The sequence below is a fragment of the Conger conger genome, chromosome 13 (assembly GCF_963514075.1).
Source record: "Conger conger chromosome 13, fConCon1.1, whole genome shotgun sequence".
In the NCBI taxonomy this organism is placed as follows: Eukaryota; Metazoa; Chordata; class Actinopteri; order Anguilliformes; family Congridae; genus Conger; species Conger conger.
The window spans coordinates 7,026,311-7,098,399 of record NC_083772.1 but is presented as its reverse complement, the minus strand read 5'-3'; the positions used below and the strand labels follow the sequence as shown (position 1 = coordinate 7,098,399).

At 41.3% G+C, this 72,089-nt stretch overlaps 1 protein-coding gene and 1 long non-coding RNA gene across 5 annotated transcripts; both read left to right on the top strand.

Moving 5' to 3' along the window:
* Nucleotides 1-29,898: 29,898 nt before the first annotated feature.
* On the top strand, nucleotides 29,899-33,413 carry LOC133107214 (uncharacterized). Its single transcript, XR_009704579.1, has 3 exons — nucleotides 29,899-29,943; nucleotides 32,273-32,379; nucleotides 32,691-33,413. It is a non-coding gene; the product is annotated as an uncharacterized LOC133107214 (long non-coding RNA).
* A 3,897-nt stretch (nucleotides 33,414-37,310) lies between these two features.
* Nucleotides 37,311-44,193, top strand: LOC133108430 (asialoglycoprotein receptor 1-like). 4 transcript variants are annotated; one of them, XM_061217946.1, is made up of 7 exons: nucleotides 37,311-37,551; nucleotides 37,727-37,810; nucleotides 38,709-38,792; nucleotides 39,515-39,622; nucleotides 40,374-41,006; nucleotides 41,159-41,310; nucleotides 43,705-43,879. In XM_061217946.1, exons 1-7 carry the CDS (start codon nucleotides 37,320-37,322, stop codon nucleotides 43,744-43,746), a joined length of 1,335 nt encoding a protein of 444 aa, XP_061073930.1. In that variant the 5' UTR covers nucleotides 37,311-37,319; the 3' UTR covers nucleotides 43,747-43,879. The 4 variants fall into 4 exon arrangements, with proteins under 4 accessions (XP_061073930.1, XP_061073929.1, XP_061073928.1 ...); XM_061217945.1 differs by adding an exon at nucleotides 42,411-42,514 and having other exon boundaries at nucleotides 37,313-37,801; nucleotides 43,705-44,193; XM_061217944.1 differs by adding an exon at nucleotides 42,411-42,514 and having other exon boundaries at nucleotides 37,314-37,810; nucleotides 43,705-44,193.
* Nucleotides 44,194-72,089: the final 27,896 nt, after the last annotated feature.

The window sequence follows — 72,089 nt, the reverse complement described above, 5'->3', positions numbered from 1 at the left end:
TGTTTATCTGAGGTTCGGTTCAGCAGTTGCCCAATCTCAATGGAAACTTGTACAAGTTTCCCCAGAAGAGATGACTACATCAAGGACTTTATTTGTTTGATCTGTCAATATGTTTGATGTCTGGTGTGTGGATTCCTGTTTAAGTGATCCCTGGTGAACCCAGCTATGACCAGCTTGAAATGATCAGATATCAGCTGTTTCAAAACATAGCTTGAGCTGGTCTGAACTGGTAAACCAGCTACCAGCAGTTTTGTTTTCCCCAGCAGGGATTTTAATTGACAGTAAGACATTAGTTCATGTTTTTTTCCAGTACAATCTCAGAAATAAAGGTAGAAAAAGGGCCAAGAAAGGTACAAATGCTTGTCGTTGGAGTGGTATTTTATAGGTACAAAACTGAACCCTAGCTATTAATTACAACTACTTTGTACTTTTTGGCTTGGAAAATCCACTGATTTGTACCCAAAGAGACTTTCAAGCTACATTTTGGAACTTGATCCTTGAAGAACAGTTTCTTTATTTCTGAGAGTGTAGTGAGGTCATCTTCTGGGTTCATGGCTGTGCTGTTTCTGATGATGACAGTACAGCAGTTTTAGACTGGTATTGAGCTGAACAATAATGTGGAACAAAAGAACACTAGAAGTGATCGAACATAGTCTTGCATCTTCTTTCTAAAAAGTGATCAGTCTAGAATAGAAAAATGGCACATCAAAGAAAGAGGAAGTATAGCAAATCACACTTTTTTAAATGAAACAACACACCCCACACACACGGACGCAAACAGACGCACGCAAATGCAGACACACACGACACACACTCACACTTTTATATGAGCATATTAAAAGTGACATTTGTATTCGGTGTAAATTAATGAAAATCTTTAATCATTATTTTCACTCAAACAGATTAACTCCATTTGCAATTAGTTGTTGAGATGAGACACCTGAACTATGGATATGAATGGTTCTGAGTTAATTGCTGGTTTGTATTATTTAACAATATGACAAAATCAGCATTACTTTGCCACATTTCCTCTGGACTCATTTCAGGAGCACACTAATCTGCAATGTTATTCATTTAAAATTGTGAATGCTAATAAAGGAAGAAGAGTCACTTTGTTATCATTTTTATAATTTGTCATTTTTGCTTTTCTACACATGAACTGAAAGGTAACATCGCCATCCTGTGGCTCAGTATGAAAGGCAGGAAAGCCCATGAGCGTGATAAAGAATGAACATGAAACAGAAAGTTCAAGAGAAGCACAAATCATGAAAAAACGGGAACACTAATCTTAGGAAGGAAGGTTATCGTTGTTACAGTTTTTTTCCCAATCACTTCAAAATCTTTTGAAGTTTGAGCCAAATTTTCAAAACCTTAGACACAAGACTCAAAATGGTCAGCACATTTAACACAGCCTATTCAAAACATTGTCATTCATATCTATGATGAAATACTGCACTTCCAAACTCATTGGTTCAAATGAGTCATTTATCATGAAATACTATAGGGACATTTGTTTAGATCACCTGCACACTGCCAGACCTCTCCGTTCAGCCACCCCAGGAGGCCCCCCCCTCTCCACACGTGCACTTCTCGGTCACAACTGCTGTAATCTACCAGGCCCAAGTCCTTGCATCTGTTGTATTCTAAGCACTTGAAACTGTATTTCCCTCTAGGGGTTTTTCAGCACACTTATCTCTGGTTACGGGTATGAACCTTTTTCTAGGTTGTTCTGGATGAGAGCGTCTGCCAAATGTGCTGAGAAACAAAGTGCTGATTGAAGTTGATGCAGATTGAGGTTCTGATTGTGAATTGGATATTCAACAGGTGAACAGGTGTTGAGGGAATTTCAATTTCATCTTTGGAATGATTTTATTCAAGATTGACGCAGAAATAAAGAAGAAGACAAATGGCTGGATAATGGGGGAGAAGGAGAGAAGTACAGATTTGTGGTGGCATAGGGGATGGATGGCGGATGCCTTGATATATCAGGAAACAATTGCAGGGATGGATCAGACACGCACAGAGGTTCTTTCCCCAGTGAGGAGTCAGCTGATGAGTATTACAAATACGAGTGTTTTGTGATTATAAATTTAAATAATTAGACCAGCTGTAATCTCATGAGAACTACATTTTCAACATCTTGTGTTTTTCTTTGTCTGTATAATGGCTTTTCTGAGAAGGTCATGTGCAGTCTGTGAGTATTTGGACAGTGACTACAGGCAGGTATGGCCACAGCTGTGATTCATTGTAAGCACCATAGCGGTGGCCCTTTCCCTAATCCGTGGGTGATATACGAGGCCTGTTTCCAGGTCTGTAGGACATGCAGGGCCATTTGAGAAGCTGGTTCGTGGACACTGCTGCAGAAGTATTTTTGTAAGGGTAAATTTTAAGTTCTTCTTCATGGTCTCATTATAACATGTTGGTTTGCAAGATTGGCCTTGTTTTTATTTGAGGAAGTTTTGTTACATTTTTGTAAATAAAAGGCAGTTCGTCAACCTTCCCTTTTGGTTTCGTCTGACCTGCCCACCTCGTGACTTCATTGCTCTCTAGCGACCCCCACTGGCTGATCAGGATCAAAGGACTGCATGTCAAATCTATATATGACAGGTCTTCCTCCAGTTCCACTATTTGCTTATTTATTCATCTATTCACAGGCACAACAGCCCAACAATGTGGACCATTGAATGATTTGTGAATCATTCCGGATGATTTTTGCATTTCTTTGACAAAAAATGCATTCAGTGAACACAATTTTCTAAATTCTTTAATTAATTTCTCACTTGAGCTCAACCACCAACTGTCTAACTACAGCCCAATTTGCAGGTACTTGCCTACTGATACTGTAATTACCTAACCCCATGTTTATTGGTTCCATGTTTGAAAAAGAGAACCGTCAGTACATTTGCGGTTAAACACTGTTTTCTGATTGGTAAAAGAGGCTGGTATATGAACGAATGAACGAAAGGTCAGGGCAGTGTGGCAGCAGGAGCTACCCGGTGTTATGAGCCAATTAAATAAACTACCATCACTCAGTGGCTTTAAAAGCAAGAGTCTGTGGTTTTATTCCAGGCATTTAGTCACCACTTCCACCAATCCTTTATTTTATTCTGTATGTCCAAAGCAGGGACACAGCAGATACAAAACATATACACTCAAGTTACAATCCACTACTTGACTTGAAGTAATGTCTGACTGTCACTGTTAATTGATATCACATCAACGCAAATCCACACGCCGGACATATTGGCAGATGAGAAACCCCATGAAGCCCTTCTGCTTTTTGAGAGAGTTGTGCAGGTTACCATTGTTAGGGAAAAAAATGCCCTTTTTAACATTTCACAGGTGAGCATCGTCTGATGAAACAGATCCCACTAAAAACAACAACAGCTATATTTGAATTAACTTTCATATTTATTTTCAAAGAAATGACAGAAAGTGAGAAAGCTTACTGGCTTTCTGATTTGAATCAGACACAGTTCTTACTCTTATACACACTTTTCCAGAAGGGGGGGGCTTTACCAAAACAAAAAAACAAGAAGCTGGCCATGAACATTTATTAGTATTTAGTCTTCTGAATACCCCTTGTCGATATTGCTGTAAGACTAGAATGTGCTAGCTGAGAAGCAGAGACATTAAGGTCAAAGGCTGTCTGTCTGCTGGGAGAGACTCCTAGTCAGCACTTAATTCAGCAAGTGGTCGAATAGTAATAAGGATTATCACTAAAAGGCTATTTGTAATCATGTGATTGTCTTTATGTTAATGCAAAGAATAAAGAATCAATCAAGAAAATTACCCTTACATTTCCCTCCTTTTACCATTTCATGATACCATTCAAATAAGGTAACTGCAGCTGAACCAGACCAATCCTGAGATACATGTTCTGTAAGACGTGGTCATGTTGAAGTGATGAGGAATACATTATTTCAAAGTTTTTCCAAAAAGCAGGAATGATTTATTTCAGCTTCAAACAGACATTCAGAATTCTGCATATTGTGTTTTGAAATAAGTTTTAAAAACAAATAAGAAAACAAATGGGACAGTTTTACTACATCAGCTTGGTGTTTCTGAGCACTAATGTAGCATTACACATCCTCTTAGCAGAATGCTCAGAGATGGACTTTGTTTTTCTGACTCAGACAGATGGAGATACATTTAACACAGGAAACACAGTGCTATTTCTGGGTACATGTGGCTTATGGCTGTAGGCCACAGCCTCTGTTTGGCGAGCTGCATGTACAGGTATGCAGAGTTATTCTTTTTTTTAAAAGTATTTATTTTATTAGCAGATGTATAAGACATGATCTTTTGTTCCAGGGTGATTGCTGTTATATACGGAGCTCCGTAATGTTTGGGAGAAAGACTTTTTTTCTCAATTTTGGTTTTGTACTGCACAATTTTAGATTTGTGATCACACGTTGTTAAATCACACATGGTTAAAATGCAGATTCTCAGCTTTCATTAAAGGGTATATTTTAGTCCATTTTTGTATCACCATGAAGAAATTACAGTGCTTTTAATACATAGTCCCTCCCCATGTCAGGTCATCATAACGTTTGGGACATGCACAAAGTCATGTTTAGTACTTTGTTGCATATCTTTTGCGTGTAATGGCTGCTTGATGTCTGTGACCCACAGACATCACCAGGTGTGCAGTATCTGATCAGGTGATGCTCTGCCAGGCCTGTACTACAGCTATCTTCCTGCTTGTTTTGGGGGCGAGTTGTCTTGCTTTTTGTTCAGTTAAATTCAAATCATGTGAATGATTGGCCAGTCAAGAATTTTCCAGTTTTTTCTTTGAGAAACTCCTTTGCTGTCTCTGTCTCTGCCTTTAGCGTAGTGGATTAGGTACATGACTGGGACCCACAAGGATAGTGGTTTGAATCCCGGTGTAGCCACAATAAGATCCACGCAGCTGTTGGGTCCTTGAGAAAAGCCTGCATTGCTCCAGAGGAGGATTGTCCCCTGCTTAGTCTAATCAACTGTATGTCGCACTGGATAAGAGCGTCTGCCAAATGCCATTAATGTAATGTAATGTAATGTAATGTAATGGATAAAAAGTCTCAGCTAATTAACTGTAAAAATATATGATGCAGTTGTCTGTATCATAGTTAACAGTGGTGAAATATGGTAAAATTCACAGATTTGTTTCTAAGGAATGCATTTTCCCCTTGTGTATTAGATACAAACCAGTCTTGGAAATATTCAATGCTGGAGAGAGGCCAGGAGGAGCTCAGAGCCAATAGCAGCACCTTGAACAGGGACAAGGACCAGCTACAGAGAGAATACAGTGCAGTATTGAAGAAACTCCCCTTTATGGAGCAGTACTGTCCCATCTATTCACAGAGTGAGTGGTGTTCCTCTGTTGGTTATCTGCAGAAGAGCTTTTAGTCTTTTACTTTCATTCTGTTGCTCTGTGTAAAGATAATTCACAGAACCTGTTGCCTGTTCTTCATCTACAGAGAGAGTGTGCAAGCCCTGTCCAGAGGGCTGGGAGCAGTTTTCTTCCAAGTGTTACTACTTCTCCACTGAGGAGAAGAGCTGGATGAACAGTCACAGAGACTGCTTAAGACGGGGAGCTGACCTGGTGATTATAGAGAGTGATGAGGAGCAGGTAAGGTTCTGTGAAAGAGTGAATGGATGAGGCAGTGAGTGGGTAGGGGAGAGAAATTTGACATGAATTCACACTTCTACATACTACAGCCTTCTTAAAGACAATTCTCATATCAATCAATATTCAGGATGATTAAATTGAGTGAAGTTTGTTTATCAGTGTGGTGTGTCTCATGCTGCTGCTCAGTATCTGACACCCAATCGTTAACAAAATCAACTTATTTTAAACTAAACCAACCTTTCTGACCAATCACCTCCAGATGTTTGCATTCAAATTGACCAATGAGCTGGTCCTAATGAATAATGGCCTGAGTCAGGTTTAGGTGTGAATTGACTCAGAGGGGCAGACAAGTGTGTGTACTTTTTTGTCTGGTCAAATGGTGTGGGGACAGGAGATAGTTGTTTGTGACCAGTATAAATTGTCTTACAATCAGTTAAATCTTACAGGACTGTGTGTCTCTCAGTGTCTCTGTCAGCAGAGTGAGCAGTGAGAGTCATTGTGTGTCTGTGTTCAGGAATTCACCAAATACACACAAGATTATCATGGGATTGGACTTGGCACCTGGCTCTGGGTGGATGGAACCCCCCTGCAAAAAAAGTAAGATTCCTTGCACACACAGTACTGGGCATAATTATATAATTATTTGTAATTTTGCGTACCAATATGCAGAGCAAGAGCTGACTGCTACTGTTGGGAATACATGGAGTATACATACTGCTATTTTAACTAGAAATGTGCCTGTGAGACTAATCTTTATTAAATGCAGCAGAATTACTCTACAAAAGTCTATACATGCAGAGTATTTTCCGCAATAACATTATTAGTTCTGTGAATATGGACATATGTATAAATAATCACAAATCCTTATTAGCACCATAAGTTTACTGGAGTACACAACAGCAATTCCCCTGCTACAAAAGTGGATGTGTTATGAGCTCATTGTGTCAAAGCATCTGCTAATACAAAGAGCTCTTAGTACTTTTCAAAATGAGTATGTCACTAAAACGTGCTTAGATGTAGCTCTCTAAACGGGGCTGTGACGCAAAGCCATAAACCACATGTACCTGCAAAATGGTTCTGTGTGCGACTCAATCAGGGTATAAATTCAGTCATTTGCCCTTCATTTGTGCTTTTTTGCTTTTGCTCATCTGTAAATAAACATATTTAGACAAAACTGAAGCATTCAAAAATCAATGTTGTTGGAGGTCTGTGTAAATTGCGTTTGTGTGGTTTCTGCTTCATCATTACATTGCATATCTGTGTGCTCTGTATACCATTACACCATACGCCTGTATGACCAGCACATGTGGTTCCCCTCGTAGAGACTCCTAAATGAACCACATGAGTCATGTCATACTCAGTGATGAGCTGCTATTCTTACCTGTGTCTTCAGCTCCTAGGCTGGCCTAATCATACACACATTGTTGTTTTGGGAAAGCTATTAGCACTCAAGTTGCTGAAATTCAGGGATGCTCCATAATCGGCGCTTTGCATGTTAAAGCTTTGCTAAGGACAGTGTGCTTCAACAAAAAGCAAATCAAGTATTTGATTAAATTCAGTTTGTCTAGTTTGCAGTATTTTGCATGGAAAGACTGCAGCCTGCTAGCAGCAATGACGTAAAACCTCCAACAATACTTCCTCATGTACAACAGACCACAACGACACATTTATATAAAAAAGCAAGCAAGAAAGTCCATTAGCAGCAGTTTTCAGAAATGGCAGCATCTACAGTCATTACATCACATTACACTATTGGCATTTGGCAGACGCTCTTATCCAGAGCGACGTACAACAAAGTGCATACCCATAACCAGGGATAAGTGCGCTGAAAGACCCTGGAGGGAAATACAATTTCAACTGCTACCTGTACAACAAAGATAAGGACCAGGGCCTATTTGAAATTTTTTACAAACAAACAAAGCAAAAGTGACCAAACTTAAATATCCAAACACTGCTTCCCTTGCCAACTACAAATACCGATACACACAGTAAATCACAGAAAGACAACAATTAAGGTTCACATGGAGGTAGGGAGGGACGGGGAGAGGTGCTGCTTGAAGAGGTGCGTCTTCAGTTTGCGCTTGAATGTGGGGAGAGAGTCTACAGTTCTGACCTCAACGGGGAGTTCGTTCCACCACCGTGGAGCCAGAACAGACAGTAGTCGTGAGCGTGAGGTGGAGGTTCGGAGAAGGGGAGGTGCCAAGCGGCATTTGGAGGCTGAACGAAGAGGTCTGGCAGGGGTGTAGGTTCTGATTATTTTTTGTAGGTAAGCTGGGGAAGACCCCTTAACTGCTTGGAAGGCTAGCACCAATGTTTTGAATTTGATGCGACAGGCAGCAGGGAAATAAGCAGGGGGGTGACGTGTGAGTATTTGGGAAGGTTGAAGACCAGACGAGCTGCTGCATTCTTGACAGTCTCCAAAGATTCAGAGGTTATATACACTGAACTGGCCTCCACACAACAAGATGTATACAGCACTCTGGGCCACACCACACTCAACAGCTCAAGAGCTCAGCACACAGGTAAGAACACTTGAAGAGGTTTGTCACAAAATGTGATAAATGGCATAACCGAAATTGAGATGGTGTCAAAACGTCTACGATTGGTGGTGCTATCAGGCTATGAATGAAACTCTTCTGCAGTCTATTAAGAAGCTCATCTCATGTCCTGTCATGTTACATTACAGATAATGTCTTGTACTGGGTTTCAGGATATTGTTTTGGCCAAGTCCTTCTATTTTTTCATTCTATTTCAAAAACAAGAAATATTCATAAGAAATAAGTCATTATTATTGTGTAAGACCTAAAATGTGATGTTAATGCCTTATCTTTTTCAAGAACCATTATATAAGTTTAGTAATACACTGCATACCAGTGTAATTAAAATATGTCACTGAGATGAGTTCATTATTCCATCTGAAATACACATTGTAAAATATAGACCATAACATAACATTTATAGAGCCAACCTAAACCAAAAGATTGTTCATAATTCTATAAAACTGTGTAAATCAAAACAACGTCTACGCCACCATTATAAACCCCACCCACCGACACCCCAAGATGGCCACTGCACATTAGGGTGTGATCAACGGGTGTGATAGCAATGAGCTAAGAAAACCGCCGTCTAATATCATTCATAAAACATCAGTTTTATTCATCGCATTCCACATAAGCAATTTAGCTAGCTTTTTAAAGGACGTTACTTGTGTTAGTATTTAGCTCCACCACATTACAGGCATGTGGTTCAACATTTTATCCAAAGTGATTTACAGTTGACTCGATTCAGCGGGAGACAATCCCCCCCTGATTAAGGGCCCTGCTCAAGGGCGCAACAACTGTGCGGATATTACTGTGGCTACACCGGAGACCAAACCACCGACCTTGCGGGGCCCAGTCAGAGAGGCAGGTAAGGTTCTGTGAAAGAGTGAATGAATGAGGCAGTGAGGGGGTGAGGGAGATACATTTGAGACAATGCACATTCAATAATAGCCACTGTAAGGATGATTGTATTTATCATAGCATGTTGGTTCTTCCAACATGACACATGTGCAATATTAATACTTTGAGTGAATCTCATTTATCGATGTGGTGTGGCTCACACTGTTGCTTAGTATCTGGACACATCCAGAATGTTTCGGTGTGGACTGTGTGTCTCAGCAGGGTTGGCAGTGAGAGTGAATCATTGTGTTCAGGAGTTCATCACCAAACATACAAGAGATTTTAACTGGATTGGACTGAGTGACTCAGAAACAGAGGGCACCTGGCTCTGGGTGGATGGAAGCCCCCTGCAGAGAGGGTAAGAGTCCTTTCACGCACACTACTGGGCATACATATTTAGACAGTGGAGAAACTGAGTATACTCCAGCACCTCCATATCACATACAACTGAATTAAAAAGCAACTATTATCGTGTGAGGTGTAAGTGTAAATAATGATGTTAAATGGCCACCAGAGGGTGGTAAATGGACTGGATTTACACAGCGCTTTCACACCAACAGGGAAAGGCTGCCATGCAAGGTACCAATGAGCTCATCGGGAGCAATTGGGCGTTAGGTGTCTTGCTCCTGGACACATTGACACAACCAGGGCGAGGGATCGAGCCGCAACTGTCTGAGTGCTAGATGACTGCTCTATCGCCCCTGTTATGACACTACCAGTTATCATTGAACACGTAATATCTTATATATAACTTTCTAAATAATTCATTCATTGGAGCCAAATAAAAAAGAACCAAATTTCTACACAGCACGAATGAACTGTAGTGTACTGTACATGGGAGGCGTGTATTAGAATATTCTGATTTATAATTACCCTTATAAGCTAAATAATCGCTCACTATTTTCCCATAAGAAACTGCTGTTTGCACCAAATGTAGAGCACAAGCAGGTGTAAAACAGTTTATAAAGTGTAGCCGAACTGTGTTTCCCTGTGTGTGAAAATAATGTCTAAAAATAGGCCTCCAAACAGCACAACAGCATGTCCTTTATAGCTTAGAAAGCCAACCTGTACATGAAGTAATGTGGATGAATTTGAAAGTAAAAGTAAACATAGAATGAAGCAAATATCTCACACAGCCACCATAAATTATAAAAAACCGACATTAATTTTTCAGTTGCAAATTTGCCCTAAAAACATTGCTCCCTGGCTACGTCGGGGGTCAGAGTTAGGTTCCCATCCTAATTTGAAATGTTCACTGAGTAGTCATGTTCAGGCACGATCCCACACTGCTTCTGTTGAATTAAATATGTCCGCAGAAACAAGTGATGTTGCCGGCTTGCTTCTTCACACCACCGTCAGACGAAGACATTTCATATTCCGCTTTGACATGCAGTCCATGGGGGCAAAATGAACCAGCGGGAGGTACTATACACTGAACCCTCCCATGCTGGTAGCTCAACAGGGTGATACAATTGCCAACTGTGCGTTGCCCTATGGTGCTTCCAGCCACAATCAGCACAGGCATGATCTGGATTTGGTCCATGACTGTGGGGCTCATCCATGCAAAATATCAAAACATTATGACCAGACCAGAACTGTACCGATATTTGAGAGGTGGGGCCTTAAAGGGAACAAAACAGAGACTGGCATAAAGACACAGAATACATTTCCATGTTGTGAAATAGTGTAGTGTGAAATACTGTGATATAGATTTGTGCTTCCCAAATGCATGCACATGTTTGCATTGAGACACTCTAATCCAGACAATCTTACACAGATTGCATTTTTACACACAATCCATTTATACAACTGGCTAATTTGACCAAAGTAATTCAGTTGGAGTGCTTTGCTTAATAGTACAACGGCAGCACTGCAAATCCACAACATTTGTGTTAACTGCCAGGCTCCCAGACCATTGGACTGCAATCTAACCCTCCAATCAGGGGCCCCAGCCACACTACAGCCCTCCAATCAGACGCCCCACCGATGTTCTCACTTACTGGACATGTTTGTAATGATGCCTCACTGAATCGTGGACTGATAAGAATTTGTAGAAGTTAATCATAATCATAAAAATGATTTTTTAAAGTTTAGTCTAGTAAAAACAACCAGCTTTTAAATGTTGTTTTATTTTCATTATTTAAATATGTGTCCTGATTTTGGAGTAATAAAGTAATATAAATAAATGACTCTAACTATTATTGGTGGAACTGGTTTGAAGTTGATAAAAAAGTGATATTAAAGAATTGTGGGATTTTTTGACTGAGGAGGCCCAGGGGGACCATGAAGCAGTCAGGGGGGCCCATTGAAAATCAGAAAATACAGTGTCGAAAATTGGCTCAAAATAATAACGTTTTAAAGTTTTGACCAATAAGTTCCTTTAGTCTTTCACTATGGCTTAGTTTTTGGGTTCCTGCAGAGGCAGGTCACAGTGATGCCCCTGTTACTGTAGCTTTCAAGTACACACGGATCGTTCAGATAGCTGTGAAATTGTGAATGACCAAGTGTTACAACAACAATAAGGAAGGTGACAATCCACCATTATGTATTTGAGTAAGAGAAAATGTTATTAGTGCACATCAGTGATAAGCGCATACAGGTAATTGGTGACAATCTGCCATTCTGGCTCATCGTTAACATATCGTTAACGTTGCATTTTCTATCAAGTAACTTCAATCTCTCTCTTTTAGCGAATATGTGGGCACATTATCATTAATTATCGCTTGTTCTGTTAGTGGTCAGGCAATGTCACGGAGCTCAAACCAATTTTCTGGTTTGTGGGTTTCAGACCAAACAGGTGTAGGGACTACAACTTCCACATTCCCACAGGAGAATTCTGCGACGTCCACCACGAATGACGTCTAACTTGGTTCAGCCAATCCCGTAATGGCGGGAGCAATAAACGGTCCCGTATAAGAGCAAGACACGTTCTTGGGATCTCTCTTCTGCTTCTTCTGTTCTTCTGCTTCTTCTCTTCGACGCACCCCTTTTGGCCAGTCGCTTCAGCTCATCTGCTCCGAGACTCGGACAGAGGCTGAATGCTGCACAGCGCACTACCAGGCCTACGGACACACCCAGTTACCTCGCGGTAACTACGTGGCCTATAGTGAGTGGAAATTGTTGTACGCGGAACGCTACATCAGTTTACCCCAATAAAGCCCAACAACGAAACAGCAACGAACTTTTACACCTGGAAAAGGACCAGCGGATCAGACGACAACGCGCTCGGACACCATTCACAGCACCATCGCCGCTTCTACAAGGACAGCATGTCTTTTGGATCCAGCAATGCGTATGGACTCAGTAAGAAAACAAACATTCAGGCATAGCCAGTGTTTAGTTTAGTCTTAACTGTTTTTGTGAATCTGTGTTTCAATATTTACCATCCAACCATTGTAATGTGTTTCGTTAGCTACATATATATGTACGTGAATTGATTCGCCGTCTTTTGCGCATATATAGAGTAAAACTACGCAAGTAGTCCCTTCTCACAGCTAACTCTAACTCATTACCACACCCAGAACTCTAGCGACACGCGCGCTTGCGCGCGCCACACACACGCACACACACATACCAAACTAAATTTCCTTACTAACTTCCCGTTAGTTTATCTGTTATGTGTTTTGTATGTTTGTTTAATAAATATATTTTATTAAACCCCGGTGTCCGTTTTGGAATCGCATAGACATGAGAGCCGAGTTAAAGCAGTCTTTCGAAGAACTTCCAACCTTCAGGTTTTTCAGGTATGTTTAATCATTAGTATTGGTTATTTTAATTATTAATTAAAATACTAAATTTGTGGTTAGATATTCCTGATAATAGTAATTTTATGAGACTGATTACCTTTTGCAGTTATACTGCTACACAACGTTTAACTGGCGCCCCGGTTTCGTAGAGAGTAAAATCCCTGCGAGTCCCGTGCGAGGACCCCTACACAGGTATGAGGGTACAAGCAGTTGGCAGTGTCATTCTCACTCAGAATATATTCAAATATGCCTCTTTATTAAAAAAGATATTTCTGTATTTTAATGTTTTTGAGCAGCACTACTGTGTGCCTTAACAGGATGGGCCACACCACAGCCTACTTGGTTCTATTTTGAAAGTAGAAACAGATGTTATTCCAAAACAAAAAATGTTATGTTCCTTTTTTTCCTTCCCTTGCATCTGTGTTTCTCTCCTATACATTTTAATGCTGTCTTCCATACCATTTAAAATTTTAATTTAAAATGTAAAGATATAGATTTAACACGGAAATTGGCCACAGTGCAGGACACTACATATACATGTTAAAAGGCACACAAGCTGTGTGGTCTGTGATGCATCATTCAACAGGAAATGTCTTAACTAGTGCAATGGTGACACACACGCCCACACACATGGGCTCACACACACACACACACACACACACACACACACACACACACACACACACACACACACACACACACTATATACACTCACCTAGCTCTTTATTAGGTATTCATTAGACTTATTCTTTAGACTTCTACTGCTGTAACCTATCCACTTAGAGAGATGGGTGTGTTCAGAGCTGCTCTTCTGCATACCACTGTTATTTGCATTACTGTCACCTTCCTGTCAGCTTTGACCATTCTTTGCAAACTCTAGAGACTAATGTGCATGAAAATCCCAGGAGATCTGTCACGTTTCAGGTCTGTCTTGCCCTGTTTTATCATTTGTCTTAGTCACGTATTGTCTTATCATGTATTATGTTAGTCTGGGTTCGTCATGCTGTTTAGTTTGTTTCTTGTTACGATTCATTTTCTTGTCATGTCTTGTTATGTTTGGTTACGATTATTTTTTACCTTGTTATGTTGAGTGGTTATCGTCTTAGTTCGTTTAGTGTTTTGTTTTGATTTATGTTTATTGTTACGCAGACTGGTCGTTGTTTCAACATACACTTCTACATGTCTTTCCGCAAACCTTGCGTTCCGGCTTTCTCTCTCTCTCTTTCTGTCACTCACACCCTAATTGTTTCTATTTGTCTATTTACTAAAACTACTAATGCTAGATCAGGATTGGGTAAAACAGACTAATCATGTGTTCATGTTACCTTACGTTTCTCGTGCATGTCATTTACTAATTTACTAATGTTAGGGCAGGATAGGTTTATTACTAACGATTTCTAATTACCTTGTTAAACTTGTCATCCATCGCACCTGTTTTCCATTCCCTTGCTGCTCTCTAACTAATTGTCTACACCTGTCTACACCTGCATTTATAGTGTAGGGGAAAATTCGCGACAATAGTCCAGTCGCACTTCTGTTCGTTGCGAAATTGTTTGCCTCTTGTCCGTCAAAGCAACGCTTGAGCATTATTACCGTTGATTCACGTTAAGATCCAAGCCTGTTTATCGACCACCGTTATTGATTTCTGTTTCGTTGACCATCGTTTGTTTTTGACCACGTCCTCGCCTACTGCTTTTGTACCTTTTCCTCGCCGTTTGTTTTATGGTTTCGACTTCCGCATCGCCCTCGACTACGACTCTGCCTGCCGTCCGCCTGTACTTCTGCCCCGCTGACCTGCTCTCCTGCTATCGGACCTCCCTGCACGTCTACCGACTACGAGTTTGCCTCTTCCCTCGGCACCGTTTTTTCTCTATTTATTGTTTTATTCGCTGGATCTGCGTGTATGCTTGTTTTGACTACTCTTCTGGGATTCGTCCCGAATAAAGCCCTGATGGGACTTTATTTTACTATTCTTTCTGAGTCGTGCATTTTGGGTCCAACCCCCACGCACCCGTCTCAAGATCAGCAGTTTCTGAAATTCTGCCAACAATTATTCCACAGGAAAAAGTTACTTGCATCACATTTTTTTCCCATTCTGATGGTTCATGTGATTAACTGAAGCTCCGGACCCATATCTACATGATTGTATGCATTACACTGCTGCCACAAAATTGGATGATTAGATAATTGCATGAATAAGTAGGTGTAATAAAGTAAAAGTGTTCCTAATAAATATCTCAGTGAGTGTATATACTATATTGGAGAGGAACCGGAATGACCCGAATGAAGTAAGAAATGAGATTACTGACCCCTGCCCCCGTTCTCTCTCAGTAACTCATGAAGATGTAACCTATTCTGAGGTGAAACCTACCAACCATACCTCCTCCTGCACAGTGTCCCACTGTGGCTCCGCAGGTCAGTAAGCCCCTCTGTGGTTCAGCAGGTCAGTAAGCCCCTCTGTGGATGAGCATATTAAAAGTGACATTTGTATTCGGTGTAAATTAATTTAAATCTTTAATTGTTTTCACTCTAACAGATTTACTCCATTTGCAATGAGTTGTTGAGATGAGACACACCAGCTATGGATACGAATGGTTCTGAGTTAATTGATGGTTTGTATTTAACAATATGAGCACACTAATCTGCAATGTTAGTCATTTAAAATAGTGAATGCTTATAAAGGAAGTCACTTTGTTATCATTTTCATAATTTGTAATTTTAGCTTTTCTACTCATGAACTGAAAGGTAACAGCGCCATCCTGTGGCTCAGTATGAAAGGCAGCAAAGCCCATGAGCGTGAAAAAGAATGAACATGAAACACAAAGTTCAAGAGAGGCACAAATCATGAAAAAACGGGAACACTAATCTCAGGAAGGAAGGTTATTGTTACAGATTTTTTCCAATCACTTTGGTGCTACTCTCACAAGTTTGTGCCAAATTTTAAAAAAACCTTAGACACAAGACTCAAAATGGTCAGCACATTTAACACAACCTATTCACCGGTTCAAAACATTGTCATTCATATCTATGATGAAATACTGCACTTCCAAACTCATTGGTTCAAATATGTCATTTATCATGAAATACTATAGGGACATTTGTTTACATCACCTACACACTGCCAGACCTCTCCGTTCAGCCACCCCAGGAGGTCCCCCCCTCTCCACACTTGCACTTCTCAGTCACAACTGCTGTAATCTACCAGGCCCAAGTCCTTGCATCTGTTGTATTCTGAGCACTTGAAACTGTATTTCCCTCCAGGGTTTATCAGCACATTTATCTCTCGTTATGGGTATGAACCTTTTTCTAGGTTGTTCTGGATAAGAGCGTCTGCCAAATGTACAGAGAAAAGAAGTGCTGATTGAAGTTGAAGCAGATTGAGGTTGTATTTGTGAATTGGATATTCAATAGGTGCACAGGTGTTCAGGGAATTTCAATTTCATCTTTGGAATGATTGACGCAGAAAGAAAGAAAAAGACAAATGGCTGGATAATGTAGGGGAGAAGGAGAGAAGAACAGATTTCTGGTGGCAGGGGATGGATGGCGGATGCCTTGATATATCAGGAAACGATTGCAGGGATGGATCAGACACGCACAGAGGTTCTTTCCCCAGTGAGGAGTCAGCTGATGAGTATTACAAATACGAGTGTTTTGTGATTATAAATCTAATTAATGAGACCAGCTGTAATCTCATGAGAACTACACTTTCAACATCTTGTGATTTCCTTTATCTGTATCATGGCTTTTCTGAGCATATCATGTGCAGTCTGTGAGTATTTGGACAGTGACTACAGGCAGGTATGGCCACAGCTGTGATTCATTGTAAGCACCATAGCTGTGGCCCTTTCCCTAATCCCTGGGCGATATACGAGGCCTGTTTCCAGGTCTGTAGGACGAGCAGGGCCATTTGAGAAGCTGGTTCGTGGACACTGCTGCAGAAGTATTTTTGTAAGGGTATATTTTAAGTTCTTCTTCATGGTCTCATTATAACATGTTGGTTTGCAAGATTGGCCTTGGTTTCCTCTGACCTGCCCACCTCGTGACTTCATTGCTCTCTAGTGACCCCCACTGGCTGATCAGGATCCAGGGACTACATGTCAAAATGTTCTTTGACAAAAAATGCATTCAGTGAACACAATCACCAAAAAAAAAGTGTCTAAGTACAGCCCAATTTGCAGGTACTTGCATACTGATACTGTTATTACCTAACCCCATGTTTATTGGTTACATGTTTGAAAAAGAGAATCTTCTGTACATTTGCGGTTAAACACTGTTTTCTGATTGGTAAAAGAGGCTGCTATATGAACGAATGAACAAAAGGATACGGCAGTGTGGCAGCAGGAGCTACACAGTGTTATGGGCCAATTAAATAAACTACCATCACTGAGTGGCTTTAAAAGGAAGAGTCTGTGGTTTTATTCAAGACATTTAGTCGCCACTTCCACCAATCCTTTACTTTATTCTGTATGTCCAAAGCAGGGACACAGCAGATACAAAACCAATACACTCAAGTTACAATCCACTACTTGACTTGAAGTAATGTCTGACTGTCACTGTTAATTGATATCACATCAACGCACATCCACACACCGGACATATTGGCAGATGAGAAACCCCATGAAGCCCTTCTGCTTTTTGAGAGAGTTGTGCAGGTTACTATTGTTCGGGAAAAAATGCCCTTTTTAACATTTCACAGGTGAGCATCGTCTGATGAAACAGATCCCAGTAAAAACAACGATAGCTATACTTGAATTAACTTACGTATTTATTTGCAAAGAAATGACAGAAAGTGAGAAAGCTTAGCGGCTTATTGAATCAGACACAATAAGACTCTTATACACACTTTTCCAGAAGGGGGGGGCTTTACCAAAACAAAAAGACAAGAAGCTGGCCACGAACATTCATCAGTATTTTGTCTTCTGAATACCCCTTGTCGATCTTGCTGTAAGACCAGAATGTGCTAGCTGAGAAGCAGAGACATTAAGGCCAAAGGCGGTCTGTCTGCTTGCAGAGAGACAGAGAAAGACTCCTAGTAAGCACTTAATTCAGCAAGTGGTCTAATAGTAAAAAGGATTAACACTAAAAGGCTATTTGTAATCATGTGATTGTCTTTATGTTAACGCACATTGTCAATCAAGAATCAATTAAGAAAATGACCCTTACATTTCTCTCCTTTCATCATTTCATGATACCATTCAAATAAGGTAACTGCAGCTGAACCAGGCCGATCCTCAGATACACCTTCTGTAAGACGTGGTCATGTTGAAGTGATGAGGAATAAATGATTACAAAGTTTTTCCAAAAAGCAGAAATGATTTATTTCAGCTTCAAACAGACATTCAGAATTCTACATATTGTGTTTTGAAATAAGTTTTAAAAACAAATAAGAAAACAAATGGGACAGTTTTACTACATCAGCTTGGTGTTTCTAAGCACTAATGTAGCATTACACATCCTCTTAGCAGAACGCTCAGAGATGGAATTTTGTTTTTCAGACACAGACAGATGGAGATACATTTCACACAGGAAACACAGTGCTACTTCTGGGTACATGTGGCTTATGGCGGTAGGCGAGCCATGTTTGGCAAGCTGCATGTACAAGTATGAGTTGTTCTTTTTTTTTTAAGTATTTATTTTATTAGCAGATGTATAAGACATGATCTTTTGTTGCAGGGTGATTGCAGTTGCATACGGAGCTCCATAATGTTTTGGAGAAATACTTTTTTTGTACTCCACAATTTTAGATTTGTGATCACATGTTGTTAAATCACACGTGGTTAAAATGCAGATTCTCAGCTTTCATTAGGGTATTTAGTATATTTTAGTACATTTTTGTATCACCATGAAGAAATTACAATGTTTTTAATACATAGTCCCTCCCCATGTCAGGGCAACGGTTGGGACATCTACAAAGTCATGTTTAGTACTGTCACATATCTTTTGCGTGTAATGGATGCTTGATGCCTGTGACCCTCAGACATCACCAGGTGTTCAGTATCTGATCTGTTGATGCTCTGCCAGGCCTGTACTACAGTTATGTTCCTACTTGTTTTGGGGACAGGTTGTCTTGCTTTTTGTTCAGTTAGATTCAAATCATGTGAATGACTTGGCCAGTCAAGAATATTCCTGTTCTTTCTTTGAGAAACTCCTTTGCTGTCTCTGTCATGGTCTTTAGCGTAGTGATTAAGGTACATGACTGGGACCCACAAGGATAGTGGTTTGTATCCCAGTGTGGCCACAATAAGATCCACACAGCTGTTGGGCCCTTGAGCAAGGCCCTTTTCCCTGCATTGCTCCAGGGGAGGATTGTCTCCTGCTTAGTCTAATCAACTGTACGTTGCTCTGCCAAATGCCATTAATGTAATGTAATGTAATGTCTCTCTGGCCTCTGTATATGAACTAACATGTGTCTATATTGTTGATCTATTGTCTGAATATCTATGTCTGTTTTGTCTGTGTACCACTCTGTGTTAAATGTATGTGAACAAGAGCTGGTTATTAGATGCAAAGCTCTTCCTGGACCTGCCTTGTCATAATTTTTAACCAGGTTATGCTTGAAACTCACTCACTTACTCATGTTTAGCAGTCTGAAGATTCTCCATAACGGCTGCAATTCAGGGGTTGCGTCATAGCAGCAATGACATAAAACCTTCAACCATACTTCCTCATGTACAACAGACCACAGCGACCATTAGCAGCAGTTTGGCAGCAATGGCAGCATCTACAGTCTCCAAAGATTCAGGTGTATACATTGAACTGGCCTCCGCACAACAAGATGTATACAGCACTCTGGGCCACACCACACTCAACAGCTCAAGAGCTCAGCACATAAGTAAGAACACTTGAAGAGATTTGTCGCAAAATGTCATGAATGGCATAACCGAAATTGAGATGGTGTCAAAACGTCTACGATTAGTGGTGCTATCAGGCTACGAATGAAACTCTTCTGCTGTCTATTAGCTGCTGTTGATGTCCCAGAATAGAGTAACCGAGACTTTGTGGTTGAGTCCATTTTCAGGGCTATGGTACAGTATACGAAAGGCAAATGAATATTCTCTCTGCAGTGAAAATAAACTGTGTAAAATTGACAGAGTAGGCCTAATCATTTTCAGACATAAATCACGATGGATGACAGGATTGTTTTATTCTGCTGTTTTTCTTGTGGCCACAGAGAAGAGCGGACAAAGCTCCCACCCCTACAGGCTGGCTGCAGTGTGTCTGGGGCTGCTGTGTGCTCTCTTATTGGCTGCCACATTAGTCCTGTGTGTCCTCTGTGAGTATCTCACACTGTCTTCTGTGTCACTTTATTCTAATCCTGGTACAATGCCATTTTTAGGCAATTTACTGTAGCTTGTGGAGAGGGTTTCGGGATTTAAAAAATAGATAAAAGGCCTTTTTTAAATGGGCTAGAACAAAGTAAATGAATGACCAATGCATATAAACGCTAGCTCCTGCTTTAGAATAGTAGGTGCATCTATCAGTTTCTTTGTGTAGTTTGATAGATGTGGAAAGGTTTGGCATATACCCTTAGAGAGCACTTCATTAGGTATTTATTCAACTAATTATTTCGACTTATTGGTCTTCTGCTGTGATCAAAGTCACTTTGTCACTTTCCTCAGTCTGATGGGTGATGTGATTATTAACTGAAGCTCCTGACCTGTATCTGCATGATTTTATGCATTGTACAGTTGCCACACAATTGGTTGATTTGATAATGGCACGAGTAAGTAGGTGTTCCTAATAAAGTGCTCAGTGACTGTATATACTGTCTGCCACCTATTTTTATGACCCTGATGAAAAAAAAATTTTTTCACCCAGACTGAATGCCTTCGCCATTATGCTACGTGCTTATGTTCATCCAAATTTCAGAGGTGTTTTTTCCCAATAATCTTTGTCTAAAGAGAAATAAAGAAGAAATATTGACATAAAATAAAATATAAATAAGGAAGTTACTATTGAGGATCTAAAATGAGATGTTGATGCCGTGATCAATGTTTATCATATTTTGTGTTTAAATGTGTATTACTACAATGTACAATAGTCCTGTATTGACGAGCACTGTCTTTTCATCAAGCCTTGCTGACCCTGTGTCAACATGGTCAACACATTCTGTTTGCTTTTGGGGGTCTGCAGAGAGGCACGCTTATGTAAAATGCCATAAACCGTGATCAATGTTTATCATATTTCGTTTTTAAATGTGTATGACTACATTGTTTGTCAGTGTGATTGACATAAGTGTCTATGGAAATGAAGAGCAAATTCTGCATCCTAAGGCACATGACTGGGAAGGTTGGTGGTTCAAGCCCCAGTGTAGCCGCAATAAGATTGGCACAGCTGTTGGGTCCTTGGGCTAGGTCGTTAACCCCACATTGCTCCAGGGCGGATTGTCCCCTGCTTAGTGTAATCAACTGTACGTCGCTCTGGATAAGAGCGTCTGCCAAATGCCAATAATGTAATAATGTTATGTAATGAGGCAGTTGTCTGTATCATAGTGACCAGTGTTGAAATTTGTTTCTGAGGAATGCATTTTCCCCATGTGTATTAGATACAAACCAGTCTGGGAAATATTCAATGCTGGAGAGAGGCCAGGAGGCGCTCAGAGCCAATAGCAGCACCTTGAGTGAGTGGTGTTCCTCTGTCAGTTATCTGCCGAAGAGCTTTTAGTCTTTTACTTTCATTCTGTTGCTCAGTTTAAAGATAATTCACAGAAACTGTTGCCTGTTCTTCATGTACAGAGAGAGTTTGCAAGCCCTGTCCACAGGGCTGGGAGCAGTTCTCTTCCAAGTGCTATTACTTCTCCACTGAGAGGAAGAGCTGGAAGGACAGTCACAGTGACTGCTTAAGACGGGGAGCTGACCTGGTGATTATAGAGAGTGACGAGGAGCACGTAAGGTTCTGTGAAAGAGTGAATGGATGAGGCAGTGAGTGGGTAGGGGAGAGAAATTTGACATAAATTCATACTTCTACATACTACAGCCTTCTTAAAGACAATTGTGATTCTCATATCATGTTGCTTCTTGCAATCTGATCAATATTCAGGATGATTACTTTGAGTGAAGTTTGTTTATCAGTGTGGTGTGGCTCATGCTGCTGCTCAGTATCTGACACCCAATCGTTAACAAAATCAACTTATTTTAAACTAAACAAACCTTTCTGACCAATCACCTCCAGATGTTTGCATCCAAATTGACCAATGAGCTGGGTCTAATGGACAAGGGCTTCGAGTTCAGTTAAGTTGTAAATGGACTCAGAGGATCAGAAAAGTGTGTGTACTTTATTGTGGGGTCAAATGGTGTGGGGACAGGAGATAGTTGTGGGGACAGGGAATTGGTTTGTGACCAGTATAAAATTGTCTTACACGTAGTTAAATCTTACAGGACTGTGTGTCTCTCAGTGTCTCTGTCAGAAGAGTGAGCAGTGAGAGTCATTGTGTGTCTGTATTCAGGAGTTCATCAACAAATACATACGAGATTATTACTGGATTGGACTGAGTGACTTAGAAACAGAGGGCACCTGGCTCTGGGTGGATGGAACCCTCCTGCAGAAAAAGTAAGATTCCTTGCACACACAGTACTGGGCATAAATATACAGACAGACACAAAGCTGTGTAATTTGAAACAACTACTGAACAGATCAGAAATATGAATGCTCCTCAGCTGCTAGTTGTTCCTTGGTTTGTGTTCATGCAGTGCATATATTTCTGTTCATGATTTATTGTGAATATGTGAACTTTACCCTCTTCATCTATAATATTGTACAGTTTGTATGATGGGAATGATTTAAATGTTTACAGTGAAATTCAGAATTATCTTCAAACAGGATACATTTTCACTATTTGCACATAAACGTCCACGCTATTAAAAACCTACTCCGGATTCATGAACGCCGCGAAACTCAGATCTGATCGTAAACTCGTGTGTATGATCATGAATGCCAATCCATCGTAAAGTGAAAGCGCGCTCCCGGTAATCAGCAATTCACATAAATCCCCGCCCATGAATAGACAATGATTGCCATATAAGGAGGTGTAGACGCATCCAGTCGACCTGTCAGTCATCATGGCGCAAACAAGGAAAGAGAGAGAAAGAAAAAATAAATAAATAAATACTTTTCCGAAGCGGAGATCGAAATCATCTTGGGTGAAATATATTTTATTGGGTAAAAAATATTTTATTTTCTTCTATCAGTAGTGGTGTTGTGACAGGGACAGGCAAAGCGAAGGCCTGGAAGGAGGTGACAGATGCTGTTAATGTTGCCTCTGTAGACAATAGAACCATATCCGAGGTTAAACCTAAATGGTTTGACATGAAACTGGAGGCAAAGAAAGGCATAAGCGCACAAAAAAAACATGCATCAGCCACAGGAGGAGGAGGCTCACAGGCACAAATATCACCTGCTGACGAGCGCATCGCTGGCATTATTGGGGAGACCTCTCTGTCAGGAATTATACCTGACGGAGACACCGACATGCCTCCACTGGAGACATCAAACCCAGATGGTAAGGTGATAATTGTTGTATCATAATACATTCTGAAAACCATCACTGATAGCTTAGTGGTTAGTATAGTTTAACCTAGGTCGTACAGTCCCACCAAACAAACAGAACATTTGTGGGGGTTTCTCTTCGGATTGAATGAAGTGGAAACGGGAAACCAGTAATGTTATATTGTGCGATATGGTGCGTAATGGATATCAGTGTCAGAATGTAGAGCTATTTAACATTCATTTCAAGAAAGGATACGGATAACGTATAGCCCACTGCAGTTTTGTATGCATCGTCTTCAAATTATTTGAATCTTAATAGCCTAAACTCTGTTTTATACTGTACAGCTCCAAACAACTCTTCAAGGGTTCTGAATTTCTGTATGTTTACACTAGGACTCGGAAATGTACTGTCCTCTCAGGTCCACTTTTGCACGTGTTCTTTGTTTGATTTGCACTTTGTTGAACGTCGCTCTGGATAAGAGCGTCTGCTAAATGCCACGTAATGTAACGTAATGTAATGTAAAAATAAGTCAGTCTGCAGCCAACTTAAATTAAACATTTTTCAAATAAGATTTATTTAATGTTTCTTTCAAATGAAAAAAGAGCCACACATAAAACGAAAAAAAACAAACGTTGTCTCATATTTCTAGCTGGCGAGTGCTCCTCCCATGATGTGGCTCCACCACCTGCTGCCGCCGCTGCTGCTCCTGCTGAACCCAGGTACCGAGGCCGAAGAGGTGATCCGGCTGTCCTTACGGATGAGATCCTGAGGAATCAAGAAAGTCTACTTACAGCAGTCAACCAAATCAACACGTCCCTCCAAGAAATAACCACCCGCTTGAAGGAAATCTGCATGGCACTTTTGCGTCCTCAACAATAAAGTGTTATGTTGTCAGTATTGTGTGATGTCTGTGTTTATCCTGGGAAAACACTTATTTACTTCAAGATAATCAAGCTACTCTCTTTTACTCTGATAATTAAATATAGCCTATTTGTATACATTTTAAAGAGCATGACCTGAAAATGAACTGAGGTAGCCTACTGAAACAGGATGTTGTATATAAATATAAAACAAAATACAAATGAAACTAACTTTTTGCAAAGCTTGTCGGCCTAAAATGTGCACAGCTTATTCAGTCTTAGCAACACTTACCTTAAAATTGCTCTACAAGTTGCTGGCGTGTCTGTATATGTACATTTCGAGGCCCAAGAGCTGGTTCCGGAGGCAGTCGTTCCTCTGCATTGGGGACTTCAGGCAGGGAAAGGCCCTGTTTAATGGCCACATTGTGCAGGACACAGCAGGCTAATATTATTTTGCACACCTTCCCGGGTGCATAAAGAAGGGAACCACCTTTATTGTCCAGGCAGATCCATCTTGCCTTCAAGACCCCGTTTGTGCACTCCACAACGGCCTGAGTAGCAGCGTGTGCCTCACAGATCAGTTGCACATTAACGGAATGAAAGTTTTTCCGGTTTATGTAAGCAAATGCATCACAAAGAATGTGTAATCTATTGAGGCGATTTTCATAGATAATTCAGAATCATGAACCTGATCTGGATCTTAAACCTGCTAATTGCCAAATAATTTAACTAAATGTGTTATATTTTTAATTGTTTGTCATGTTCATATCACGTGTTTCAAAGGCATCTGTGTATTGTTTACATAACAGAGCGCAATATGAATTAAAATGTAAATTTCCAATAGTGACAAGCATTATTTATGTGCATTCTTGAATTTACACAAGCACTACGTGTGGTCAGCAGCAGGTGTAGATTTTGTTAGTAGCTACGAGAAGATCGGAGCTACTAAAATATTGATGAATGCCAAAAACCCGTAAATTTCCCTCTACTCACATTTTACACACAAATTCGTTCAGCTCACGTTTCATGAATGAGACCCTATGTGTCTTGGTTCTGTTATCTCTTCCAATGGCTTTTCTTATCACTCTTAGGCCGATGATACCCAACTCTTTATTTCCTTCCCCCCCCCGATACCCAGGTAACCACGCAGATCTCTGCCTGCTTGGCTGATATCTCTGCGTGGATGACTTCCCACCACCTGAAGCTTAACCTTGCCAAAACTGAGCTTCTCTCCGTCAATCGACCTCTCACTGACTGTTGAGGGCTTTGTAGTTTCCTCCTCCCGTACGGCAAAGAATCTTGGGGTAACTCTTGAAAACTGCCTCACCCTGGTTCCACAAGTATCCTCCACTGCCAGAACCTGCAGGTTCTTTCTGTACAATATACGCCGTATCCGTCATCCCCTGACGGAGAAAGCCACCCAGCTCCTAGTCCGGGCGCTCATCATTTCCCACCTGGATTACTGCAACTCCCTCTTAGCCGGTCTCCCAGCGTGTGCCATCAAGCCCCTCCAGCTGGTCCAGAATGCTGCAGCCCGCCTGATCACCAGTCAGCCCAGGTCGGCTCATGTCACCCCGTTTCTCATTGGCCTCCACTGGCTTCCTATTGCCGCACGCATCCGATTCAAGGCCCTAGTGTTGGCATTTCAGACTGCCCCACCTTACATACAATCCTTGATCACTCCCTACTCCCCAGCTAGACCACTCCGGTCTGCCAGCTCTGGTCGCCTTATGGTTCCCTCACTACGCGCACCTGGTGGTCAAGCTGCACGTTCACACCTGTTTTCCGTTCTGGTTCCTCAGTGGTGGAATGACTTGCCTACCACTGTCAGGATAGCAGAATCCCTCCCCCTATTTCAACGCAGACTAAAAACACACCTTTTCAAACTCTACCTTAGTCCTCCCTCCTGATGTCCCCCGCCCCCCTTTCTGATATCCCTATCCCTCTTGTCTAACCCCCCCCAAAAAAAAGAAAAGAAAAAAATTGCACTTATGATGACTATATGTTTAAAACAGCACTTCCTATGTATTTTCCTAGTTTTGGATGTGATGCTTTGACTGGTGGAAGAACCTACGCACTTTGGATTAAAAGCGTTTGCCAAATGACTAAAATGTAAATGTAAATGTAAGCACTTAATTCAGCAAGTGGTCTAATAATAATAAAGATTATCACTAAAAGGCTATTTGTAATCATGTGATTGTCTTTATGTTAACACCTTGTCAATTAAGAATCAATTAAGAAAATTTCCCTTACATTTCCCTCCTTTTATCATTTCATAATACCATTCAAATAAGGTAACTGCAGCTGAACTAGGCCGATCCTCAGATACACGTTCTGTAAGATGTGGTCATGTTGAAGTGGAGGAATAAATGATTGCAAAGTACTAATGTAGCATTACACATCCTCTTAGCAGAATGCTCAGAGATGGGCTTTGTTTTTCTGACTCAGACAGATGGAGATATATTTAACACAGGAAACACAGTGCTACTTCTGGGTACATGTGGCTTATGGCTGTAGGCCACAGCCTCTGTTTGGCGAGCTGCATGTATTATTTTTTTTTCAAGTATTTATTTTATTAGCAGATGTATAAGACATGATCTTTTGTTGCAGGGTGATTGCAGTTGTATACGGAGCTCCATAATGTTTGGGAGAAATACTTTTTTTCTCGATTTGGCTTTGTACTCCACAATTTTAGATTTGTGATCAAACGTTGTTAAATCAAACGTGGTTAAAATGCAGATCCTCAGCTTTCATTAAAGGTTACAGAAATTACAATGCTTTTAATACATAGTCCCTCCCCATGTCAGAGTATCATAACATTTGGGACATGCAGAAAGTCATGTTTAGTACTTTGTCGCATATCTTTTGCCTGTAATGGCTGTGACCCATAGACATCACCAGGTGTGCAGTATCTGATCTGGTGATGCTCTGCCAGGCCGGTACTACAGCTATCTTCCTGCTTGTTTTGGGGACGAGTTGTCTTGCTTTTTGTTCAGTTAGATTCAAATCATGTGAATGACTTGGCCAGTCAAGAATTTTCCAGTTTTTTCTTTGAGAAACTCCTTTGCTGTCTCTGTCTTGGCCTTTAGCGTAGTGGTTAAGGTACATGACTGGGACCCACAAGGATAGTGGTTTGAATCCCGGTGTAGCCACAATAAGATCCACACAGCCGTTGGGCCCTTGAGCAAGGCCCTTAACCCTGCATTGCTCCAGGGGAGGATTGTCTCCTGCTTAGTCTAATCAACTGTACATTGCTCTGCCAAATGCCTTTAATGTAATGTAATGTCTGAATATGAACTAACATGTGTCTATATTGTTGATCTATTGTCTGAATATCTATGTCTGTTTTGTCTGTGTACCACTCTGTGCTAAATGTATGTGAACAAGAGCTGTTTGTTAGATGCAAAGCAACTCATGGACCTGTCTTATAATAATTTTTAACCAGGTTATGCTTGAAACTCACTCACTTACTGATGTTTAGCAGTCTGAAGATTCAATTCAGGGGGCGCGACATGACAGCAATGACGTAAAACCTTCAACCATACTTCCTCAGATACAATAGACCACAGCGACCATTAGCAGCAGTTTTCAGAAATGGCAGCATCGACAGTGTCCAAAGATTCAGAGGGTACATACACTGAACTGGCCTCCACACAACAAGATGTATACAGCACTCTGGGCCACACCACACTCAACAGCTCAAGAGCTCAGCACACAGGTAAGAACACACTTTTTTTTTGTTTATTTGAGTTTATTTGTATTTGTTATAAATGGTAAATGGCAGGCATTTATATAGCGCCTTTATCCAAAGCCCTGTACAATTGATGCTTCTCCATTCACCCATTCATACACACACTCACACACCGCTGGTGATTGGCTGCCATGCAAGGCCCCGACCAGCTCGTCAGGAGCATTTGGGGGTTAGGTGTCTTGCTCAGGGATACTTGAGTGCTGTACAAACTAATTTTGCTTTACAAATGTATATATTTTACTTTTATACACAGTTTAGTGGCTTTGAGTCAAGTCAGACTCTCAATAGCATTAACTTGTTCTTCCTTATTCATTAAGTCCTTTTTTTTATGGAGTAATGCTCAGGGGGCAATGAATATTCAATTTGCAAGCAGTACAACGAAACAAAATCAATTACAAACTATTTTGATGACCAACACAGTTGGCTTACTTCAAATATAAGCATTCTTTTTTTACATTTACCTGTAATCGCTTAATTATGAGCTAGTTGTAACTGGCGTAGAGGCTCAAATGTTCACCGGAGGCCTGTGTCACGTCTGTGTTACAATGGCACCGGCTTTAAATGTACCTCAACTTTCTGGGGCGGTCTGTATCGTAGTGGTTAGGGTAAATGACTGGGATACGCAAGGTCGGTGGTTCCAATCCCGGTGTAGCCACAATAAGATCCTCACAGCCGTTGGGCCCTTGAGCAAGGCCCTTAACCCTGCATTGCTCCAGGGGAGGATTGTCTCCTGCTTAGTCTAATCAACTGTACGTCGCTCTGGATAAGAGCGTCTGCCAAATGCCAATAATGTAATGTAATGTAATGTAATACTTCGACACAGCCTGGGCGGGGATCGAACCGGCAACCCTCCGACTGCCAGACGACTGCTCTTACTGCCTGAGCCATGTCGCCCTGTTATTTGTTTATTTGAGTTTATTTGTTTTATCTGTGACTTTGCTTGTGACCACAGAGACAGAGAAAAGGGGACAAAGCTCCCACCCCTACTGGCTGGCTGCAGTGTGTCTGCTGTGTGCTCTCTTATTGGCTGCCACAATAGCCCTGGGTGTCCTCTGTGAGTATTTCACTGTATCTGTGTATGTCCTTATTGGAAATACCCTGAACTGTGATTTTAGAGTGAACTTTAAAAAAAAGGATTTCCTATATAATGTGTCAATCTGCTTTACTATCAATGTGTCTGAGTGGGTATTATGATACAACCCACCATTGTTTTATTTTTCATTAAGATCATTAGATTTTTACATGAATGCCTATAATTATGCATATATAAAGTTATATAAATTAAATAAGAATAATCAACATTTATAGAAAAGAGGCCATTCAAACCAATATGAAACTGTTACACTACTGAGTAGTCAACTAAAATGCCCACACTGTTCAGTTTATATGGTCAAGATGAAACATGTTTGCTCTGATTGTCAGCAGATACTGCATTAATTAGATTAGTAATATAATAATGCGTGTTCCTTCACACACCAGACCAGAAGGGGACAACATATGTGTCTACGGAGTGCTCAAATATGGTGAGGGAACTGGTGACAGCAGCCAATGACAGTAGAGGGTTTGAAGAAGAGAGGAGGAAGATTAACATGGCTTTCCTTTCAATATTAGAGAAAAATTACCTATTTCTGGATCAATACTGCCCTGAAATTTCAAATGGTGAGTTGTATTACCGTTAGCATAATCTGTAGATAGAGATGATCTTTTTGCTACTTGTTGGTGGTTTTCTTTTACAAAAATGATCTATTGTATTTCTGTAAAAAAGAGATATCTGAGAGAAATTATATTTCTTATTATGTTTCTTCAATTATTTCTTATTTATATGATTTCTTGTTGCAAAGCATCTTGTTTGCTGTGCATCTATAATTGACTGTGGCCTTTTCTTTGTGTACAGAGAAGAGAGAGTGCAAGCCCTGTCGACAGGACTGGGAGCTGTTCTCTTCCAAGTGTTACTCCTTCTCCACTGAGAGGAAGAGCTGGAAGGACAGTCGCAGTGCCTGCTTAAGACAGGGAGCTGGCCTGGTGATTATAGAGAGTGACGAGGAGCAGGTAAGATACTGTGTGAGTGAGAGACTGACTGACTGAGTGCGACAGAAAAAAAACTAGAGTCACATAATATTCTATTGTCATTGAAATGTATTAATGTTTCAATGGAACCAACCAAAAGCAAACATTAATTCAATAAAAAATCGATTTAGAATTGAATAGACCAAAATCCAAGGGTCCATGATTATTGGCACCCCTGGTTTAGTACTTGGTGCATCCACCTCTGGCGAGGATAACAGTATTGAGTCTCTTCCATTAGTGCTTGACAAGGTTAAAGAACACATTGTGTGGGATTTTGGACCATTCCTCTTTGAAGATCCTTGCAAGATCCTTCATATTCTTGAGTTTGTGCTGCCCTCTTCAGTTCAGTGCACAGGTTTTTGATTGGATTTAGGTGGCAGAACATAGCTTTTGCTGTCATGGAACCATTTCTGTATGAATTTTGAGGTATGCTTTGGGTCATTGTTTTGCTGGAAAGTCCACCGACAGCCAAGTCTCAACCTTGTGTTAGAGGCAACCAGATTTTCAGCCAAAATTGCCTGATACTTGGTGGAATCCATTATACCATTGATTTTAACCAGTGCCCCAAGACCTCTGGAATTAAAACAGATTTCTCGGTGCACTTTCTCCATAGGTATGATGTGCATCCCCTTTCATGCATCTGTTTCAATGGCATACATGCTGATCCATATCCAACATTACGTTACATTAACATTACAAGGCATTTAGCAGACACTCTTATCCAGAGCGACATACAATGAACTGCAATGATCGAAAACAGGAACAAGTGTGAAGAAACCCTAGAGGACAGTACGGTCGAGTCCTAGTGTGACCATACTGATACATCTGACAAAAATGTACAGTTTGGTCTCATCTGACCACAGCACCTTCGTTCAATAATACTTTAAATGACCAAATGAGACCAAAATTGAATGTATTATTATTATTATTATTATGTGCATTACCAGTCAGGGGTGCCGATAATTCTAGAGCCTACTGTACGTGAACTTGTGTAGCCTTAATCAAAAATACAAACAATCAAGACAAACCTTTTAAGTTATGGTCAGGTGAACTGGCAGTCCTACATGTATCCATTTTTTACCATCTTTTACCAACAAAGTGAAATATAAGAAAACCTTCTTTTACACCTTTAAACAAAACAAAGTAGATAAAAACTTAGTAGATTAAAAAAATCCCAGAAATAAACACATAAGAACCCCTCAATCAAAGCCAGGGTACATGTAGGGTCCTACCAAATTCACAGAAACTTTTGGTCAATTTCAGTGTTCTGAACTACAATACATGTCGTTAACAAAAAAAACCTGATAGAACCTGACTCCACAATCTGTGATATAATTTTCACAGACAGGGCAACACGGATGGTGCAGTGGGTAGTGCTGCCTCCTCACAGCAAGGAGGTCCTGGTTTCAAATCCCAGTCAGTTGGGGCCTCACTGTGTGGAGCTTGCATTTCCTCCCACAGTCCAAAGACATGCAGGTTAGGCTGATTTGAGAGTCTAAATTGCCCGTGGGTATGAGTGTATGAGTGTGTGAGTGCCATTCACTCACACTGGTGACCTGTCCAGGGTGTATTCCTGCCTTTCGCCCAATGTATGCTGGGATAGGCTCCTGTTCAGGATAAGTGGGTTGAGATAATGGATGGATTTGGTAGGACCCTGGGTATGTGGAATTATCAAAGCACATCAAACCTCAATATTTGATCATAAAAGATTGAACCATTTGGACAGAATACTAAGAAAACCTCTAAGAGAAATCACTTTCCAAAAATAAAATAAAAATCTACTTGATTGTCATAAGATTACCATAACATTAACCAAATGCTGAAATTCTCAAGATTCCCTTTGCCATTGGGATCGAGGGTGGTATTGTTCAAGGTTAGGTTTAAGCTATCACAGGCAGCTTCTTATCAAAATGGATATTAGAGCTAATTAGATTACATCCTGGGACCCTAATGTTATCTCCTAGGAGGAGTGTTTTTTTTTTGAGGTTGTTTTAGAGTGAGATTGGCACTTCTTAAGCAAATGGACCAGCATTCTTTGCTGATTCTTTGCAGTCTGGCAGGAGGCATTATGTACAAACTCTCTAAGGCTTCTGACTGGACCTGGTGTACTTGCCTGTGAAAATGTGGATAATAATTAGCAAGTAAACTGGAGAAAAATGTTGTGTTGTATTTTGAACAGTGGAATACATGACTCATATCAGGTACATTCTCAATAAGCCTCATGCTCTGTAACTGACAGATCCAGAATGTGTTGGTGTGGACTCTGTGTCAGCAGAGTGAGCAGTGAGAGTCATTATGTGTCTGTGTTCAGGGGTTCATCACCAACAGAACAGGAGAGCACCCATACTGGATTGGATTGACTGACTTAGAAACAGAGGGCACCTGGCTCTGGGTAGACAAAACCTTGCTGCAGAAAGGGTAGGCTTTTGTAGCTATATATGAGTTAAGATGTAATAATTTAATGTCTATCTTTCTATATCATCATTTTTCCATGTGCAATATCACTGTTCTAGGTTTTGTGTGTTGTTCCACAGTGTGTAGTTCACGGTGACTACCAAGCCCTTGCAAAACCCACAAAAGGAGTATTTTTGTATATCCAATAATATTATTCTACAAGCATAACAACAAAAGCCATAATTGTAACCAGAGTATACAGTGTCAGGTAGTGCTGTAACCGTAGGCAACATGAAAGTGTCACTAGTCATTCAGTGGCTCTGCTTCTCATACAGGTTCTGGAGAAGTGGAGAACCGGATGATCTTTACTGGTCTGGGGATGAAACCCAGAGCAAAGAAAAAGATGCAGACTGTGCAGTTACCATACCTAATGAGAACACGTGGCAAGATGCCCTCTGTTTTTCTCCTTTCAAGTTTGTCTGTGAGACTGGCGCTCTTTTGTTCTAAACAGTCTGCCATGCTGGATGATGTCATTATCATTACTTGGAATCATATCATCATTTGGAAAGTATGTGACTTGAGTGTTGACCTACGAGGAATGCTTTTATAATGTTGCCGTTTTTCTCAATCGCTTTGGCCCAATTCCTGCAACATTGTTGTCATGTTCTCTTAACTATAGGAGCATTTGCCAAAACATTTTATGTCCAATAAAAGACTTCAAATGAATTCACAATGACCATCACAGTTCATGTTTTCTTTATGAACTTTAAGGGGAAATAGCATGAAGAATTACAATATTGCACAATTGCACACCTGTTTTCTCTTCAGAATGTCCATATGATTGATGACACCATGGACCGGCCCGCATTAGGGTGTAAGACCATGGTTGATTACATACAACGACATACACAAAGAGTAGTTGCACAGATTGTTTGAGAGTAAGACTATTCAACAGGAAAACACCTTAATCTGTTCTGATCAGCAAGACTTATGCCATTGAACATTGCGCCAATTGTAACTGTGAACTATGGGTGCACCTCCTGTACGTTTCACTGAAACCAGAGCGAGAATTCTTCTGTTTGTTTCATCTTCAATTCGTATCACAAATAAATGTCTTTTTTTAATTTGATTTTTTTAAACCGGTCTTGTTCCTTTTGCACTTAAATCTGACTTAACCCCTTCACAGATGTGAAGGCAGGGGGGAGAGGTGTCTGAGTGTGTGGTGGTATGACAGGGGGAGAGGTGTCTGAGTGTGTGGTGGTATGGCAGGGGGAGAGGTGTCTGAGTGTGTGGTGGTATGGCAGGGGGGAGAGGTGTCTGAGTGTGTGGTGGTATGGCAGGAGGGAGAGGTGTCAGAGTGCATGGTGGTATGGCAGGGGGAGAGGTGTCTGAGTGTGTGGTGGTATGGCAGGGGGGAGAGGTGTCTGAGTGCGTGGTGGTATGGCAGGAGGGAGAGGTGTCTAAGTGTGTGGTGGTATGGCAGGAGGGAGAGGTGTCTAAGTGTGTGGTGGTATGGCAGGGGGAGAGGTGTCTGAGTGTGTGGTGGTATGGCAGGAGGGAGAGGTGTCTGAGTGTGTGGTGGTATGGCAGGGGGAGAGGTGTCTGAGTGTGTGGTGGTATGGCAGGGGGAGAGGTGTCTGAGTGTGTGGTGGTATGGCAGGGGGAGAGGTGTCTGAGTGTGTGGTGGTATGGCAGGGGGAGAGGTGTCTGAGTGTATGGTGGTATGGCAGGGGGACGTGTATATTCTCTGCATGCCATGACTTCCTGATGTCTGTGACCCATCATCATCATCAGAGCCTGGTTATCATATTTTCAGGTTGTTACGACCGGCTCGTTTTAGTCGTGAACAGGAAAATGAAACACACGACAACAGGGTTACGGGATAACCAATTATTTATTTTTTAAGTAAATTACGATGGGGCATGAGAGATCAGTAGGACGGCAGTGTTGCATGTAGTCTGTGTAGCAATGTTGAGGGTGCAAAAATACAACCAAAAACGTCTGTCCTACGACAGGTGTGATATTTACTGCCCCCCCAAGCAGCAACACTGGAGCTCATTTAACCGGAATTAAACTAGCTCCAGGTGCCACTTGTGGAGGGACCACGCCCACCAATCAACCTGTTGGAAGGCAAAAGCGAAAAATGATAAATGCAGCAGGGGGGCGTGACAAGGTTGTCCTACAACTGACACTAAAGCTCTTTGAATTTGAATGGATCACAATGGGAATTGGGGGTTGGGACTAGATTCAGCTGTAAATCATGTTGATACAGTATGGAACAGATATACTCAGTGAGCACTTTATTCAGTATTCATTGGACTTATCGTTTAGACTTCTACTGCTGTAGCCTGTCCACTTAGAATTATGAAGTGTTGTGTGTTCAGAGATGCTCACTGGATTTTTCACATTTCTTTGCAAACTCTAGAGACTAGTTTGTGTGAAAATCCCAAGAGATCAGCAGTTTCTGAGATACTCTAACCACCCTGTCTGCCACCAACAATCGTGAACATTAAGTGAAGCTCCTGACCCGTGGTGAAACCGAAATATCAAAAATACCCTGTAATAAAAGCTCTGAGTCTGCTCTTTGGCCACGTATGGATGGTTTAATTACAAACAGAGAATATTAAATCTGAAAAAGCTCAAAAAGACAAGGTGACCCCAGACTTTTGAACGGTAGTGTACATGTTTAACTGTGCGGGTGCTTTTCAGTGTTGGGGTTCAGTACTTTTTTTTTGGGGCACAGCCAATCGCAGATCACCGATTCACATAATTTACGTATTGACTGTTGATTCTGAAAGGCAGTGAAATGTAACTCTGTAAGTGTTTACATCCTTTACCTTGCTTTACTGTTTGAGTCTGTGGTGAGACGTACGTTTACCTCGTTGCTTTTCAATTAGATGCAAAGCCTGATGAGAACCGCAGGCTAAGAATTGTCCCGGAAACCCCCTGAACAGGAAACGTTGCAGTTAGAGATAGGGCTTCTGTTTGACTCATATGCTCTGTGTGAGAGATCTTGTTCCCGCGACTGAAGCCCATTTATCGGTGCATGGTTGCTCCGTATCTGACTGATGCCTGTGGTATCAGTGTGGACTGTGCCTCTCTCAGGTTCGCAGCAGGTCAGACACTGGATAGGTCTTGGTGACTGAGAAGCAAAGGACTGGAGGTCAGAAGGGTAAGAAGTCTTCCAGACACATTACAGTGGATAAATACACATTCGGAGGAGAAATGGAGAGTATGGAGCAAACAGAAAGCTGGACCAGCAAACACACAAACCACCTCTGTACATGCACTGTACATGAACCTCAGAGAGCCCCACAAAGTTTATCCACTTTGTGCTTAGTGTTGCCCAGTTATCTATACAGTACATCTATTATTACATTTTAACCAATTGCTGGCCAGTAGTCAGTGTTATGGGAGTGGTCTGAATGGCATGTAATCCAGTATAATCACTGACTAGACCCTCTGAGTCCCTAATTACAATTTGCAGTCATGTAGTGCTATAACTGGGACCGAGAACGCTTGCAGGCAGGCAAGTGAGAAGTGGAGCTTCTGTCTTGTCATTGTGTCTTTGTGCTTATTTTACAGGATCTGGTGGAAGGGAAAGCCAGATGACCACTGCATGAATCATACAGATGTACAGTACATATATGCAGACTGTGTAATTACTGTGTCTGGTGAAAATGCATGCTGTACACTAGACCGATACATACCGTTCAGCTTCTTTAACCAGAATCTTGCCAGAGATTATTTTTCTGATGATTGATCAGTAAAAGGGAAAAAAAGTGTTTTATTGTGAAGCTAGAGATGTTACTCTTTAGCTTCTGCACGTTTAGTGGGGGAGGTGTGCTGTGCTTCTTGTTCCATAGGGCAGTGCAGGCCGTTGCATACCCTGTAGGCCCTGAAGCAGAAATGTATTTATTATATGCTTTATTTTGTCATTTGGCTGTTATTAGCAGTGTGCAGATATTTGAATCATTTTAATATATATATTTTTTTAGCTTAAATAAGTAAATCAAATCAACCAGTTTAACAAAATGCAAATTTGCCAGAAATGTTCCGCTTTTTTTTTCTTTTGAAACCTTCATTTTCCACACATAGCCATGTTTCAGTGATCAGTGCGCTTTAAACAGCCGGGACCCATTGGTTTCTCCTGTCCAGTTTTACCAGTACAGCACATTATGGAATTTGAGATTTCTACTAATCTACCTGATTAAAAGTCCTGGTATGGGAATATGGGGCACTTATTCCTTATCGTGCTATCTCTGATATATCTAATGAATATTAAAAGGAATAAACATTGTTCAGTGGACATTATTGTCTAGCTGAGAGATAAGCTTGTTGCTGTTCTGTGTTGCGGTGGTTGCAGTTGTACTGGGTGTGGGCCATGTTTATGCACCACTGCACAAGATAGGAAGTTGCTCAGCTGCCGGCTTCATGCCCCTTACCCCACAGGGAGGTGAATAATCCCATCAGGGAACCATTAATGGACACTGCATGTGCATTACTGTGCCCTGAGGAACACTGCAGGCATGTGAAGTGATGGAAGTGCTCAAATGAACGCACAGTGGGGCAGTTATAACAGTAGATGCCTGCTGGCCAGCCATCTGTATCACAACCCTACACTTCCTCAAATATATGCTCACAGAATATACGACACTTATTTTATTGTGGCTTTGGTTACAGTTGATCTACTGTATCTACAGTGCTGTATCTACTGCAAGGCACTACGCAGTCCAGTCTGTTCTGGTTCTGAGCCAAAGTGGGTGTGGATTGGTTGTGATGCAATACCTGTTATTATGAAGAGTTTGTGATAATTATGCAGTAGAGTGCAGTGGTATTTTTCCTGTCAGTTAAAGGTGGAAAAGAGTGCATGTTTTTACGTCTGACATGTATTATTCGTGGATGGGTCTGTGTCTGTGTGTGTGTGTGTGTGTGTGTATGTGTATGTGCGTGTGTGTGTTTATATGTGTGTGTGTGTGTGTGTGTGTGGGTGTGGGTGGGTCACTGTGTGTCTGGGAGCAGACTTTTTTTGTCAGAATCATTCAATTTCCCAGCTCATTCCCCTTTCATTCTTGTCTGGCTTTCATTGCTCACGTTGTGCGTGCGTCTTGTCTTTTACACCGCTCTCTGCCATGTCGAAGGGCCTGCTATACTTACCTGTGAAGTTCAAGAAGAACTTCTGCCATGACGCTGCCGGTAAGTAAACATTGAGTGGCAAATGGCTTTAAAACTCAAGCTGCCCATGACCTCCAGGGTTCACGGACGCGGTTTAATAATAGCAGCGCTACGTTGGTCTCCGAGGCCTTTAAAATGGATTGCGCTGGGGAAAGAAAAGTTTTCCGTAATTCACCGAATTTGTCATCTCTTTCAGTCGATCAAGCGAAGCAGCTGGATTCCGCAGTGTCTCTAGAGGAACTGAAGGAAGCTGTGGCTTGCAGAAAGAAAGGTAGACCATGTGAGTTTAATGCGACTCCTGAGTAGAACGAGCAGTGTAGCACTCGATAGGTCTCTATTATATAGGATGGCACTCTATTTTCACTTAACATAGTCTACGAAGATATCATGAGTTCAGGTAAATTGGCTAAATAATAAAACGTATGGTTCCGTAAGGCATAACAGTACAAACTTTGCATTATAGTTCATTTATTGCAATTATTCACTGTCAAAATGGCTGCTATTTAATTGGCTGCTTTTCTGAAGCTGATGATGCAATTGGTATCTTTTGGACCTAAGCGATTGGAGCACATTGTCTTCTACTACAGTTTGTTACAATCACTTTGACTCTAATTTCAGAACCTTGAGGTCATTTTTCAAAACTGTAGACACAAAACTCAAAACAGATAATTTAAGAACATTTTTCACTCTAAACACTTTTTAGCTTGGATACAATATACATAAACCAAAAATCTCTTGTTCACAAAAACTAAACAGTGAATCGATAGGTATTTTTTGTATGGACGATCTAAATAAATGTGAGGAATTCGATCCAATGAGGCGAACAAGTGCTTACAATTTTGAATGTTGTGTCTAAGGTTTTGAAAATTGAGCAGAAGCTTGTGTGATTAGGGTTGAAGTAATTTGTAAAAAAACTGTAACTTGCAATGTTTTGCAAGTTCTTCAATAACCAAGCAAATATTTTTCATAATGTGGGTCTTTATAATAGAGTAGTTGAAAATATTGTATTACTTTACTTTTTTGAAAATTTCTAGTCGGGTGCATATGTACCGTCCTGGCTTTGCACTTCAAAAACATTTGTGATGACATTATAATAATTTCATGAATCTAAATTTAATGAAAGGGGAAGTTCAAATATGATGGTCCTCAAACCGCCAACTCTGCTCTTCCTCTCTCAGTAACTCAGGGTGAAGATGTGACCAATATTGACGTGAAAACCAACTGTACCTCCCTCCACACTGTCTCCCTGTGTGGCCCATCAGGTCTGTCACACATATGCCTTTGTGTTCAAGGTTTATGCGTAGTACATAACGTGATACAGTATTACATGATGAGGAAATGGACCCCCGTTCTGCAGTGCATACTATACACACAGTTTAATACTGGGCGGCCTGCAGTGTAGCGGTTAAGGTACATGACCCTGTAGCGTCGTGGTTAAGGTACATGACCCTGTAGCGTAGTGGTTAAGGTACATGACCCTGTAGCGTAGTGGTTAAGGTACATGACCCTGTAGCGTAGTGGTTAAGGTACATGACCCTGTAGCGTCGTGGTTAAGGTACATGACCCTGTAGCGTAGTGGTTATGGTACATGACCCAGTAGCGTTGTGGTTAAGGTACATGACCCTGTAGCGTAGTGGTTAAGGTACATGACCCTGCAGCGTAGTGGTTAAGGTACATGACCCTGCAGTGTAGTGGTTAAGGTGCATGACTGGGGCCCCCAATGTCGGTGGTTCGAATCCTGGTGTAGCCACGATAAGATCCGCACAGCCATTGGGCCCTTGAGCAAGGCCCTTAACTCTGCATTGCTCCAGGGGAGGATCATCTCCTGCTTAGTCTAATCAACTGTACGTCGTTCTGGATAAGAGCGTCTGCCAAATGCCATTAATGTAATGTGATGCAATACTGACAGGCATCTCATCCATGTGCGTTCAGGCCATAACAACGAGTTTAATCGTTTTATCCGTGCTTATGCTTGTGACTACAGAGACAGAGAAACGGGGACAAAGCTCCCACCCCTACAGGCTGGCTGCAGTGTGTCTGGGGCTGCTGTGTGCTCTCTTATTGACTGCCACAATAGTCCTGGGTGTCCTCTGTGAGTATCTCCCTATCTGTGTATGTCCTTATTAGACGCATGCCAAACTATGATTTTAAAGTTAACGTTTACATTTTTTTATTTACTATATAAACTGTCAATCTGCATGCAGACGTGGTCAAGAGGCTTGGCTGTTTTTCAGACCAAATGTCACAATGGGGAAGAAATGTGAGCTAAGTGACCATGGAATGATTGTTGGTGCCAGGGTGGTTTCAGAAACTGCTGATCTCCCGGGATCTCAGAAACTGCTTATCTACTGGGATCTACAGGGATCTAAGAATGGTGCGAAAAACAGTGAGCAGCAGTTCTGTGGGAAAAAAAGCCTTGTTAATCAGAGACCTCAGTGAAGGACCAGACTGGTCAAAGCTGACATGAAGACAGTATGACAGTAATGCAAATAAGCACACATTACAACAGTGGTATGCAGAATGAAAAATAAGTCTAATGAAGCCTAATAAAGTGCTCACTGAGTGTAAATGAAACTGAACATTCTACAGCGCTGAGATTGTGATATGGAAGACAGTTAATTTGTGTTATATACTATCGGCAACAGAAAAGATGCGTTTAATTAAAATGAAGTAAAAGAAAAAGTAAAAGACCCCGTCATTGTGTTTACTTTCATTTTGAGTAGATACATGAAAATTCGCAATCCACAGTAAGAGAAATGTAATAATGTATCTTAAAATGTGAACTTAGTTTTTTTTACCATAAAATTCACCAATTCAAATCCCCACTGCGCCTTGTGTTTTAGACATGTGTGCCGGTGAAGAGGGTGCCCTTCGTCAGAACGATACAATAGAGGAAGGGGTTGCGGAACAGCTCAGGGCCAACTGCAGCATTCACACTGACGACAATGGACAGCAGCAGGAGAACTACAACAAAATGGCCGAGGAGAAAAGCCTGATACAAAAGAACTACAACAAAATGGCCGAGCAGAAGGACAAGCTGCAGAAGAACTACGACAAAATGGCCGAGGACAAGGCTCAGCTGCAGAAAAGAAACAAGGTGCTGACCGAAGTCAATGCTCAGCTGCAGAAAAACTGTAGCACAGTATGGACAGACTACAATACCCTGGACAATGATAAGAGACAACTGGTTACGGACTACAACGTCCTGGCAAAAGAGAAGATACAGAGAGAGAGGGACTACAGCGCCTTAGAGACAGAATGCCAAACTCTGACCAGAGAGAAGAAAAGGGTTGAGGAGGAAAGGAAGACACTGCAGCAACTACTGGAAGAAGAGAGGGACATGTTTCAGCGATGGAACCGTACCTTTATGGTTGTGTTGGAGAACATGAAACACAAGGAGCAGCTACAGAGGGACTTTGATGCCGTGTTGGCGAAATCCCCCTTCCTGGATCAGTACTGTCCCCTCAGCTTACAGAGTGAGTTGTGCTCTTCTTGCCTTAATTACATAACACAGAGAGAACTGGGGGAGACCTCTTTCCGGTGCACTCGTTCACGTGATTTATTGTCTCAAATTTTCTTGTCTGCCATACATCTCGATTGGTCAGAAACGTGTGTTCTTCCTGTACAGAGAGAGTGTGCAAGCCCTGTCCACAGGGCTGGGAGCAGTTCTACTCCAAGTGTTACTACTTCTCCACGGAGAGGAAGAGCTGGATGGAGGGTCGCAGTGACTGCATTAAGCAGGGAGCTGACCTGGTGGTAATAAAGAGTGAAGAGGAGCAGGTAAGATATTGTATGAATGTGACTGTGAGTGAATGTGAATGGGTGGGGGCGACATGGATGAGGCAGTAAGAGCAGTCGTCTGCCAGTTGGAGGGTTTCCTGTCCGATCCCCCGCCCGGGCTGTGTCGAAGTGTCCCTGAGCAAGATATCTAACCCCCAAAAGCTCCTGACGAGCTGGTCGGCGCCTTGCATGGCAGCCAATCGCCGTCGGTGTGTGAGTGTGTGTGAGTGTGTGTATGAATGGGTGAATGAGAAGCATCAATTGTACAGCTCTTTGAATAAAGGCGCAATATAAATGCCAACCATTTACCATTTTCTGTGTATGAGAAAGTAAAGTCCGTCCACTAGCCACGGTAATGTTGAGGTTTCAGTAAAATTACGTTATGATTTTTAATCTCATTGATCAGTGTGAAGACATGAAAACAAACTCCTTGTTGATATCAAGGATGCTGTTATCAAGAGGCTGTGTGTCAGTTTGTGAACAGCAAGTGTCAACAGTGAATAAATTATCATGCATACACACCAGAATTGTGACGTGATCAAGAGATCATTTTTATTTGCATGATGAATGGAATAAAGTGATAGAACAGTTTAAATAATTAAATGGCTTACCATAATAGGTAGGACAGAACACATTTTACAAAAAACATAAATGTATGCAGCCTATTGTGTGTTCGGTCGTGTTACCTTTACATTTACATTTTAGTCATTTGGCAGACGCTTTTAATCCAAAGCGATTTACAAGTGCATAGGTACTTCCACAAGTTAAAGCAACACATCCATAACTAGTAAAATACACGTGAAGTGCTTTTCTAAACATACAGTCATCATAAGTGCAATTTTTATTTTTTTAATATATTTTTTTGGGGTGCTAGACAAGAGGGATAGGGATATCGGAAAGGGGGGGGGGGGATATCAGGAGGTGGGAAAAGGTTTGAAAAGGTGTGTTTTTGCGTCGAAATAGGGTGCAGTTCATTTATCAGTGTGGTGTGGCCCACACCGTTGCTCAGTAACTGACAGATCCAGATTGTGTTGGTGTGGACCGTGAGTCTCTCGATGTCTCTATTAGCAGGGTGATCAGTGAGTTCTGTCTGTGTTCAGGAGTTCATCACCAAATACACACGAGATTATAACTGGATTGGACTGAGTGACTCAGAAACAGAGGGCACCTGGCTCTGGGTGGATGGAAGCCCCCTGCAGAGAGGGTAAGAGTCCTTTCATGCACACTACTGGGCATACATATTTAGACAGTGGAGAAACTGAATAAACTCCAGCACCTCCATATCACATACAACTAAATTAAAAAGCAACTATTATCTTGTGAGGTGTAAGTGTAAATAATGATGTTAAATGGCCACCAGAGGGTGGTAAATGGACTGGATTTACACAGCGCTTTCACACCAACAGGGAAAGGCTGCCATGCAAGGTACCAATGAGCTCATCAGGAGCAATTGGGCGTTAGGTGTCTTGCTCCCGGACACTTTGACACGACCAGGGCGAGGGATCGAGCCGCAACTGTCTGAGTGCTAGATGACTGCTCTATCGCCCCTGTTATGACGCTACCAGTTATCATTGAACACGTAATATCTTATATATAACTTTTACTGTACATGGGAGGCGTCTATTAGAATATTCTGATTTATAATGATCCTTGTAAGCTAAATAATCGCTCACTATTTTCCCATAAGAAACTGCTGTTTGCACCAAATGTAGAGCACAAGCAGGTGTAAAACAGTTTATAAAGTGTAGCCGAACTGTGTTTCCCTGTGTGTGAAAATAATGTCTAAAAATAGGCCTCCAAACAGCACAACAGCATGTCCTTTATAGCTTAGAAAGCCAACCTGTACAGGAAGTAATGTGGATGAATTTGAAAGTAAAAGTAAACATAGAATGAAGCAAATATCTCACACAGCCACCATAAATTATAAAAAACGACATTAATTTTTCCGTTGCAAATTTGCCCTAAAACATTGCTCCCTGGCTACGTCGGGGGTCAGAGTTAGGTTCCCATCCTAATTTGAAATGTTCACTGAGCAGTCATGTTCAGGCACGATCCCACACTGCTTCTGTTGAATTAAATACGTCCGCTGAAACAAGTGATGTTGCCGACTTGCTCCTTCACACCACCGTCGGACGAAGACATTTCATATTCCGCTTTGACATGCAGTCCATAGGGGCAAAATGAACCAGCGGGAGGTACTATACACTGAACCCTCCCATGCTGGTAGCTCCATAGGGTGATACAATTGCCAACTGTGCGTTGCCCTATGGTGCTACCAGCCACAATCAGCACGGGCATGATCTGGATTTGGTCCATGACTGTGGGGCTCATCCATGCACCTGCCTTAGCCCAATGAGCCGCCCGGCAGCCTGTGTCTCTGTGCTTATCTTACAGGTTCTGGAGGAACGGACAGCCGGACGACCATTTCTGGTTTGACAGTCGCACGCAGTACCAGGATGCAGACTGTGTGGTGACTGTGCCCGGTGAGAGTGCATGGATGGACACGCACTGCTACTCGTACCGCAGGTTCATCTGCGAGACTGACGCTCTGCTGCTTTAAAAAACCACTTCCTTTGATGCCAAGTGGGAAATCTGGGAAATTTTGTTCAAGAACATATGTAATCATTTTCCTCATTTTCCAAAGATGCTGAAAATATCAAAACGTTATGACCAGGCCAGAACTGTACCTATGTTTGAGAGGTGAGGCCTTAAAGGGAACAAAACAGAGACTGGCATAGAGACACAGAATCCATTTCCATGTTGTGAAATAGTGTTGTGTGAAATACTGTGATATAGATTTGTGCTTCCCAAATGCATGCACATGTTTGCATTGAGACACTCTTATCCAGACAATCTTACACAGATTGCATTTTTACACACAATCCTTTAATACAACTGGTTAATTTGACCAAAGTAATTCAGTTGGAGTGCTTTTCTTAATAGTACAACGGCAGCACTGCAAAACATTTGGGTTAAGTGCCAGGCTCCCAGACCATTGGACTCCAATCTAACCCTCCAATCAGGGGCCCCAGCTACACTACAGCCCTCCAATCAGGGGCCCCAGCTACACTACAGCCCTCCAATCAGACACCCCACCGATGTTCTCACTTACTGGACATGTTTGTAATGATCCCTCACTGAATCGTGGACTGATAAAAATTTGTAGAAGTTAATCATAATCATAAAAATGATTTTAAAAAGTTTAGTCTATTAAAAACAACCAGCTTTTAAATGTTGTTTTATTTTCATAATTTAAATATGTGTCCTGATTTTGGAATAATAAAGTAATATAAATAAATGACTCTAACTATTATTGCTGGAACTGGTTTGAAATTGATAAAAAAGTGATATTAAAGAATTGTGGGATTTTTTGACTGAAGAGGCCCAGGGGGACCATGAAGCAGTCAGGGGGGCCCATGGAAAATCAAAAAATACAGTGTCGAAAAATTGGCTCAAAATAATAACGTTTTAAAGTTTTGACCAATAAGTTCCTTTAGTCTTTCATTATGGCTCAGTTTTTGGGCTCCTGCGGAGGCAGGTCACAGTGACTGTTACTGTAGCTTTCAAGTACGCACCGATCGTGCAGATAACTGTGAAATTGTGAATGACCAAGTGTTACAATGACAATATGGAAGGTGACAATCCACCATTATGTATTTGAGAATATTTAAGAGAAAATTAAGAGAATATGTTATCAGTGCACATCAGTGATAAAGCCATACAGGTAATTGGTGACAATCTGCCATTCTGGCTCTAAGCATTTTGTAAATCAAGTGAAGGCGAAGTAGGATTCCTGTGAAACGCTGTCACATCATTTTTTGTCCTCTTCCACTGTAACACTACACCAATGTGAAGCAAACACATTGTCACATTTCTTTTCATTTATTTCAAATCAACAGAGGGCGGCACGGATGGTGCCGTGGGTAGCACTGCCGCCTCACAGCAAGGACGTCCTGGGTTCGAACATGCAGAGTTTGCATGTTCTCCTCGTGTCTGCGTGGGTTTCCTCCGGGTACTCTGGTTTCCTCCCACAGTCCAAAGACATGCAGGTTAGGCTGATTGGAGAGTCTAAATTGCCCATAGGTATGAGTGTGTGAGTGAATTATGTGTGTGCCCTACGATGGACTAGTGACCTGTCCAGGGTGTATTCCTGCCTTTTCGCCCAATGTATGCTGGGATAGGCTCCAGCCCCCCTGCGACCCTGTTCAGGATTAGCAGGTTAGGATAATGAATGAATTAATTAAAGTGAAATGTTCCTGGAGGAACCTTTAGGGGCTCTTCAGTTTGCCACACAGGTGCCTAGAGGAATCTGTTATAATAATACTAATCATAATAATCATAATAATAACAACATTACGAGATCACATTAGTTCAGGAGGTAGGAACGGTCGTCTGGCATTCGGAGGGTTGCCGGTTTGATCCCGCCCTGCGTGTGTCCCTGAGCAAGACAAGGCTGGGTGAATGGGGGAATGCAAAGCCTCAATTGTACAGTGCTTTGGATAAAGGCTCTATATAGTAAATGCCCACCATTTGCATTAGAAACTGTATTGTTTTGAATATATAAAACAAATGAGAGTACATACAATGAATTCAATGCTTTGAATACATCCCAGAAATAACAACTTCATTGAAGAAGGTTCTTCAAGCAACCCTTGGATGCTTAGGAGGATTCTAGGGTTAAATATAAACTGTTGACAGAGGAAGGGTTTCTAAATTAACTTTAAGGTTTAAGTACACGGGGAGGGAGAGAGGGAGAGAGAGAATATCTGCAGCTAACACTGTATAAACCACCTACTGTTTTACTTCCTTTTTTCTGCTGTTCTGATTCTCCTGTCCTCCCTTGCTCTTTCTCTCTCTGCTCTCCGTGGTTCAGGGTCTTTCTTCGCCCCAATGGGTGAGGGTGTGCTTTATTCATCGGTAAAATTCAAGAAGAACTTGAAGCAGGAGCCTGCAGGTGAGTCGCTGAATTCTGTACAACCTGTTATGTCATCGTTAACATATCGTTAACGTTGCATTTTCTATCAAGTAATCTTCAATCTCTCTCTTTTAGCGAATATGTGGGCACATTGTCATTAATTATCTCTTGTTCTGTTAGTGGTCAGGCAATGTCACGGTGCTCAATAGGTATCCGCAATTTTCTGGTTTGCTGGTTTCAGACCAAACAGGTATGAGGGTACAAGCCGTTGGCAGTGCCATTCTTACTCAGAATATATTCAAATATGCCTCTTTATTAATAAAGATATTTCTGTATTTTAATGTTTTTGAGCAGCACTACTGTGTGCCTTAACAGGATGAGCCACACCCCTGCCTACTCGGTTCTATTTTGAAAATAGAAACAAAAGATTTTATGTTCCTTTTTTTCCTTCCCTTGCTTCTGTCTTTCTCTCCTATACATTTTAATGCTGTCTTCCATAAATTTTTAATTTCAAATGTAAAGATTTAGATTTAACACGGAAAATGGCCACAGTGCAGGACATTACATATACGTATTAGAAGACACACAAGCCGTGTTGTCTGTGATGCATCATTCAACAGGAAATGTCTTAACTAGTGATGACTGTTCATTGGCAATGTTGACCCACACTCCCACACACATGGGCTCACGCACACACACGCGCACACACACACGCACACACACACACACACACACACACACACACACTATATACACTCACCTAGCACTTTATTAGGTATTCATTAGACTTAGTCTTTAGACTTCAACTGCTGTAGCCTATCCACTTAGAGAGATGGGTGTGTTCAGAACTGCTCTTCTGCATACCACTGTTATTTGCATTACTGTCACCTTCCTGTCAGCTTTGACCATTCTTTGCAAACTCTAGAGACTAATGTGCATGAAAATCCCAGGAGATCAGCAGTTTCTGAGATACTCAAACCACCCTGTCTGCCACCAACAATTAGTCTGATGGTTGATGTGATTATTAACTGAAGCTCCTGACCTGTATCTACACGATTGTATGCATTGCACTGCTGCCACACAATTGGCTGATTAGATAACTGTATGAATAATTGGGTGTAATGAAGTAAAAGTGTTCCTAATAAAGATCTCGGTGAGTGTGTATAAACTATATTGGAGAGGAACTTGAATGACCCGAATGAATTAAGAAATGAGATTACTGACCCCCGCCCCCGTTCTCTCTCAGTAACTCATGATGAAGATGTAACCTATTCTGAGGTGAAACCTACCAACCATACCTCCTCCTGCACAGTGTCCCACTGTGGCTCCGCAGGTCAGTAAGCCCCTCTGTGGTTCAGCAGGTCAGTAAGTCCCACTGTGGCTCCGCAGGTCAGTAAGCCCCTCTGTGGTTCAGCAGGTCAGTAAGCCCCTCTGTGGCTCAGAAGGCCAGTAAGCCCCTCTGTGGCTCAGAAGGCCAGTAAGCCCCTCTGTGGCTCAGCAGGTCAGTAAGCCCCTCTGTGGTTCAGCAGGTCAGTAATCCCCACTGTGGTTCAGCAGGTCAGTAAGCCCCTCTGTGGTTCAGCAGGTCAGTAATTCCCTCTGTGGTTCAGCAGGTCAGTAAGACCCTCTGTGGTTCAGCAGGACAGTAAGCCCCACTGTGTTTCAGAAGGCCAGTAAGCCCCACTGTGGTTCAGACAGCCAGTAAGCCCCTCTGTGGCTCAGCAGGTCAGTAAGCCCCTTTGTGGTTCAGCAGGTCAGTAAGCCCCACTGTGATTCAGCAGGTCAGTAAGCCCCACTGTGGTTCAGAAGGCCAGTAAGCCCCTCTGTGGCTCAGAAGGCCAGTAATCCCCACTGTGGTTCAGCAGGTCAGTAAGCCCAACTGTGATTCAGCAGGTCAGTAAGCCCCTCTGTGGTTCAGCAGGTCAGTAAGCCCCACTGTGGTTCAGCAGGTCAGTAAGCCCCTCTGTAGTTCAGCAGGTCAGTAATCCCCACTGTGGTTCAGCAGGTCAGTAAGCCCCTCTGTGGTTCAGCAGGTCAGTAATTCCCTCTGTGGTTCAGCAGGTCAGTAAGACCCTCTGTGGTTCAGCAGGTCAGTAAGCCCCACTGTGTTTCAGAAGGCCAGTAAGCCCCACTGTGGTTCAGACGGCCAGTAAGCCCCTCTGTGGTTCAGCAGGTCAGTAAGCCCCACTGTGATTCAGCAGGTCAGTAAGCCCCACTGTGGTTCAGAAGGCCAGTAAGCCCCTCTGTGATTCAGCAGGTCAGTAAGCCCCTCTGTGGTTCAGCAGGTCAGTAAGCCCCACTGTGGTTCAGCAGGTCAGTAAGCCCCACTGTGATTCAGCAGGTCAGTAAGCCCCTCTGTGGTTCAGCAGGTCAGTAAGCCCCACTGTGGTTCAGCAGGTCAGTAAGCCCCACTGTGGTTCAGCAGGTCAGTAAGCCTCTCTGTGATTCAGCAGGTCAGTAAGCCCCTCTGTGATTCAGCAGGTCAGTAAGCCCCACTGTGGTTCAGCAGGTCAGTAAGCCCCTCTGTGATTCAGCAGGTCAGTCAGACCCTCTGTGGTTCAGCAGGTCAGTAAGCCCCTCTGAAGTGCAAGTACAGAACACAAACAAAAACATGACAGAAATGCATCATCACTGTTTGCTGCAGACTTGATTTAGCACCAGTCATTTGCTGTTTGGTTCAGTAAGTTTTGTTGAATTTTTTTTCATTTTAAATGTTAACTTAGCTTAACATTAACATTGTTAGTTGGATAATTAGTTTGAATTTTTGTATGTGTGTGGTACTTCAGAGCCTCTATGTGCATTTTAGGGCCGCAAGCTATTGTTTGGGTGTTCTTCTTTTTGTTTTTGTGGCTTGCACTGTGGTAATAGTAGTGCTTGCAGTAGTGAGTTTTCACCCTCTTTCGCAAATCTTGAATTTACCAGGAGATGTTTGGTTTAAAAAAAAAAATTGCATTCTGCTTAAATTGTCTGTTCTTGACCACAGAGAAAAGGGAACAAAGCTCCCACCCCTACAGGCTGGCTGCAGTGTGTCTGGGGCTGCTGTGTGCTCTCTTATTGGCTGCCACAATAGTCCTGGGTGTCTTCTGTGAGTATCTCACACTGTCTGTGTCACTTTATTCTAATCCTGGTACAATGCCATTTTTAGGCAATTTGCTGTAGCTTGTTCAGAGGGCATCAGGATTTAAAAAAGATAAAAGGCCTTTTTTAAATGGGCTAGAACAAAGCAAATGAATGACCAATGCATATTAACACTAGCTCCTGCTATAGAATAGAATGTGCATCTATCAGTTTGGAAATACATGTGGAAAGGTTTGGCATATACCCTTAGAGAGCACTTTATTAGGTATGTATGAGACTAATTTTTTAGACTCATTGGTCTTCTGCTGTGGGCACTGAGATCACATTGTTTCCCCAGTCTGTTGGGTGATGTGATTATTAACTGCAGCTCCTGACCTGTATCTGCATGATTTTATGCATGGTACAGCTGCCACACAGTTGGTTGATTTGATAATGGCACGAGTAAGTAGGTGTTCCTAATAAAGTGCTCAGTGACTGTATATACTGTCTGCCACCTATTTTTTATGACCCTGATGAAAAACATTTTTTTCACCCAGGCAGAATGCCTTGGCCATTATACTAGGTGATGTATGTTCATCAAAATTTCACAGGTGTTTTTTCCCAATAATCTTTGTCTAAAGAGAAATAAAGAAGAAATTTTGACATAAAATAAAATATAAATAAGGAAGTTATTATTGAGGATCTAAAATGAGATGTTGATGCCATGATCAATGTTTATCATATTTTGTTTTTAAATGTGTATGACTACATTGTTTGTCAGTGTGATTGACATAAGTGTCATTGACATTCTGCATCCTGAAATGCCCATTGTTAAATATATACAGAAATATCATTACAGAGCCTAAATAAACAAAAACATTGCTTATAATGTTCTAACACTCTGTACATAAATACATGGCTTCTCTTTTTTTGTAACTACATATTGTAAATTAATATCTTGGTCAACATGGGGCAGCCGGTAGCCTTGTGGTTAAGGCACATGACTGGGACCTGGAAGGTTGGTGGTTCAAGCCCCAGAGTAGCCGCAATAAGATTGGCACAGCTGTTGGGTCCTTGGGCTAAGTCGTTAAGCCCACATTGCTCCAGGGCAGATTGTGCTCTGCTTTGTCTAATCAACTGTAAGTCACTTTGGATAAAAGGTCTCAGCTAATTAACTGTAAAGATATATGATGCAGTTGTCAGTATCATAGTGAACAGTGTTGAAATATGGTAAAATTCACAGATTTGTTTCGAAGGAATGCATTTTGCCCTTGTCTATTAGATACAAGCCTGTTTCAGAAATATTCAATGCTGGAGAGAGGCCAGGAGGAGCTCAGAGCCAATAGCAGCACCTTGAACAGGGACAAGGACCAGCTACAGAGACAATACAGTGCAGTATTGAAGAAACTCCCCTTTATGGAGCAGTACTGTCCCAGAGACAATTCACAGAGTGAGTGGTGTTCCTCTGTTGGTTATCTGCAGAAGAGCTTTTAGTCTTTTACTTTAATTCTGTTGCTCAGTGTAAAGATAATTCACAGAAGCTGTTGCCTGTTCTTCATGTACAGAGAGAGTGTGCAAGCCCTGTCCAGAGGGCTGGAAGCAGTTTTCTTCCAAGTGTTACTACTTCTCCACTGAGAGGAAGAGCTGGAAGGACAGTCACAGTGACTGCTTAAGACGGGGAGCTGACCTGGTGATTATAGAGAGTGACGAGGAGCAGGTAAGGTTCTGTGAAAGAGTGAATGGATGAGGCAGTGAGTAGGTAGGGGAGAGAAATTTGACATGAATTCATACTTCTACATACTACAGCCTTCTTAAAGACAATTGTGATTCTCATATCATGTTGCTTCTTACAATCTGATCAATATTCAGGATGATTACTTTGAGTGAAGTTTGTTTATCAGTGTGGTGTGGCTCATGCTGCTGCTCAGTATCTAACACCCAATCGTTAACAAAATCAACTTATTTTAAACTAAACCAACCTTTCTGACCAATCACCTCCAGATGTTTGCATTCAAACTGACCAATGAGCTGGTGCTAATGAACAAAGGCCTCTAGTCAGGTTACTGTGTGTATTGAGCGGCAGACAAGTGTGTGCACTTTATTGTGGGGTCAAATGGTATGGGGACAAGAGATAGTTGTGGGGACAGGGGATAGGTTTGTGACCAGTATAAAATTGTCTTACAATGAGTTAAATCTTACAGGACTGTGTGTCTCTCAGTGTCTCTGTCAGCAGAGTGAGCAGTGAGAGTCATTGTGTGTCTGTGTTCAGGAGTTCATCACCAAATACAGACAAGATTTGAACTGGATTGGACTGAGTGACTTAGGAACAGAGGGCACCTGGCTCTGGGTGGATGGAACCCTCCTGCAGAAAAGGTAAGATTCCTTGCACACACAGTACTGGGCATAAATATACAGACAGACACAAAGCTGCATAATTTGAAACAACTTCTGAACAGATCAGAAATATGAATGTTCCTCTGCTGATAGTTGGTCCTTGGTTTGTGTTATTTCTGTTCATTATTTATTGTGAATGTGTGAACTTTACCCTCTTCATCTATAATATTGTACAGTTTGTATGATGAGGATGATTTGAATGTTTTCAGTGCAATTCAGATTTATCTTCAAACAGGATACATTTTCACTCTCTAAACTCTCCTTGATTTATTCAGGGTCTGCAGTGTCAAACAGTGCACTATCATAGCCTGTAATAGACAGAGAATGTGCAGGAGTCACTGTGTCTCTGTAGGAAACAGGAGAGAAGCAGGGCTTCTGTCTCATTCAGTCTCTCTGACTCTATTACAGCTACTGGAGCAGTGGAGAACCAGATAATCGTTTCCAGGTACAAAGGGACATAAACACATACAGACCCGCAGATTGTGCAGTTACTTACCCTGGTGAGAATCTATGGATGGACTCAGGCTGCCATTTGATCGCCCGCTTCATCTGTGAGACTGATGCTCTGCTCCTTTAATTGCCAATGATGTAAAATTGATGCCGAATTGGAAATCCATTTTTGTACCACGACAGTTTTAACCTTTTCCTCTGCTGAAAATATCAAAATAAGCAGAACTGCGCCAGTGTTTGAGTGGTGTGTCATCAAAGCGCTCAGTGCCTGGAGAGAAATCCTGTCATCTTGATAATATATTTGTTTGCACTCTATTCCTCTGAAACCTGTGGTTATGAATCAAATTTGAAAGAAAAGTTATGTCATTAAACTTGGATATGAATTTGTGTATTCTAAGATTAACTGAAATTCAGTGAAATAATGTACAACTAAGCTACTTAAATGGAATTGGTTCAGTGAGAGAAATGCTGTGATCCCCAATGTAACATTCTTGCATGCAAATTATTTGTAATTTTGGGGACCATTACGTGGCATTTAGCAGGGACCAATATGCAGAGCAAGAGGTGAGTGCTACTGTTGGGAATACATGTAGTATACATACTGCTATTTCAACTAGAAATGTGCCTGTGAGACTAATCTTTATTAAATGCAGCGAAATTTCTGTACAAATTACATGCATGGTATTTTCAGCCATAACGTTATTAGTTCTGTGAATATGGACATATGTATAAATAATCACAAATCCTTATTAGCACCATAAGTTTACTGTAGTAAACAACAGCAATTCCCCTGCTACAAAAGTGGCTGTGTTATGAGCGCATTGTGTCAAAGCATCTGCTAATAAAAATAACTTTTGGTACTTTTAAAAATGAGTATGTCACTAAAACGTGCTTAGATGTAGCTCTCTAAACAAGGGCTGTGACACAAAGCCTTTTTGGCCACATGTACCCACAAAATGGTTAGGTATGTGACTCAATCATGGTATAAATTCAATCATTTGCCCTTCATTTTTGCTTTTTTGCTTTGGCTCATCTGTAAATAAACATATTTAGACAAAAATGAAGCATTCAAAAATCAATGTTGTTGGAGGTCTGTGTAAATTGTGTTTTTGTGGTTTCTGCTTCATCATTACATTGCATACATGTGTGCTCTGTATACCATTACACCATACGCCTGAATGACCAGCACATGTGGTTCCCCTCGTAGAGACTCCTAAATGAACCACATGAGTCATGTCATACTCAATGATGAGCTGCTGTTCTTACCTGTGTCTTCAGCTCCTAGGTTGGCCTAATCATACACACATTGTACACACACATATTCTGCATGGAAAGGAAGCGGACTGCTAGCAACAATGTTGTAATACCTCAAACCAAACTTCCTCATGTACCACAGTCCACAGTGACACATAATATAAAAAAGAAAGAAAGAAAGAAAGACCATTAGCAGCAGTTTTCAGCAATGGCAGCATCTACAGTCTCCAGAGATTCAGAGGGTATATACACTGAACTGGCCTCCACACAGCAAGATGTATACAGCACTCTGGGCCACACCACACTCAACAGCTCAAGAGCTCAGCACACAGGTAAGAACACTTGAAGAGATTTGTCACAAAATGTGATGAATGGCATAACCGAAATTGAGATGGTTTCAAAACGTCTCCGATTGGTGGTGCTATCAGCCTACCAATGAAACTCTTCTGCTGTCTATTAAGAAGCTGCTGTTGATGTCCCAGAATAGAGTAACAGAGACTGTGTGCTTGAGTCCATTTTCAGGGCTATGGTACAGTATACGAAAGGCAAATTAATATTCTCTCTGCAGTGAAAATAAACTGTAAAACTGACAGAGAAGGCCACATTATTAGCCGGATTACAGGATTGTCTCATTCTGCTGTTTTTCTTGTGGCCACAGAGACAGGTGGCCAAAGCTCCCACCCCTACAGGCTGGCTGCAGTGTGTCTGGGGCTGCTGTGTGCTCTCTTATTGGCTGCCTCAATAGTCCTGTGTGTCCTCTGTGAGTATCTCACTCTGCTAAAAAAAAGAAATGTCCTGTCATGTTACATTACACATAATGTCTTGTATTGGGTTTCAGGATATTGTTTTGGCCAATTCCTTCTATTTTCACCTGTTAATTTGCATTCTATTTCAAAAACAAGAAATATTCATCAGAAATAAGTCATTATTATTGTGTAAGGCCTAAAATGTGATGTTAATGCCTTATCTTTTTCAAGAACCATTATATAAGCTTTGTAATATGCTGCATACCAGTGTAATTAAAATATGTCACTGAGATGAGTTAATTTTTCCATCTGAAAGACACATTGTAAAATATAGATCATAACAACTAAACCAAAAGATTGTTCATAATTCTATAAAACTGTGTAAATCAAAAAAACGTCTACGCCCCCTCTAGTCTACTTACAGTTGACTAGATTAAGCGGGAGACAATCCCCCCTGATTAAGGGCCCTGCTCAAGGGTGCAACAACTGTGTGAATATTATTGTGGCTACACCGGAGACCAAACCACCGACCTTGCTGGTCCCAGTCAGAGAGGCAGGTAAGGTTCTGTGAAAGAGTGAATGAATGAGGCATTGAGGGGGTGAGGGAGATACATTTGAGACAATGCACATTCAAAAATAGCCACTGTAAGGATAATTGTGTTTATCATATCATGTTGGTTCTTCCCACATGACACATGTGCAATATTAATACTTTGAACTTTATTTAAGTTACTTTTTATTTGACAACTTTTTTAGAACTTTTGACAGTTTGACAGCACAAGAGCACTGTATGTGGACCAAACTGAATTATTTTTTCATTGCTTTTACAAAAACTCTAAACCACCAAACACTATACATTTCTACAGTCCAATTAGAAAATCACTCACAGAAAATAGTGCATCGACTGTAATGCCACTGGTTGTTAATGTTTTTTAGATCATTGTGATGATTGACACAAAAAATTCTTGTGCTGGTGCATTTCTTTTGAGACATGTTCGCAGTGGTTTGGTAGTTGATCAATTTTGTGAATGAAATTAACTGACAAGCTGCATGTTGGTGCAGAGAGTTGTATGAAGTACATTTTTAGCTAATATAAAACAAAATTATTGGTACAAAGTGGGAAAAAAATCCTGAACTGCAGTGATAGACACTGTCTGTCGTGTCTAGGAAACGACAGAGTCCAAATCTTCAATTTGTCGAAAAACATCTTCGCGAGGGAAAAGACGACACCAGGCAGCAAGATCTTCAGGAAAATCAGACTTTATTAGCAGACGTGCATAAAGCCGGATCAGCTCTCCAGAACTGAACCCCGACTGGCATTTGTACACCCATTTTATACACAGTTACTCCACCTACAACTCCTCCTCAAACCTCATTCTGGCAAATCACCCACACTTTTCTTATCGTAACTCCTCCCAACGCTCCTCCCACAACGTCATTGTGGCAAATTGCCAACGGTCCTTATGCTCTGCCAACTCTGTACAAAGTTCAGGGCATTCTGCCAACTACGTGTCCTCACTTCACCCCGCACCTGCTCTTGGCAAACTACCAGACCTCATAAAGTTCTGGATGCCCTCCCTCTAACACGTCATCCATACACGTCACTCTGTATCTTTCGCTTTTATAAGACAAACTAAGCAGCAGTAATCATTGAAAATATACAGACAAACTAAACATTTCATTAATATTCACTTCTAATATACTTTTCTAATATACAGACATACTAAACATTTGATTAATTATTCTCTTCTAAGGGAATAAATGTACGTAGCATTCTTTGCTCTCATTTCAACAGTTTTCACTGTGGTTTCTTGCGTTTTCATAAGCTCAGCTATAATTAATGTTCTAGGTCAAATAGATACACTCCTGGCATAAAACATCGAGAGTCCCGGAGAAATCAGCTGTATAGTCATATCTTGCTCTGCCCGTGTCCTTGACAGTTTGGTCTACACAGTTCAAGACAGCCCCCCCCCTGCCAGCTGGCTGGGCTCACTGTGTAATCCTAGCACAATTTAGCAGTTAATCAGTTTGAAACTATACAGGGTACATATCATACTTTAATACAGATATATTGATAAGCTTTTAGCACACATCGTCGAGAGTTTTGGAGGAACCAGCCTGCTCACTAAGGCGGAGTCTGATTTTGACTTGTGATTGGTTATCATGCTTTTAGGAGAGAGATCTTTCGTTCTGTGAATTTTCCCCTACATGTCCTCTACCAGGACAACCCCCCCCCCACCTCTAAGATGAGAAAAGCCACCTCTCTGAAGGAGTACTTGATCACCTCCTCCTCCTCTTCCTCCTCCTCTCACTGCTTGATCTCTATTCTAACATGGATCATCTGACTGCTCCATGTTGTCACTATGTTGTTGCAGGTGGATACACATCCTAACTCTTGCTCTTAACACTCTGCAAACTCAATCATCAGTCACTTGACCACCAGCTCAAACGTGCGTGTCAAAAAAGGTTGAAAGCCCCTGTGACAAAAGATGGTGGTGCAGTATTACATTGAATGATAATGTAGTAAAATTGATTCTGTTCCAACGGTTGAGGAGTAATCTTACAGTTACTTATCATTTTGAGAAGTAGGATACAAATGATTTTTGGTTTTTGTGTATTGTATCCAAGCAATTGAAAAAGGTTTTTCGAGTTCTGAAAAATGTGTCTAAATATCTATTTTTAGTTTTGTCGACAGTTTTGAGAAATTACCTCAAGGTTCTGAAATTAGTGTCAAAGTGTCAGCATTAAGTACTGTAGCTATGTTTGAGTAGTTTTGTCTGGATTGTGCTTCTGCATAATGCAATAAAAATGCATGGACTTTGTTGTCATTTAATTCTAATTGTTAGTTTGACACTAAAATATTCTGCTTTCATTTCTGCTTTTTGCTTTGCAATAATTTGTTCTGTATCACTTCAACATGACTGTGTCTCGCAGGAAGTTTATCTGAGGTTCGGTTTAGCAGTTGCCCAATCTCAATGGAAACTTGTACAAGTTTCCCCAGAAGAGATGACTACATCAAGGACTTTATTTGTTTGATCTGTCAATATGTTTGATGTCTGGTGTGTGGATTCCTGTTTAAGTGATCCCTGGTGAACCCAGCTATGACCAGCTTGAAATGATCAGATATCAGCTGTTTCAAAACATAGCTTGAGCTGGTCTGAACTGGTAAACCAGCTACTGTCGTGTCTAGGAAACGACAGAGTCCAAATCTTCAATTTGTCGAAAAACATCTTCGCGAGGGAAAAGACGACACCAGGCAGCAAGATCTTCAGGAAAATCAGACTTTATTAGCAGACGTGCATAAAGCCGGATCAGCTCTCCAGAACTGAACCCCGACTGGCATTTGTACACCCATTTTATACACAGTTACTCCACCTACAACTCCTCCTCAAACCGCATTCTGGCAAATCACCCACACTTTTCTTATCGTAACTCCTCCCAACGCTCCTCCCACAACGTCATTGTGGCAAATTGCCAATGGTCCTTATGCTCTGCCAACTCTGTACAAAGTTCAGGGCATTCTGCCAACTACGTGTCCTCACTTCACCCCGCACCTGCTCTTGGCAAACTACCAGACCTCATAAAGTTCTGGATGCCCTCCCTCTAACACGTCATCCATACACGTCACTCTGTATCTTTCGCTTTTATAAGACGAACTAAGCAGCAGTAATCATTGAAAATATACAAACTAAACATTTCATTAATATTCACTTCTAATATACTTTTCTAATCTACAGACATACTAAACATTTGATTAATTATTCTCTTCTAAGGGAGTAAATGTACGTAGCATTCTTTGCTCTCATTTCGACAGTTTTCACTGTGGTTTCTTGCGTTTTCATAAGCTCAGCTATAATTAATGTTCTAGGTCAAATAGATACACTCCTGGCATAAAACATCGAGAGTCCTGGAGAAATCAGCTGTACAGTCATATCTGTGTCCTTGACAGTTTGGTCTACACAGTTCAAGACGGGGCCCCCCCCTGCCAGCTGGCTGGGCTCACTGTAATCCTAGCACAATTTAGCAGTTAATCAGTTTGAAACTATGCAGGGTACATATCATATTTTAATACAGATATATTGATAAACTTTTAGCACACATCGTCGAGAGTTTTGGAGGAACCAGCCTGCTCACTAAGGTGGAGTCTGATTTTGACTTGTGATTGGTTATCATGCTTTTAGGAGGGAGATCTTTCGTTCTGTGAATTTTCCCCTACACTACCAGCAGTTTTTTTTCCCCAGCAGGGATTTTAATTGACAGTAAGACATTAGTTCATGTTTTATTCCAGTACAATCTCAGCAATAAAGGTAGAAAAAGGGCCAAGAAAGGTACAAATGCTTGTCGTTGGAGTGGTATTTTATAGGTACAAAACTGAACCCTAGCTATTAATAACTACTTTGTACTTTTTGGCTTGGAAAATGCACTGATTTGTACCCAAAGAGACTTTCAAGCTACATTTGGGAACTTGATCCTTGAAGAACAGTTTCTTTATTTCTGAGAGTGTAGTGAGGTCATCTTCTGGGTTCATGGCTGTGATGTTTCTGATGATGTACAGTATAGCAGTTTTAGACTGGTATTGAGCTGAGCAATAATGTGGAACAAAAGAACACTAGAAGTGATCGAACATAGTCTTGCATCTTCTTTCTAAAAAGTGATCAGTCTAGAATAGAAAAATGGCACATCAAAGAAAGAGGAAGTATAGCAAATCACACTTTTTTTAAATGAAACAACACACACCCACACACACACGGACACAAACAGACGCACGCAAATGCAGACACACACGACACACACTCACACTTTTATATGCGCATATAAGAAGTGACATTTGTATCCGGTGTAAATTAATGAAAATATTTAATCATTGTTTTCACTCTAACAGATTCCCATTTGCAATTAGTTGTTGAGATGAGACACCTGAACTATGGATATGAATGGTTCTGAGTTAATTGCTGGTTTGTATTATTTAACAACATGACAAAATCAGCACTACTTTGCCACATTTCCTCTGGACTCATTTCAGGAGCACACTAATCTGCAATGTTATTCATTTAAAATTGTGAATGCTAATAAAGGAAGAAGAGTCACTTTGTTATCATTTTTATAATTTGTCATTTTTGCTTTTCTACTCAAGAACTGATAGGTAACAGCGCCATCTTGTGGCTCAGAATGAAAGGCAGGAAAGCCCATGAGCGTGATAAAGAATGAACAGGAAACACAAAGTTAGAAAGGTAGCCCTTTCCCTAATCCTTGGGCGATATACAAGGCCTGTTTCCAGGTCTGAAGGACATGCAGGGCCATTTGGGAAGCTGGTTCGTGGACACTGCTCCAGAAGTATTTTTGTAAGGGTATATTTGAAATTCTTCTTCATGGTCTCATTATAACATGTTGGTTTGCAAGATTGGCAAGATTTCTTTGACAATTAATGCTTTCAGTGAACACAGTTTTCAATTCATTAATTTCTCACTCAAGCTCAACCACCAAAAAAAGTGTCAAACTACAGCCCAATTTGCAGGTACTTGCATACTGATACTGTAATTACCTAACCCCATATTTATTGCTTACATGTTTGAAAAAGAGAACCATCAGTACATTTGCGGTTAAACACTGTTTTCTGATTGGTAAAAGAGGCTGCTCTATGAACGAATTAACGAAAGGTTATGGCAGTGTGGCAGCAGGAGCTACACAGTGTTATGGGCCAATTAAATAAACTACCATCACTGAGTGGCTTTAAAAGCAAGAGTCTGTGGTTTTATTCAAGACATTTAGTCGCCACTTCCACCAATCCTTTACTTTATTCTGTATGTCCAAAGCAGGGACACAGCAGATACAAAACTCATACACTGAAGTTACAATCCACTACTTGACTTGAAGTAATGTCTGACTGTCACTGTTAATTGATATCACATCAACGCACATCCAAAAACACCAAAACAAAAAAACATGAAGCTGGCCATGAACATTTATCAGTATTTTGTCTTTTGAATACCCTTTGTCGATCTTGCTGTAAGACCAGAATGTGCTATCTGAGAAGCAGAGGCATTAAGGTCAATGGTTGTCTGTCTGCTGGAAAGAGACAGAGAAAGGCTCCTAGTAAGCACTTAATTCAGCAAGTGGTCTAATAGTAATAAGGATTATCACTAAAAGGCTATTTGTAATCATGTGATTGTCTTTATGTTAACACACATTGTCAAATAAGAATCAATGAAAAAAATTACCCTTCCATTTCCCTCCTTTCATCATTTCATGATACCATTCAAATAAGGTAACTGCAGCTGAACCAGGCCGATCCTCAGATACACGTTCTGTAAGACGTGGTCATGTTGAAGTGATGAGGAATAAATGATTACAAAGTTTTTCCAAAAAGCAGAAATGATTTATTTCCGCTTCAAACAGACATTCAGAATTCTACATATTGTGTTTTGAAATAAGTTTTAAAAACAAATAAGAAAACAAATGGGACAGTTTTACGACATCAGCTTGGTGTTTCTGAGCACTAATGTAGCTGACTCAGACAGCTGGAGATACATTTAACACAGGAAACACAGTGCATACTGGGTATGCTTATGGCTGTAGGTCACAGCCTCTGTTTGGTGAGCTGCATGTACAGGTATGCAGAGTTATTCTTTTTTTAGTATTTATTTTAAGACATCAGAGCATCTGCCAAATGTGCAGGGTCTTTTGTTGCAGGGTGATTGCAATTGTATACGGAGCTCCATAATGTTAGGGAGAAATACTTTTTTTCTTGATTTGGCTTTGTACTGCACAATTTTAGATTTGTGATCACACGTTGTTAAATCACACGTGGTTAAAATGCAGATTCTCAGTTTTCATTAAAGGGTATTCTTTAGTCTATTTTTGTATCACCATGAAGAAATTACAGTGCTTTTAATACATAGTCCCTCCTCATATCATAATGTTTGGGACATGCACAAAGTCATGTTTAGTACTTTGTCACATATCTTTTGTGTGTAAAGGCTGCTTGATGTCTGTGACCCACAGACATTTCCAGTTTTTTCTTTGAGAAAATCCTTTGCTGTCTCTGTCTTGGCCTTTAGCGTAGTGGTTAAGGTACATGACTGGGACCCACAAGGATAGTGGTTTGAATCCCGGTTTATCCACAATAAGATCCACGCAGGTGTTGGGCCCTTGAGAAAAGCCCTTAACCCTGCATTGCTCCAGGAGAGGATTGTCTCCTGCTTAGTCTAATCAACTGTATGTCGCTCTGGATAAGAGTGTCTGCCAAATGCCATTAATGTAATGTAATGTCTCTCTGGCCTCTATATATGAACTTACATGTTTCTATATTGTTGATCTATTGTCTGAATATCTATGTCTGTGTACCACTGTTACGACCGAAGGCTCGATGTGGCCGTAACATAAAATGGACACAAACAACCATGTGAAGGAATAACAAATATTTATTAAATACCTTCTTTTACTCAAGACTTAAGATTGAAAGGCAAATCCAAAAATGCAAGCCATTCAAACAAGTGTCCAGGCAAACAACCAAATACAGGCCACACCGCCAGAGAGAGAGGAAGGCGCATTCGCAGTGCAGCCATGAGCTAACGTGAGCTAGCTCTAGAATGGTGAAGAAGCTGTGCCTTTAAACCTCAGCTTCCAGGTGCGCTAAATCCAATAATCAGCACCAGTTCAGTTCTCCTTAGCTCCGCCCACCTCTCCGTTCCTGCAAGCAGAGCACACGAGCAGAGAGAAAAACCAAGAGCGGATCGCGAACCTGGATCGTAACACCACTCTGTGCTAAATGTATGTGAACAAGAGCTGTTTGTTGTATGTAAAGCAGCTCATGGACCTGGCTCGTAATAATCTTTAACCGAGTTATGCTTGAAACTCACTCACTCACTCATGTTCAGCTGCAATTCAGGGGGCTTGACATAACAGCAATGACGTAAAACCTTCAACTATACTTCCTCAGGTACAACAGACCACAGCGACCATTAGCAGCAGTTTTCAGAAATGGCAGCATCTACAGTCTCCAAAGATACAGAGGTGTAAGGTGGCATTATCACTCAGGGCTGGTCAGCTTGCTGGCTTCCTCTGTTATTTTGGCAAAATGTGGCTGTAAATAATTTAACCCCAGGAGCATGCACCATTAACCCCCACTATCTCCGCACCCATACGGGCAGGAGCCTGTGGGGGAAGACTTGAAACTCGTTATGATGGGGCAACATCCTTTACGGCATGGGAAGGTTTCAGAGGGCACGGCCTGTTGGGCCCATTATTCCCTTCAAACCCCCCTTTATTGCTCTCTCCCTCTTTACTCAGTCACTAAATGATGTGTACAGCGTTGGATGTTTCATGACAAAGTCAGTTTAGATAATATTCGATAATATATAATGTTTGGTATTATTCTGATTGTTTCAGTGCGACTGGTGCAATGGTTTTATTTCTGCAACAGCAAACCCTGGACATCACAACCAACCAGGAACCAGGGAGAAACTGTGTGGAGCTCTGCCCCAGTGAAAGCCATGTGCCTCAACCCCCCTGCGTTTCCTGGGGAGGCGTGGCTCCAAATTCCAGATGGGTGACCCATTTTTAGGGTTAACATCAAAGGCCAGATTTTGGATTTAAGGACAGTAAACTAAGCAATCTGGGAGAATGCAATTAGCCTCCCATGCACACAGTGCACGTAATTTCTATGTACAGGGTATCTGTAGCCAGACTCTCGAATGTAGCTTTTATTACCAGGTATGACTTTTAAAACTCCGTAATTTGGTTTCCGTTGTAATGTTTTTTGATTTGGAACTAGTGTGCAATTACGTATGTAACCTGCCTGGTAAAATAAATTGTTAAAACTTGATCTGTGTGGTTTCGCTTACTGACACTCAATCTTATAAAGGGAATGCTTGGTTTACCCCCTCGAACTGGTCTAGGGAGGACGAATATTTACACTTAATGTATCACGGCGTATAGCACCCGTAGACCTATTATGGTAAATCACTCGCCTCCGCGTGGTAGTTCATTCATGTCGAGCACAGCCATAGCTAGGTTGGTCTGCTTGGGTCCCTAGGCTGTAAACAGATATACCCAAGAGTAGCTATTTCTGCGACCTCTGTGATGACTATAGATATCTAGTCAGTTCGTGAGACGTGGACATAACGCGCGATGTGACATGCGGCGGTACCAGCAGCGGATTGTTCGGAGAGTAAATCTCAGTACAGGATTCCTATAGCGATCAAGTCAAAATTATCAATAAGAAATCTACCTAATGTGGATCCATCCATCCATCCATTATCTAAACCCGCTTATCCTGATCAGGGTCGCAGGGGGGCTGGAGCCTATCCCAGCATACATTGGGCGAAAGGCAGGAATACACCCTGGACAGGTCGCCAGTCCATCACAGGGCACACACACCATTCACTCACACACTCATACACTCATACCTACGGGCAATTTAGACTCTCCAATCAGCCTAACGTGCATGTCTTTGGACTGTGGGAGGAAACCGGAGTACCCGGAGGAAACCCAAGCAGACACGGGGAGAACATGCAAACTCCGCACAGAGAGGCCCCGGCCGACGGGGATTCGAACCCAGGACCTCCTTGCTGTGAGGCGGCAGTGCTACCCACTGCACCATCCGTGCCGCCACCCTAATGTGGATAACTAATCTAAATTATTATTCTAAAATGGAGTCAGATAAACAAAGGTGAATCTATTGGCCCTATTGTGGACATTCTCGGTCAGCCCGGACCAGTAAAGAGCAGAAGGCAGAGTGGTACTACTGCCTTTGTATCGTGGTTTATTTATTGGCTGATCTAGAATCTCCGCATAGGGGCCACTAATTTTTAACCCTATTAGTATTCTTTCAGCAACACCAGAAGGACGAGCACGCTGATACCTTCAGCCCTCGCTAAATTCCGTCGTTGGGTTAGCGTGGGGTTTTACAGAGGGTATATACACTGGACTGGCCTCCACACAAAAAGATGTATACAGCACTCTGGGCCACACCACACTCAACAGCTCAAGAGCTCAGCACACAGGTAAGAACACTTGAAGAGATTTGTCACAAAATGTGATAAATGGCATTACCTAAATTGAGATGCTGTCAAAACGTCTACGATTGGTGGTGCTATCAGGCTACAAATGAAACTCTTCTGCAGTCTATTAAGAAGCTGCTGTTGATGTCCCAGAATAGAGTAACAGAGACTTTGTGCTTGAGTCCATTTTCAGGGCTATGGTACAGTATACGAAAGGCAAATGAATATTCTCTCTGCAGTGAAAATAAACTGTGTAAAACTGACAGAGAAGGCCTCATTATTAGCCGGATTACAGGATAGTTTTATGCTGCTGTTTTTCTTGTGGCCACGGAGACAGGTGGCCAAAGCTCACACGCCTATAGGCTGGCTGCAGTGTGTCTGCTGTGTGCTCTCTTATTGGCTGCCACAATAGTCCTATGTGTCCTCTGTGAGTATCTCACACTGTCTGTGTCACTTTATGCATGGTACAGCTGCCACACAATCAGCTGATTTGATAATGGCATGAGAAATAAAGTGCTCAGTGACTGTATATACTGTCTGCCAACTATTTTTTATGATACTACAGCCTTCTACATACTACAGCCTTCTTAAAGACAATTGTGATTCTCATATCAATCAATATTCAGGATGATTACTTTGAGTGAAGTTTGTTTATCAGTGTGGTGTAGCTCATGCTGCTGCTCAGTATCTGACACCCAATCGTTAACAAAATCAACTTATTTTAAACTAAACAAACCTTTCTGACCAATCACCTCCAGATGTTTGCATTCAAATTGACCAATGAGCTGGGTCTAATGAATAAAGGCCTTTAGTCAGGTTAAGGTGTAAATGGACTCAGAGGATCAGACAAGTGTATGTACTTTATTGTGGGGTCAAATGGTGTGGGGACAGGAGATAGTTGTGGGGACATGGGATAGGTTTGTGACCAGTATAAAATTGTCTTACAATTAGTTAAATCTTACAGGACTTTGGGTCTCTCAGTGTCTCTGTCAGCAGAGTGAGCAGTGAGAGTCATTGTGTGTCTGGGTTCAGGAGTTCATTACCAAATACATACAAGATTATTACTGGATTGGACTGAGTGACTTAGAAACAGAGGGCACCTGGCTCTGGGTGGATGGAACCCTCCTGCAGAAAAAGTAAGATTCCTTGCACACACAGTACTGGGCATAAATATACAGACAGACACAAAGCTGCATAATTTGAAACAACTTCTGAACAGATCAGAAATATGAATATTCCACTGCGGATAGTTGGTCCTTGTGTAGTTGGTTTGTGTCCATGCAGTGCATATATTTCTGTTCATTATTTATTGTGAATATGTGAACTTCACCCTCTTCATTAATAATATTGTACAGTTTGTATGATGGGGATGATTTGAATGTTTACAGTGCAATTCAGAATGATCTTCAAACAAGATACATTTTCACTCTCTAAACTGCTTGATTTATTCAGGGTCTGCAGTGTCAAACAGTGCACTATCATAGCCTGTAATAGACAGAGAATGTGCAGGAGTCACTGTGTCTCTGTAGGAAACAGGAGAGAAGTGTGTCTCATTCAGTCTCTCTGACTCTATTACAGCTACTGGAGCAGTGGAGAACCAAATGATCATTACACACTAGGCAGTGTCAATAACTCAGGTGCAGACTGTGCACTTACTTACCGTGGTAAGAATGTGTGGGTGGACGCAGGCTGCCATTTGACCAGCCGCTTCATCTGTGAGACTGATGCTCTGCTCCTTTAATTGCCAATGGTGTAACATTGATGCCGAATGGGAAATCCATTTTTGTACCATGATAGTTTTAACCATTTCCTCAGCTGAAAATATCAAAATAAGCAGAACTGTGCCAGTGTTTGAGTGGTGTGTCATCAAAGCGCTCAGTGCCTGGAGAGAAAACCTGTCATCTTGATAAGATATTTGTTTGCACTCCATTCCTCTGAAAGCTGTGGTTATGAATCACATTTTAAAGATTAAACTTGGATATGAATTTGCGTATTTTCAGATTAACTTAAATGTTAATTCAGTGAAATAATGTTCAACTCAGCTACTTCAATGGAATTGGTTCATTGAGACAAATGCTGTGCTCCCCAAAGTAATATTCATCATTGCTAATTTTTTCAATTTTTATTAAATATTATTTAATGCAGCAGAATTACTGTACAAAAGCCGATACATGCAGAGTATTTTCAGCTATAACATTATTAATTCTGTGAATATGAAAATATGTATAAATAATCACAAATACTTATTTGCACCATAAGTTTACTGTAGTACACAACAGTAAACCCCCTGCTACAAAAGTGGATGTGTTATGAGCTCACTGTGTCAAAGCATCTGCTAATACAAAGAGCTCTTAGTACTTTTAAAAATGAGTATGTCACTAAAACGTGCTTAGATGTAGCTGTCTAAACAGGGGCTGTGATGCAAAGCCATTAACCAGATGTACCCGCAAAATGGTATATGCGACTCAATCATGGTATAAATTCAATCATTTGTCCTTCACTTTTTCTTTTTTGCTTTTGCTCATCTGTAAATAAACATATTTAGACAAAACTGAAGCATTCAAAAATCAATGTTGTTGGAGGTCTGTGAAAATTGTGTTTGTGTGGTTTCTGCTTCATCATTACATTGCATACCTGTGTGCTCTGTATACCATTACACCATACGCCTGTATGACCAGCACATGCGGTTCCCCTCGTAGAGACTCCTAAATGAACCACATGAGTCATGTCATACTCAATGATGAGCTGCTGTTCTTACCTGTGTCTTCAGCTCCTAGGCTGGCCTAATCATACACACAGTGTTGTTTTGGGAAGGCTATTAGCACTCAAGTGGCTGAAATTCAGGGATGCTCCATAACAGCAGCTCTTCGCATGTTAAAGCTTTGCTTTGCTTTAATAAGGACAGTGTGCGTCATTGTTGAAGCAACGCAAATCCCTGAAAAAAGCAAATCAAGTATGTGATTAAATTCAGTTTGTATAGTTTGCAATATTCTGCATGGGAAGGAAGCAGACTGCCAGCAGCAATGACGTAATACCTCCAACAATACTTCCTCATGTACAACAGACTGCAGTGACACATAATATGAAAAAGTAAGTCAGAAACACCATTCGCAGCAGTTTTCAGCAATGGCAGCATCTACAGTCTCCAAAGATTCAGAGGGTATATACACTGAACTGGCCTCTACGCCCCCATTATAAACCCCACCCGCCCACACCCCAAGATGCCCACTGCACACTAGGGTGCGATCGATGGGTGTGATAGCACTGAGCTAAGATAACCGCCGTCTAATATGATTCATAAAACATCCGTTTTATGAATCGCTTTCCACATAAGCAATTTAGCTAGCTTTTTAACGGACGTTACTTGTGTTAGTATTTAGCTACACTACATTACAGGCATGTGGTTCAAGATTTTATCCAAAGTGACTGACAGTTGACTAGATTAAGTGGGAGACAATCCCCCTGATTAAGGGCCCTGCTCAAGGGCGCAACAACTGTGCGGATATTATTGTGGCTGCACCGGAGATCAGACCACCGACCTTACGGGTCCCAGCCAGAGGAGCAGGTAAGGTTCTGTGAAAGAGTGAATGAATGAGGCAGTGAGGGGGTGAGGGAGATACATTTGAGACAATGCACATTCAATAATAGCCACTGTAAGGATAATTGTGTTTATCATATCATGTTTTAAAAGATTATGAATTTGTTCTGTATCGCTTCAACATGCCTGTGTCTTACAGGAATTTTATCTGAGATGTGGTTCAGCAGTTGCCCAGTCTCAATGAAAACTTGGACAAGTTTCCCCAGAAGAGAAGGGGAACTTGTAACTTGCATCAAGCGCTTTATTTGTTTGATCTGTCAATATGTCTGATGTCTGGTCTGTGGATGCCTGTGTCGTGAGCCACGGACCCCTTGCCGAGCTCAGACCTCACGTTCCCACGAGCAGTACCTCACAATGAGGTGTCTCGGGGACGAACTCAAGTACTCCGAACGTCCTGGAGCCCTGGTAAGTTCTACTGAACTTCCAGCCCAGTCTCGAAGTGAAGGGTGTGATGCAAATCTGGTAATCGATGTCCTGTATTCAATGTATTCCTCTAAAGAATCTTTATCACATATGATTATAGTAAGATATACTTTATTATAATCAATCAAAAGAATAGAGTTATACAGATTACAGTGTACATATCATCTTTTGCAGTTTGCTAATCACATGCAAGTTACATATACCCCTCTTAGCTCTTTCTAAATTACCTTTCCACCACGATGTTTAAAAATCAAGGTACACCCTTCCTATATCCATCCTCTTTGGCCTTAGCCTTATCCTATAGCTCCCCCTTCTTGACGTTTAAAAAGAAACTATTCCTATAATATTATATTTATTTAAATATGATAATTTCTCTACATTTTTCTACTTTATATAGTATCCTAATAAGAAATAAAAGATATATAAAAGTAAATTTATAATATGTTACTTTTCCTACTTCTACAAGTAATATAGATTATAATTACCACTCCAGCTTGGTTATAATTGTTCTGCGTGGATCTTTCTTCACCAGCTCGTAGATATCTTCTGAAGCCAAATTCTGGGATCCTGCTCTAAGGTCTAAAAACTTATCCTTTATATATCTTTTTTGTATACAAAAGTGTACCTTTTTTGATAAGAAATGTCCCCATTATGTCAAGCGGGAAGACATTTATCTTTTATATAACTTGTTTTTCAATGACCATATTAATTATTTCTGTTTTTCCAATTGTCATTTTCTCATACCTCCAAAGAACCGTCCCCAATATTTTATTTCATGGGCCCCTCTGGTTTGGGAATTTCCCCCATCTTAATATATGAGTGGAAAAACACTAGCCCTTATGTTGTTTTTAATGAACCTATTCATCACTGGTGTCTGTGTCAGTTTCATAATCTCTCTTTGACTTCCTCCAAACTTTGATTTCATGTAAGCCAGACGTTAAAGCCTGCCACCATCCCAACACACTCTTCAGGTGCCCCTCTCCGCGGCGCCTTAAGGGATCTACAAAGGACATCCAGCTAATAGCTGAGTGTAAATCATCCGCCATTAATCATTAATTTTCTTTCGGTATTGACATCCCTTCCGTTTTCCTTATTTTTGTTTTTCTTTAGCCAGGCATTGTGCCCCTCCCCTGTAGGGTTGGGGTATTCTCAGTCAGAACTTTAACCTTGCTCCCCCGACTTCAGACTCCTCAGTATCCATATACGGTTGTACATTTATTTTATACCATATACTTTTCCTCTTACGGGAGCTTTTACTCCTACCCCATTGGCGTGTGCGAGGGGTTAACAATGCATTCCTGCTTAACCCATCTTCTGTCAATCTCTCATCAGGAGGGCCTAGGGCCGGGTCCTCGACACCTGTTTAATTGATCCTGGGTGTAAACAAAACTCAACCCTAGCTAGTAATATCATTAGAAGTGATTGAGCATAGTCTTGCATCTTCTTTCTATGAAGTGATCAGTCTAGAATAGAAAATTGGCACAACAAAAAAAGAGGAAGTATAGCAAATCACACTTCTAAAAAATAAAACTGCACACACCCATGCGCGCACGGACACACACAGACGCACGCACATGAAGACACACACGACACACACTCACACTTTTATATGAGCATATAAAAAGTGACATTTGTATTCGGTGTAAATTCATGAAAATCTTTAATCATTCTTTTCACTCTAACAGATTAACTCCATTTGCAATTAGTTGTTGAGATGAGTCACAGCAACTATGGATACGAATGGTTCTGAATTACTTACTGGTTTGTATTATTTAACAATATGACAAAATCAGCACTACTTTGCCACATTTCCTCTGGACTCATTTCAGGAGCACACTAATCTGCAATGTTATTCATTTAAAATTGTGAATGCTTATAAAGGAAGAAGAGTCACTTTGTTATCATTTTTAGAATTAGTCATTTTTGCTTTTCTACTCAGGAACTGATAGGTAACAGCGCCATCTTGTGGCTCAGTATGAAAGGCAGGAAAGCCTTGAGTGTGATAAAGAATAAACATGAAACAAAAGTTCAAGAGAGGCACAAATCATGAAAAAACGGGAAAACTAATCTTAGGAAGGAAGGTTATCGTTGTTACAGTTTTTTTCCAATCACTTTGGTGCTACTCAGCACATTTAACACAGCCTATTCACCGGTTCAAAACAATGTCATTCATATCTATGACAAAATCTTGCATTTCCAAACTCATTGGTTCAAATCAGTCATTTATCATGAAATACTATAGGGACATTTGTTTAGATCACCTGCACACTGCCAGACCTCTCCGTTCAGCCACCCCAGGAGGTCCCCCCCTCTCCACACGTGCACTTCTCGGTCACAACTGCTGTAATCTACCAGGCCCAAGTCCTTGCATCTGTTGTATTCTGAGCACTTGAAACTGTATTTCCCTCTAGGGTTTTTCAGCACACTTATCTCTGTTTATGGGTATGAACCTTTTTCTATGTCGTTCTGGATAAGAGCATCTGCCAAATGTGCAAAGAAACAAAGTGCTGATTGAAGTTGATGCAGATTGTGGTTCTGATTGTGAATTGGATATTGAATAGGTGAACAGGTGTTGAGGGAATTTCAATTCCATCTTTGGAATGATTTTATTCAAGATGGATGCAGAAAGAAAGAAGAAGACAAATGGCTGGATAATGTAGAGGAGAAGGAGAGAAGTACAGATTTGTGGTGGCATAGGGGATGGATGGCGGATGCCTTGATATATCAGGAAACGATTGCAGGGATGGATCAGACACGCACAGAGGTTCTTTCCCCAGTGATGAGTCAGCTGATGAGTATTACAAATACGAGTGTTTTGTGATTATAAATCTAAATAATGAGACCAGCTGTAATCTCATGAGAACTACACTTTCAACATCTTGTTTTTTCCTTTATCTGTATAATGGCTTTTCTGAGCATATCATGTGCAGTCTGTGAGTATTTGGACAGTGACTACAGGCAGGTATGGCCACAGCTGTGAGTCATTGTAAGCACCATAGCTGTGGCCCTTTCCCTAATCCCTGGGCAATATACGAGGCCTGTTTCCAGGTCTGTAGGACGAGCAGGGCCATTTGGGAAGCTGGTTCATGGACACTGCTGCGGAAGTATTTTTGTAAGGGTATATTAGAAATTCTTCTTCATGGTCTCATTATAACATGTTGGTTTGCAAGATTGGCCTTGTTTTTATTTGAGGAAGTTTTGTTACATTTTTGTAAATAAAAGGCAGTTCGCCAACCTTCCCTTTTGGTTTCGTCTGACCTGCCCACCTTGTGACTTCATTGCTCTCTAGCGACCCCCACTGGCTGATCAGGATCCAGGGACTACATGTCAAATCTATATATGAAAGGTCTTCCTCCAATTCTACTATATGCTTATTTATTTATCTATTCACAGGCACAACAGCCCGACAATGTGGACCATTGAATGAGTTTTGAATCATTCCGGATGATTTTTGCATTTCTTTGACAAAAAAAAGCATTCAGTGAACACCATTTTCTAAATTCTTGAATTAATTTCTCACTCAAGTTCAACCACCAAAAAAAGTGTCTAACTACAGCCCAATTTGCAAGTACTTGCATATTGATACTGTAATTACCTAACCCCATGTTTATTGGTTACATGTTTGAAAAAGAGAACCGTCAGTACATTTGTGGTTAAACACTGTTTTCTGATTGGTAAAAGAGGCTGCTCTATGAACGAATGAACGAAAGGTTACGACACTTCTTGACTTGAAGTAATGTCTGACTGTCAGTGTTAATTGATATCACATCAACGCACATCCACACGCCGGACATATTGGCAGATGAGAAACCCCATGAAGCCCTTCTGCTTTCTGAGAGAGTTGTGCAGGTCACCATTGTTAGGGAAAAAATTCCCTTTTTAGCATTTCACATGTGAGCATCGTCTGATGAAACAGATCCCAGTAAAACCAACGATAGCTA

Excerpts from the sequence above, each read along its gene's own strand:
- LOC133108430 (XM_061217944.1), top strand. The coding sequence starts at position 37,666 with ATGGATTGCGCTGGGGAAAGAAAAGTTTTCCGTAATTCACCGAATTTG. Across the intron at positions 41,311-42,410 it reads TAAAGAGTGAAGAGGAGCAG|GAGTTCATCACCAAATACAC; the intron begins GTAAGATATTGT and ends GTCTGTGTTCAG. Across the intron at positions 42,515-43,704 it reads GGAAGCCCCCTGCAGAGAGG|GTTCTGGAGGAACGGACAGC; the intron begins GTAAGAGTCCTT and ends CTTATCTTACAG.